This window comes from Rhinopithecus roxellana, chromosome 6 (genome assembly GCF_007565055.1).
Source record: "Rhinopithecus roxellana isolate Shanxi Qingling chromosome 6, ASM756505v1, whole genome shotgun sequence".
Lineage (NCBI taxonomy): Eukaryota > Metazoa > Chordata > Mammalia > Primates > Cercopithecidae > Rhinopithecus > Rhinopithecus roxellana.
The window spans coordinates 1,133,459-1,205,547 of NC_044554.1; the positions used below are offsets into that span (position 1 = coordinate 1,133,459).

A 72,089-nucleotide genomic window follows, 5' to 3' on the forward strand; every position below is an offset into this window, starting at 1 on the left:
CTAGAGATGCCACAAACCTCCTGACAACTGTATTAAGGTTCCATAAGATAGAAACAACTTCTCTTCTGATTAACCACAGGGAATTCAACAGGCTATGATACACATTTTACAAGGAAAACATTATTAGCCAGCTGATGGGGGTGAGGGGAAGAGAAAATGATCAAACAAAGCAAACTTCCTCAGCACGCCATATATGGTCTTTCCGGCTTTTAAAATACCCTAACACCACTTTTTAAACTTTGATGATAGAAAACAGAACTTTTTTTTATCATTTCAAAGGAAAGTGCCAAAAGTTTTTCTAAATTAGGGCTAGAAGACAGAATGGCTAATTTTATATGTCTGGTTAAAAATTAGAAAGTCTCAAAGGTAAAGCCACAAGTATGTGAACAATCCCAGAACGTTTCTATTTCTGTTCAAGTACCAAAGAGGGCAGTAAATGAACGAATGTGTTCATCTTCACTTTATGATCAAAATGGTCAATGAGAGGTAAGAAACCTAAAAATTACTAAAACAGAAATGTTTATTTCCTGTACAACCTGACACCTACTGAAAATTCTATAGAAATTCATCCAATCTTAATATCAGAAGAATTTTCTTCAGCCATTTCTAATTTTGAAAAAAGGAAAGAAAAGCTATAGAGTCCATTAAGAAATCTTAATTTCCATTAAGACAATGAATAATGTGAGAATATAGACTTAATAGTGTTTACCCAGGAAAAAGGTAAATAGTTAGCTCCAAATTCTTTTTTAAAAATTTAACTCTTTTTTTTGTTGTTGTTAAAAAAGGAAAATGTCCACTTAGTATAAATACTAACAAAGGCTCTGTATTTTTTTAACTCCTCCAAATCTCTGGAATAATGGCTGCCAACTAAAACACCTACTATGAATTTAGTAATGGGTTATGCAAACATAAATTATAAGGCCAGGCATTTTAAAAGGAAAAAAAATGGTGATTTATCGAGGCACTGGAGACACGGTAGGAGTGAAGCAGTATTTCAATTCTCCATGTATTCCTCAACACTACAGATGTGTTCATGCAAAAATCATTTTAAAATGAAAATGACCCTCGGCTCTTCTGGTTCTAATCTATCAGTTCATTTACTTGAAAAGGGTTATCAATGAATTCATTTCCCACACTTACAATTGAGAAAATTAATATAAAGTCAAATATCTTATCAAGTTTTAAATATGAATGGAAAGCGTGTCTCAAGATCTGGTTTCAGTAAAAAGAAAAATACGAACCTCACATCCCCTTAGAGCGGCAAAAAGGGTTAAACCACATTTTCTATTATGAAGTTATTAACCCTAAACCTACTCTGATCCTATTTTTTATTTTACTTTATTTCTATTCACAAATCACTTTTCCTTGTCTCAATTCACTGTTAAGTGAACCAGTATTTTTTCTTGATTGTGGCAAAGCAATCATTTAAATACATATAAAAGACACTTCATGGGTTGTTTATATATAAACAAAATAAATTAAAATATACTTGTCTACAGCTTTTAATTCAAGGAAACAGAAGCTATCACCCTTCTCTGAATAGATCATAGGAACTGTACTGGCCTGATGAAATTCCCGGAGCACACATCAACCAGGTGGAAATCTTCATTTTTCTTCACTTTGCCAGTGGCTGACAGCTTCACAAATTGTCATCTTCAAAAGCACATGTAACTGAACGAGCCGATCTCAAGAAAAGGCTTGAAAATGCTGTGCTTGTAAGCGATGCACGTTTTGAAATGCAAAAGTGCAAAAGAACATCTCTGCGCGTATTTCTGGTGCTGTGAATTCCTCCCTGGAGAAGGCTAATTTCAACACACACCCTTGCATGTGATATGGGTTCCTGGCACTTTGATTATGTGAACACACCTGACCCCAGGGAGATAGGCTGAGGCCGGCCCCATATTTCACACAAACCAAACAGCCAATAGATAGTAATGGCTTTAAGCTACTGATGGCCCAGGCCAAAAATGAAGCCACACTTAATCTTCTGAAGGAAACTATCAATGTTAGGAGGTCCAGAGCCAACCTTTCCCTCTATCTTAATCATAGCCCTATGATAACAGAGTGAGGTTTGTTTTTATGCCTGGCTCCAGACACAATGATTAATCTTTCAATTTTGATGATTTTGTATCCCACACAATGAACCAGAGTAAGTGAAGTCCATGTAGGTAGTTTCCATGGATTCCTCGAGTCAAATATATAGAACAAAATTCACCTACGAATGAAATCTAAAACAATCAATCAAAACTCAAAAATGCCTTCTAAGGCCTCTCCAAATCTATAAATTCAATGAGATTCCAATAAAAGCCAATTTAAAATTTCCATCTAAAAAACAAGAATTCCTGGGGGTCATAGTGGCTCACACCTATAGTCCCAGCACTCTGGGTGGGACTGAACCCAGCAGTTTGAGACCAACATGGGTAACATAGTGGGGACCCCTCTCTAATACAAATACAAAAATCAGCCAAACACAGTGGCCCATGCCTGTAGCCCCAGCTACTCGGGAGGCTGAAGTGGGAGGATCACTTGAGCCCTTAAGGTAGAGGTTGCAGTGACCCGAGATCATGCCATTGCACTCCAGCCTGGGCGACAGAGTGAGACTCTGTCTCAAACAAACAAACAAACACCTTCAGGCAGCTTTGCCACTTGTGGGCAGTGAAGCCCTGGGCAAGTTACTCCTCCTCTCTGGGCCTCAGTTTCCCTCTCTTTGAAACAGAAATAAACACTGTACCTGTTTCGTAGGGATCCTGTGAGTGTTAAGTCAGTTAAATGCCTTTTCAGTGTTTAGAATAGTATTGGATATGCAGTAAGTGCTCACTAAATGTCAGCTGCCATTATAAGCTACGATGGCTGTGTCCCTGAAGTTACCGAGCCCTTACAACAGTCTTCCTGGTTCACTCCATTCCACACACAATGGGACTGCTAGGAATATTTGCTGCACACATGAATGAATTCTTGGAAGGAAAGCCCCAAGAGGCAGAGGAAGTGATGCCTTTTAAGAAGAAAGGGATGTGCCTACGTCTTGGGCCCACAGGCAAGACCAACAGAAATAAGGACACCTTTGGAAAAGGGAGGAGCCTCTTGTTGCAAAAACTGTGGCTCTCAGCCACACAGAACTTCACAGTCTTGCTCTGTCATCCAGGCTGAAGTGCAGTGGTATGATCTCGGCTCACTGCAATCTCTGCCTCCCAGATTCAAGTGATTCTCCACCTCAGCCACCTGAGTAGTTGAGATTACAGGTGCGCACCACCACACCCAGCTAATTTTTGTATTTTTAGTAGAGACAGGGTTTCACCATGTTGACCAGGCTGGTCTCGAACTCCCGGCCTCAAGTGATCTACCCGCCTCAGCCTCCCAGAGTGCTGGGATTACAGGCATGAGCCACCGTGCTCAGCACCAACACCTCCTTTCTTAGACTGAACAACAGAGAGGACATGGCTTGCTCAGATCTTGCATTCATTAAGTAGCCAAGTTAGAATCAGAATCTACACTTCCTGATCCAATTATATATTCCTTCAAGGACACTAACTATATAACACAATATTTTCTTATTAAAATAGTGGGCCACAAACAGAATTATGAGACTCTGCATAACAGGCCAGTCATGCTCCTCATAAACTCACTTTTTATGCTGTTCACATTTGCAAGTTAAAATGAAAAGCCGTTGTTAGTCAATAACATGCTCAGTGACTAGTCCCACCCACCCCACACTCACTACTGCCCCCTAGCCAAAGAAAGAAAAAACCAAAGACAGCAAGTATCAGAGTTAGCATGGCTTGGCATCCAGTTGTCATTTTCTTGACTGACATAATCTCGAAGCGGAAGGGGAGATTTTCCTACACTTTGGCTTATAATCAATTCCATAAGTTAACAAGCCTTTCTTAGGTCAATGGCAAATTTTAGGCTATAACAATATGTTCCTTCCTAAGTACACTCCTACAAAACATTCCCCCTGACATATAGAATCCTTTAAATGAGTATGCCACTTCAAAGAAATACTCAAAAGCAATTAAAAAAAAAATCTAATAGAAGAGGAATTGCTAATGGTTCAGTGACTAAAATCTTGGCTTCTGGGCCAGGCATGGCAGCGCATGCCTGTAATCCCACCACTTTGGGAGGCCAAGGCAGGCAAGTCACCTGAGCTCAAGAGTTCAAGACCAGCCTGACAACATGGTGAAACCCCATCTCTACCAAAAATACAAAAATTAGCCAGGCGTGGTGGTGGGTAGTGCCTGCAATCCCAGCTACTTGGGAGGCTGAGGCAGGAGAATCGCTTGAACCTGGGAGGCAGAGGTTGCAGTGAGCCAAGATCAGGCCACTGCATTCCAGCCTGGGTGACAAGAGCGAGACTCTGTCTCAAAAAAAGAAAAAAAAAATGGCTTCTGGAACCTGAAGGAGGCAGGGTGTTCGGGGGTTATATGGCTTCATTCCCAACAGTCTGTCTGCCCAGGAAAATCCCAGTAGATGGGTGGGTGGCTTATACTCCATCAAGTGGCACTGATGATACTTAGCTCTCAGGGTGACTTCCAGTGGGGCAGAGAAATGATTGTCATGCACTGCCTGGCTCCTAGCAAGTACTCAATAACTAGCACTAATAACAGCTCACCATGATTTCAACCATTTAGCCATTACATCTTAAAAATCATGCTCAACAAAGTTGTTCGCTGAGAAGAGGAAGAGAGTGCTTTTCTGTGCTGAAGTTATTATTAAATCCTACACAGAATGATGTTCTCCATTCAGAATGCATTTCAGTTGAGGTTACTGACCAGAAAGGCAAGTTATGTGCTACTCTCAAAGAACAGCTTCCAAAAAGAAAGTCCAGCAGCAAACATTTCCACTCTATGAACAGTGAAACTAAATAATAATGTCTAGACACATATGGAAGAAGGCTAGTTTTTATTTTACTATATCTATTCAGGTCCAGAATAGAAACTAGGGCATACCCTAGGCTTTAATAATTTTTTAAGTGTTCATTTATAGCTTTATTTTATTTTTATTTTTATTTATTTTGAGATGGAGTCTCACTCTGTAGCCTAGTCTGGAGTGCAGTGTGCAATCTAGGCTCACTGCAACCCCCATCTCCCAGATTCAAGCGATTCTCCTGCCTCAAACTCCTGAGCTCAAGTTATCTGCCAACCTCAGCCTTCCAAAGTGCTGGGATTCTAGGCATGAGCCACCAGCACCCCGCCACATTTATAGTTTTAAAATCCATTTGTGAAAACAATCTCTCAAAACAGTAGATTTTGGTGACATGAACACAATATGCCATTTGTTGACCTTCTACTTGGTGCCCGTGTTGTTTTGAATTCCTATAAGAGTTCCTATAAGCCCATAATGACTTCAAGGTCATTGTCATCAGTCCTATTTTTTGGGATAAGAAAACAGAGGCTCAGATGTGATAGAACTCAGCACATTTTCAACTAAAATTCCAGGGCACATGAATCTAATGATGGTGCTTCCCTTTCGACAGTTATTCAACTCTTAGATAATGCATCTGTTATACTTAAAATAGCCCTGTAAAAATGGCTGGACACACGAAGGAAGCGACACATGGCTCTCAGGAGGGAAAGGGGATGCTGGCCTTGTTGATGTTTCAGCACGTGGCGGGCCGACAGACACAGTGGCCATCCTAAGATGCTCCTGGAAGGAAAGTGGGGCTTGCGGGGACTTTAGATGCCACCCGCCATCCCTGGGCCAAGCCTCGCCATGGCTCTGACCACTTCCAGTGACAAGGAACAGAGCAACTGGGAGATTAGCTCCTCATTAATTACTTAAGAATTGCCTAAGAATTAACTACCTAAGAATTACCTAAGAATTTCTGGCCTTTGGCTCAGAAAACAAACAAGCAAAATAAAGTCTCTTTGAAACTCCAGAGTTCATTGACTAATTTTTATTTCTTTGGTTGTTTTGAAGATAGGGTCTTGCTTTGACACCCAGGCTGGTGTGCAGTGGTGCAAGCATAGCTCACTTCAGCCTCAACCAGGCTCAAGGGATCCTCCTACCTCAGCCTCCTGGGTAGCTGGGATTACAGGTGTGTACCACCATGCCCAGCTAATTTCTTCATTTTTTGTAGAGTTGGGGGTCTCGCTATGTTGCCCAGGCTAGTCTCAAACTCCTGGTCTCAAGCAATCATCCCACCTCAGCCTCCAAAGTGCTGGGATTACAGAAATGAGCAATCATGCCTGGTCAACTGAATTTTCTAATGCCCAAATTAAATAGCATTCCTGGTCTCAGAAAGCAGAGAGAATGGGCCAGGGGCGGTGGCTCATGCCTGTAATCCCAGCACTTTGAGAGGCTGAGGCGGGTGGATCACAAGGTCAGGCGTTGAAGACCAGCCTGCCCAAGATGGTGAAACCTCGTCTCTACTAAAAATACAAAAAATTAGCCAGGCATGGTGGCACGTGCCTGTAATCCCAGCTACTCCGGAGGCTGAGGCAGAGAATTGCTTAAACCTGGAGGTGCAGAGGTTGCAGTGAGCTGAGATCATGCCACTGCACTCCAGCCTGGGTGACAGAGCAAGACTCCGTCTCAAAAACAAAAAAAAAAAAAAAAAAAAAAAAAGAAAGAAGAAGAAAGCAGAGAGACTGAATCTGATGTTTCAAAGTAACTGAGTGGTTAGAGCGCAGGTGATCAGGGCTTTACGTGGAAGAAATGTGGGAGACTTCACTGTAAACAACTTGCCAAAGTTCACCGATCGTTATTTCAAAATTTGCACTAAAGACTCCGTGTGTGTGTGTGTGTGTGTGTGTGTGTGTGTGCATGCTGTGTTGACAGGGGATACAAAAAGTCATTTTGCATTCTTAAGATCAAAAAAACATTCTCTGACTCCCCGAAGCACCTTCGCCCGTCCCTTGGAGAAAAATTTTGAAACAACAACACACACACACATAAAAAACAGCACCACCAAATCCTTTTTGAGGGACATTAAGGTGTTCTTGGGCTGTGGGAGGAGATGGTGATTAAACATAAGCCAAATACTGTTTTATTACCTACCATGCCTGCCTATCCTCAAAGTGTCAACTACAATGACGCATTAACAAGGGAATGAAATGCATCTTGAGGAGGTGGAGGTGGGGGTCCCAAATGCAGAGCCCTCGGCCCATGAGTTATGGGCCACGTGTGAGAAGGCGTATGGAGCGTCGTCACATCTGAAAGGCACTAAAAACTCACGAAGAGCAAAAAACCTGGACCCAACCTCCTCCATGCCCCGCAATACCCTGTCGGTCCAGCCCCTCACAGATTTTCCTGCAGTGTAAAAAAACACGGTGTATTGTATAGGACACGATGATCATCAGATACATCCAAGCCAAAAAGCAAACTGCAACACAATGTTTAAAAGAATATCAATCCATATGCTCACATAGGCTGTGATTATCTCCAGAGAGATACAGAAGAATCTTTTGACCGTGCTTGGCTGTCTCCAGAGCGGCTGGTGGGGAGAGGGACTTACTCCACAGTGTGTATCTTTGGACTATCTTGCCATTTGCATGCATTGTCTAGCTGAAAAAACTGCACTACCTATTAATTTTTACAACCTGCTAAATGTGAACGAGTACGTACACAAATGGTGATGGGAATAATACTTTATGTAATGCATAGTGTGGGACACGTGAGCCTCTGCGTTACGGTCTGCATGTCCACCTGCAAGGGCAGAGGCCTGGAATCCACGGCCTCGTGGGTCTGGTGATGCAAGAAGTGAGGCTAGTATTTCCTTTGTCAAAACAACAGCTGTTTCTTGCACAATATGCTGCCCACTGGCCGGTCTCAAGGTGTATGGAGATGGGGGGGGCGCGGAGAAAGAGGAGGAGAGCAGAAGTTGGAGGAGGAGGAGGAGGAGGGGGTGGTGACGGTGGCCACTGCTCATCACAGAAAACACCACCCAGCCAAGCCAGAACTCTCCTGAGGAGGACAGAGGAGAGCATCCACTCAGAACTATCTAGAACTCCTTTCCAGCTAGAAATACCTGCGGGCCCCTGGTCCCAGGTCCCAGGTCATGGGAAGCCGGCAGGCTAGCAGCAAACCGACAGGCTCAGAACCCGGCACTTGCAACGAGGGTGAAAGAGACAGAAACTTTACTGAGCAAATGTCTAGCAAGGTAGGGCACCTGGAAACAGAAAATGTGTTTTTATCTTTCCAAGAGATCACGGGGTCACTGACGTCAGGAGGCAATGAGGACCCACATGGGTCAGGTTTCAGTTCCACCCAGCCAGGCCCTTGGCAGCTGTGTGGCCCGGTCCACCTCACACCCCTAGCACTCACTGGACGGCAACTATCCCTCACCCAAGTCAATGGGACAAGCTAACCAAGAGCTTCCCAGGCGTAAACTCAGCAAGTGGGTAAGAAGAGCTTCAGAGGTCAAGGCCTTGCACAGAAGAGCTTCAGAGGTCAAGGCCAAGACTCAGGTCATCCATTGGAGGGCCAAGGCTCAGGTCATCCACTGGAGAGCCAAAGCAAAGGCCAAGGCTCAGATCATCCACCACAGGACCAAGGCCAAGGCCCAGGCCCAGGTAGTTCACCACAGGGGCAGGCTGGGCCTATCACCAAGTCAGCCTGGCTGCTACTGTTTCAGGTCAGAAACCAAGGGCTACGTGCACATAGGCATCCCTCATCCAGTGATGCTGGTGTACAGCTAGGGCGCTGTGGATAGCTGGAATCCTGTTTTCCTCACTGATTACAATTTCTGGGATGCTTTTTCTCCAATTCTGACAGCTCCTCAAAGGGCAAAGCTCCTAACATTTTAAATTTCTCTCTGCCCCGAACTCCAGCCTTTCTGCCAGGCATTTCAGATGTTATCAAAAAGAAAATTTAAAAAACTACCATGTAACCGGCTGTCTGCTTAATATAAATTGTGGGAAAATTTTTTTCCCAAATAAGTATTCTAATATCACCAGAGACTCATTTGGATTTGCTCACCATTTTTTTTTTTTTTTCTGAGCTGGTGTCTCACTCCATCGCCCAGGCTGGAGTGCAGTGGCACGATCTTGGCTCACTGCAAGCTCTGCCTCTTGGGTTCATGCCATTTTCCTGCCTCAGCCTCATGAGTAGCTGGGACTACAGGTGCCTGCCACCACGCCCGGCTAATTTTTTGTATTTTTAGTAGTGACAGGGTTTCACCATGTTAGTCAGGATGGTCTCAATCTCCTGACCTCATGATCCGCCCACCTTGGCCTCCCAAAGTGCTGGGATTACAGGTGTTAGCCACCGCACCCGGGCTTTTATTTATTTATTTATTTATTTATTTATTTATTTAGAGACAGTCTGGCTCTGTCGCCCAGGCTGGAGTGCAGTGGCACAATCTCGGCTCACTGGTTAACCTTCACCTCCAGGGTTCAAGCGATTCTCGTGCCTCAGCTTCCTGAGAAGCTGGAATTACAGGTGTGAGCCACTATGCCCAGTTAATTTTTATATTTTTAGTAGAGATGGGGTTTCGCCATGTTGGCCAGGCTGGTCTCAAAATCCTGGCCTCAAGTGATCTGTCCACCTTAGCCTCCCACAGTGCTGGGATTATAGGTGTGAGCTACCACGCCCGGCCTTAATTCACAAACATTTATTTGGAACATTCACTATAGACCAGTGTGGTGCCAGATGTGAGGATGACTGAGACACAGTTCCAGGCCCCAAGGAGAACACCCCCTGGGTCAGGAGGGCTGACAGCTTCTTTGAGTTCCCTCTCAGCGCCACCCAGAGTTCCCCTGCTGAGGATCTGAGCATGACCTGGATGAGGCACTGCCGGACTCTCATTCCACACAGGACTTCTATGAGAATTATGAGCCCAACGAGATCCTGGGCAGGTAAGGCCCAAGCTTTCCCCATGAAGTGCTGTCCTAGGCTCCAGCAGGCCCTGTAGGCTACAGCCAGCTCCGCTCCACCCCGAGTGCTGACCCCACTTTCATTCCCAAAATGCTGTCCACTTGAACAAACCCTTGGTTTGGGGTCCTGCCCTCCTGAAGCCAGGATAGATAAGAGAAACCTCTCCCAGCAAAAAGTTCCCAGGGCAGGTACAATGGCTCATGCCTGTACTCCCAGCACTTTGGGAGGCTGAGGCGGGAGGATTGCTTGAGGCCGAGTTCAAGATCAGCCTGGGCAACAGAGCAAGACCCTATATCATTTTTTATTTTTTAGACAGTTTCACCCTGTCATCGAGGTTGGCGTGCAGTGGTATGATCTTGACTCACTACAGTCTCTGCCTCCTGGGCTCAAGTGATCCTCCCACCTCAGCCTCCCTAGAAGGAGGGACAGCAGGTGTGTGCCACCACATGTGGCTAACCATCTCTATTAAAAAAAAAAAAAATGGGAGGCTGAGGCAGGAGAATGGCGTAAACCCGGGAGGCGGAGCTTGCAGTGAGCTGAGATCCGGCCACTGCACTCCAGCCCGGGCGACAGAGCGAGACTCCGTCTCAAAAAAAAAAAAAAAAAAAAAAAAAAAACAAAACAAAATAAAAAACAAAAAAACAGCCAGGCACTGTGGCTCACACCTGCAATCCTAGCACTTTGGGAGGTCGAGGCGGGAGGATCACCTGAGGTCACGAGTTTGAGATCAGCCTGGCCAACATGGTGAAACCCCATCTCCAATAAAAATACAAAAATTAGATGTGTGTAATAGCAGGCACCTGTAGTCCCAGCTACTCGGGAGGCTGAGGCAGCAGAATCGCTTGAACCCGGGAGGTGGAGGTTGCAGTGAGCCAAGATCGTGCCACTGCACTCCAGACCTGGGCGACAGAGTGAGACTTTCTCTCCAAAAAAAAAAAAAACGCGCTAAACTAGGAGTCACACGGCCTGAAAGCAGGCTTGTCACTCATCAGCTCTGGGCAAATCACCTGTCTGTGCGTGTATTTCTTCATCCACCATCCTCAACAGCTCAGAGGAAGACGGGTGAAACTGTAAATGTTGCGGCTGCTCGCCTGCGCATGCGCACTCCAGGAAGCCCAGCAGCCCGGCCTGGAGTTCCGATTGGCTGCACGTGAGGGTCAGTCCTCTGTGACGCCATAGGGGTGCGCCCTCAGTGACATCTTAGGGCGCGCCTTCAGTGACGTCAGAGGCGCGCACTTTCGGCGAAGTCACAGGCGCGGGCCTTCCGCAACGTCACAGACGGTATAGTGTCTGAAGTTGGTCAGTCTTCTCCTCGCAGTGGAGCCTGGTAACCCGGACCTCCTCTTCGGGTCCTGTGTGTTGCTGGCTGGAGAAGGGTAGTAAACTCCCACCCAGCACAGTGTTTATGTGAGTCAAAAATAGAAAACTGTGTCCGGTCTCTTCCCAGGTGGGAGGATCCTTTCAGGCCAAGAGCAGCCTGTTAACATGGCGCGACCCCATCTCTTTGGTCCCACCTCAGCTTCCCAGCTACTTGAACTCCAAGGTTCAAGGCTCCAATGAGCTGTGACCCCACCACAGCACTGTAGCCTGCAAGACTGAGGTAACCCCTGTCTAAAAAAACAAAAAAGAAAACCATCGAGTTGTGCAACAGGGAGAGACTGCTTAAAGAAAACATGAGGCTATTTGGGCCCTGTTATCCCAGCACTTTGAGAGGCCGAGGCGGGAGGATGGCTTGGGCTCGGGAGTTCCAGAACGGTCTGGGAACGTGATGAAACCCCGACTCTACAAAAGGTATAAAAATTATCTGGGCGCGGTGCATGTGTGGCCTAAGTTTTATATTTTTTGTAGAGATGGGGATCTCCCTATGTTGCCCAGGCCGGTCTCAAACTCCTGGGTTCACTGATACTCTTACCTTGGCCCTTCAGTCTTGTCAGGATTACAGGCATGAGCCACTGTGCCCCGCCTGGGTTAGGCTATTTAATAACATGAGAAAGTGTTCGGCCTGGCCTGGTGGCTCAGGCCTGTAATCCCAGTACTTTGGGAGGCCGAGGCGTGTGGATCACCTGAGGTCAGGAGTTCGAGACCAGCCTGGCCAATGTGGAGAATCTCGGTCTCTACAAAAAAAATGTAAAAATTAGCGGGGTGTGGTGACACATGCCTTTAGTCCCAGCTGCTCGGGAAGCTGATACTGGAGAATCGCTTGAACCAGTAAGTGGAGGTTGCAGTGAGCTGAGATCACACCACTGCACCCCAGCCTGGGCGACACATCAAGACGCTGAAAGTTTGAGACCAGCCCAGGCAATGTAGTGAACCCTTTCTTTACAAAACAAAAAAAAGCAAAAAAGCCAGGTGTAACTGTGTCTACCTATGGTCGCAGCTACTTAGGGGTCTGAGGCAGGAGGATCACTTGAAGCCAGGAGCTCAAGGCTGCAGTGAGCGATGATCATCCTGCTGCTCTCCATCCGAAGCAATAGAATGAAACCGTTTCTCTAGATAGCTGGGTAGATAGATAATTGATACGTAGTTTTCTTTCTTTCTCGTAGTTTTCTTTCTTTCTTTCTTTCTTTTCTTTCTTTCTTTCTTTTCTTTCTTTTCTTTCTTTTCTTTCTTTTCTTTCTTTTCTTTCTTTTCTTTCTTTCTTTCTTTCTTTCTTTCTTTCTTTCTTTCTTTCTTTTCTTTCTTTTCTTTCTTTCTTTTTTGAGACAGAGTCTTGTTCTGTCTAGGCTGGGGTGCAGTGGTACAATCTTGGCCCACCTGCTCACTGCAACCTCCACCTCCTGGGTTCAAGTGATTCTCCTGCCTCAGCCTCCTGAGTAGCTGGGAATTATAGGCAGGAGCCACCACGCCCAGCTAACTTTTTATATTTTTAGTAGAGGTGGGGTTTCCCATGTTGGTCAGGCTGGTCTTGAAATCCTGACCTCGTGATCCGCCTGCCTCAGGCTCCCAAAGGGCTGGGATTACAGGCGTGAGCCACTGCGCCAAGCCAACACGTAGTTTTCTATCAGAAATTGTTTTCCTAGATTTGAACATGTTTTTCTGAAGTAGCATTCAACACATCATCGTTTTACAGTGTTATTAGTTGTTAATATGATTTTGTTTTTCTGAAATTCAGTATCTTTCACAAAAGCAGTTTTGTCTTTCAAAGCACATAGAGAGGTCCTCAAGTGAATCTGTCTCATGTTGATGACCTTGGTACCATTTTGTCCACTTGATTGGAACAGTTAGTCGGTAATTTCAGGTCACTCTTGGTCTTAGAGGAAGAGCCCAAAGGCAACAAGCAAGGGCGCTGGTGTCCAGTTTCCTTCTAGAAGCATTTTCACCTTCCCTTAAAGTTTCCCTTGATGAGCATAGAAGTACTGTATGTACAATTGACCCAGTGCTGCCCTGGCAACTTTGTATATTAGGCCAGATTTACATTTCTTACCTTTATGAGAAGCACCCTGGTAGGCTAGTGCAGTTATGAAGTCTGATATCAGCTGCACTGTCCAGAAATGCAACATGGTCCAATCAAATAATATTCTCTGAGCTGGTTTCTTTAGGTGTAAAGTAAGAATAACAAGTGTACTCATCTAAAAAGACATCTTATTGTATCTGAGTGGTCTTTTATTTTCTATGAAACTGTCTTTAACACAATATTTTCATTTCCATACCACTTTTTTTTTTGAAATGGAATTTGTTTTTGTTTTATTTTTTATTTGCGATAGAGTCTTGCTGTTGTCACCCAGGCTGGAGTGCAGTGGCGTGATCTCGGCTCACTGCAACCTCTGCCTGCCAGATTCAAGTGATTCTCCTGCCTCAGCCTCCTGAGAAACTGGGATATAGGTGGTCATCACCACACCTGGCTAATTTATATATATATATACACACGTGTGTGTGTGTGTTTGTGTGTGTGTGTGTGTATATATATATATATTTTAGTAGAGATGAGGTTACATCATATTGCCCAGGCTGGTCTCAAACTCCTGACCTCAAGTGATCCACCCACCTCGGCTTCCCAAAGTGCTGGGATTATAGGCATGAGCCACTGAGCCCAGCTCCGTTTTAGACAAGGATTTCTTGGCCAGTCCTGGTGGCTCACTCCTGTAATCTGAGCACTTTTGGGAGGCAGAGGTGGGCGGATCAGCTGAGGTCAGGAGTTGGAGACCAGCCTGACCAACATGGAGAAATGGTGTCTCTACTGAAAATTCAAAATTAGCCAGGCATGGTGGTGCATGCCTGTAATCCCAGCTACTTGGACCTGGTAATTGAACCCTTCAGACCTGAGGATGAGAAACCTTGCCTCAGTTCTTAACCAGGTGATCAGCCCAGGGGTAAGGAAGGAGATGCTGGAAAAGAGGACCCATGAGAAGGGCCCCCTCCTGGAGTTTGAGTCCCACTCCCTCCTGCCCCGGCTTCTCCTCTCGAGGACTCCTCCCTGCTCTGCCCCACTCCTGGAACCATGGCCATGGGGGGCTGCATTTGAGTACAGGCCACAGTGGCAACCCTAAGCCCAAAGTGGGCACGCTCACCTGCACGGGATCCGAGTAACATGGCAGGAAGGGAGGGTGGAAGCCTCCTTGGAACCATGCCTCTCAGCCCCCTCTTGCCACTTGGGTGCATTGCTCCCTCACCCCACTCAGGCAGCGGCATGAGTTCAATGGGAGTGATGTCCAGCTCCCTCTGCTGCCTCTTTTTAGTCTTAGGGACACCATAACACTTTTCCTTCCCCAGCCCTGCCAACCTGGTGGGACATTGGACTTCCCTCTCCCAGGGTCCTGGGGACAGGCATATCCTGTATCATACCTGCAGAGAGACACTTCTTTTCTCCAGGGCTTGAGGATCAGCCAGGTTCCATGAGTTAAATGCAGATCTGAATCATATCAAGCTGAGATTGGGGCACAACTATCCTCTACTGAAAAGTAGTGAGGGATTCCAACGTGGTGAGAGGGAGAGTGGGGCAGAGCCAGACCAGACAAGGTGTGGCCACCTGGAAAAAGCCTGCCATCAAAGGCCTTGGTGAGTGCTGGGTGTGGTGGCTCACTCCTCAGCACTTTGGGAGGCTGAGATAGGTGGATCACTTGAGGTGAGGAGTTTGAGTACAGCCTGGGCAACATGGCAAAACCCCATCTCTGCTAAAAATACAAAAATTAGTTAGGCATGCTATGCTCCTGTAATCCCTGCTACTCGGGAGGCTGAGCCAGAAGAATCGCTTGAACTGGGGAGGCAGAGGTCGAAGTGAGACGAGATTGCACCACTGCACTCCAGCCTAGGAGACAGAGTGAAACTGTGTCTCAAATTAAAAAAGAAAGAAAGAAAATGGCCTTGGCAGAAGGAAAGGCCTGGCAGTGCCTTCCCTTGAGTTTCTGCTGGGTAGGTCTCTGCCATGAGGAGGCGCTTCCTTTTTCCTGTCCATGGCCCACAGCAAAGGAGTGTGTGCTTCTAAGGGGTTGGGTGGGGGACTGTTGACAGAACTGGAAACCTTCTTCAGGTGGGTTTCTTTTTTTTTTTTGTCCTTGTTGTTGAGATGGAGCCTCGCTCTGTCACCCAGGGTGGAGTGCAGTGGCACAATCTTGGCTCACTGCAACCTCTGCCCCACCCCAGGTTCAAGCAGTTCCCATGTCTCAGCCTCCTGAGTAGCTGAGATTATAGGCATGTGCCACCACGCCCGGCTAATTTTTGTGGTTTTTTTTTTTCAGAGACAGAGTTTCACCATGTTGGCAAGGCTGGTCTGGAATTCCTGACCTCAATTGATCCACCTACCTCGGCCTCCCAAATTGCTGGGATTACAGGCATGAGCCACTGTGCCCAGCCCCTTCCGGTGGGTTTTGAGGCTTCGTTACAATACTAGTTTCCCGTGGCTGCTGCAAAGAATTACCACACGCTAAATGTCAGTGCTTTTTATAAGGTGAAACAGATTATGTTGTGGGGCTTTTGTTGTGATGGTGATTTATTAGATTATTTAGTTTAAAGACAGTAATGCTCAGGTGTTGTAAAATTATAAAAACAATCTTCACATTTCATATATTTTTTTTGAGACAAAGTTTCACACTTGTTGTTCAGTCTGGAGTTGCAATCTCGGCTCACCGCAACCTCCACCTTCCGGATTCAAGAGATTCTCCTGCCTCAGCCTCCTGAGTAGCTGGGACTACAGGTGTGTGTCACTATGCCCAGGTAATTTTTGTACTTTAGTAGAGATGGGGTTTCACCATGTTGGCCAGGATGGTCTTGATCTCTTGACCTTGTGATCTGCCCACCTCGGACTCCCAAAGTGCTGGGATTACAGGTGTGAGCCACCCCTCAGCCCACATTTTATAACTTTAAAGGAGTATTAATGGTAATCGCCTTAGGGAAAGACTCTTTTGTTGTAAAACATAAGTATGATGTTCAAGTATATTGTACAGCAAAGGACGTTAAACCTAAGTCAGCACTAATGTCTTATATGGTACACTTTAGTACCAATATTAATGTTCAGCAAATTGACCTTAACACATAGTGATAGCAAAAAAATGGAGCTGTTCTGATGATAGACCATTGTTTTTTTCTGATTTTAATACTTATCATGCTCTTGACTTTTTCTTTTTTGTCTTTGAAACAGAGTCTTGCTCTGTCACCTAGGCTGGAGTGCAGTGGTGTGATCATAGCTCACTGCAACCTCCACTATTCAGCTTCAAGCGATCCTCCCACCGCAGCCTCCCTAGTAGCTGGAACTACAGGCGATTGCCACCACACCTGCCTGATTTTTGTATTTTTTGTAGAGATGGGGTTTCACCATGTTGGCCAGGCTGGTCTCAAACTCCTGACCTCAGGTGATGCACCTGCCTCAGCCTCCCGAAGTGTTTGGGTTACAGGCATGAGCCACTACATTTGGCTACCTCTTGACTTTTTATAGCTGTTATGTTATTTTAATCTTAAGTAAATAAATGCTAGCTGAAATTATACAGTTCAGGAGAATCTTCTGCTTCTGTTACTAAAAAAAATTATTTTGATAAGTCCAATAAGGTTACACTAATGTTTATGTTTGGAAAATATTACCTTTTCCAGCCAGGCATGGTGGCTCATGCCTGTAATCCCAACATTTTGGGAGGCCGAGGTGGATGGATCTCTTCAGGTCAGGAGTTCAAGACGAGTCTGACCAATATGGTGAAACCCTGTCTCTACAAAAATACAAAAATTAGTCCGGTGAGGTGGTGGTGAGCACTTGTAATCCCAGCTACTCAGGAGGCTGAGACAGGAGAATTGCTTGGACCCAGGAGGTGGAGGTTGCAGTGAGCCGAGATACTGCCACTGCACTCCATCCTGGGTGACAGAGCGAAACTCCATCTCAAAAAAAAAAAGAAAATATTACCTCTTCCATTTAGTACTGTATGTATTAAATAATATTAGCTGGTATGTTTTTATGGCTTTATGGGTTCAGATTTCTGTAGATATTCTGGCTGTATCTACATTGCCTTAAAGTAATGGGATATTTCTTTTGTTTTTGTTTTGTTTTTTTTTTTCAGCTGGAGTTTCGCTCTTGTTGCCCATGCTGGAGTGCAATGGTGTGATCCTGGCTCACTGCAATCTCTGCCTCCCAGGTTCAAGTGATTCTCCTAGCTCAGCCTCCTGAGTAGCTGGGATGACAGGCACCTGCCACAGCACCTGGCTAATTTTTGTATGTTTAGTAGAGATGGGGGTTTCACCATGTTGGCCAGACTGGTCTTGAACTCCTGACTTCGTGATCTGTCTGCTTTGGCCTTCCAAAGTGTTGGGATTACAGGTGTGAGCCACCATAGCCAGCCTGTCTTTTCTTTTCAAAGCCACCCTTGGTGAAGAAATGTAAAATATGCACTAGTGAATATTACTTTGCTGTATATTGCCTAGTGAATATTAATGTTTATTCTCACCTTTCAGACATGGACTTATGAATTCAACATGTGAAGATTTACAAATTGATAAACAAGCTTTTCGGGAGGTAGGTATTCAGTCTTAAGTCAGATTAGAAGATTATGTGGAATAATTATTATGTCCATGATACCCAGGATATAAGAAGGTTCCTTTTAGAATATGGAGCTATGAATATCATCTCTTAATTGTTACATGTGTTTTGAAAGAAATAGAAATATAATTGATTTTCTTTCTTGTTTTGGCTGTGGAGTGGAGTGTGGACAGAAAAGAATGGAATCACACTGTTTAGATTTACTAAAATGGGAGGATTGCCAGCAAGATCATATCCCTAGTCTCCCCATAACAAATGGCACCAGCTAGCTGTTCTTCTTTTTTTTTTTTTTGAGATGGAGTTTTCCTCTGTTGCCCACACTAGAGTGCAGTGGTGTGATCTCAGCTCACTGCAAGCTCCATCTCCTGTGTTCAAGCAATTCTCCCTGCCTCAGCCTCCCAAGTAGCTCACACCTGCCTAATTTTTTATTTGCAGTGGAGTTTGGTTTTCGCCATGTTGGGCCAGGCTGGTCTGGAACTCCTGACCTCAGGTGATCTGCCAGCCTTGGCCTCCCAGAGTGCTGGGATTACAGGTGTGAGACACCATGTCCTGCCTGCTAGTGGTTCTTGAGCATACTGTGTTCTGCTTTTTCCTAGCTTTAATGAATGTCTGGTTCTTCCTTTTTTTGTGCAGTGAGTGTCAGCATTGTTTCAGTAATACATTCTGGATCTTAGAAATTTTATTAGTCACAGGTGCTGAGCACGGTGGCTCACGCCTGTAATCCCAGCACATTGGGAGGCCAAGCCGGGTGGATCACGAAGTCATGAGATCGAGATCATACTGGCTAACATGGTGAAACCCCTTCTTTACTAAAAATGTAAAAAATTAGCCGGGCATGGTGGCAGGCACCTGTAGTCCCAGCTACTTGAGAGGCTGAGGCAGGAGAATGGCGTGAACCCGGGAGGCGGAGCTTGCAGTAAGCTGAGATCGCACCACTGCACTCCAGCCTGGACAACAGAGTGAGACTGCATCTCAAAAAAAAAATACTAGACACAGGAAAAGAAAAATACTGCCTATTTTACCTATTTTATAATAATATTTAATAACCCAAGTTATTAAATCCGTTAGATTGAGAAAACTTGTATTCCTGTGATTTCAATAGTGAAGGTAGTATGGTATGCCAGAATCACTAAATTAAGAAAGATGGTGGATCAGCTTTTTTGCAAAAAAATTTGGTAAGTCTGTTTTTTTCGCCTTCAACTAAATTATATTATTGAGTAGTGTTTTTTATAATGTTTTATTTTAGGAAAGTAAATACAATGAGTAGGACTCAGCTCCAGTTTTCTCTTACTGTTTTGTTTTTGAGACAGAGTTTCGCTCGTGTTACCCAGGCTGGAGTGCAGTGGCTCAGTCTCAGATCATTGCAACCTCCACCTTCCAGGTTCAAGCAATTCTCCTGCCTCGGCCTCCCAAGTAGGTAGGATTGCTGGCACCTGCCAACATGCCCGGCTAATTTTTGTATTTTTAGTAGAGATGGGGTTTCACCATATTGGTCAGGCTAGTCTTGAACTCCTGACCTCAGGTGATCCACTCACTTCAGCCTCCCAACGTGCTGGGATTATAGCCATGAACCACCATGCCCAGCCTCTCATACTGTGTTTTTTTTGTTGTTGTTGTTGTTTTGTTTGTTTGTTTTTTTGAGATAGAGTCCAGGCTGGAATGCAGTGGTGTGATCTCAGCTCACTGCAACTTCTGCCTCCTGGGTTCAAGTGATTCTCTTGCCTCAGCCTCCTGAGTAGCTGAGATCACAGGCATGTACCACGACATCCAACTAATTTTTTTTTTTTTTTTTTTTGTATTTTTTGTAGAGACGGGGTTTCACCGTGTTGGCCAGGCTGATCTTAAACTCCTGACCTCGGGTGATCCACCTGCCTTGGTCTCCCAAAGTGCTGAGATTATAGGTGAGAACCACTCCACCCAGCCAGGAGTGGATTACTTTTATGGTTCACATTTTTAGACCATATAGAACAACTTCCTGACATTGCCATGGCATTTGTAAACTGCCATGCTGTTGGTGGGAGTGTAGCAATGAGGATAACTAGAGGTCACTCTCATTGATATCTTGGTTTTGGTGGGTTTTGGCTGGCTTTTTTTTTTTTTACTACAACCCATTTTATCAGCAAGGTCTTTGTGACCTGTATATTGTGCCGACCTCCTCCCTCATCCTGTGACTTAGAATGCCTTAACCATCTGGGATTGCAGCTCAGTAGGTCTCAGCCTCATTTTACCCAGCTCCTATTTAAAATCGAATTGCTCTCATTCAAACGCCTCTGACAGTATTGCTGCTTTCTTTACGGTTCCTGAAAGGGAGAGAGGAAATCTTAGGTTTTTTCATGGCTGTGAACCACTGCCAGTATTGAGGAAATATTTACTACTTCCAGCCTCATAATCCTGCAGTCATTTGGCACCTGTGAGTCAGGTGCAGTGGGGAACTGTCCCATACATTCTGGAGCATTCAGTTTGGTGGGGAAACATGAGTAGTAAGTAGGAGATATTTACCATGTAAGGTGTTAAGGTCTGGGATAGAATTAAGTAGAATAAGGGGATGGGGAGGCAGGGGGTGTGATTGGGGCAGCCTTGAGAATATGTGAGGAGCACATTCTGCAGTTGGCCTCACCTCTTTCTAAAACTTCCACTTTTTACTCTCAACTTCAACAATTGGTTCTTGTTTATTTTATAGAAAGTTTGTGAGAATTAGGTTTATATATTTTCTTGTTGAATTAACGAATAATTTAACATCACTCTCTAGTGGGACTGAAAGCTTCTAATCCTTTACTGTTATTTGTTTATGGACATATTTGTTTTTACAGCTATGATAATTATTTCATTTTGTGTGGTTTCTCAAAAACACATGTGTTTCTTACATCAAAGAGTTCCTATAGTAGAGTCCTTCAGATTTGGTGCTAATAACATGAAGAATTTAAGACAAGTCTTGAGATGTTAGAGGAAAGCCAATCTAAGAACAAAGAAATTAATTACTAATTTATTTTGAGTTGACATTTAAGTTGAGGTGTGGAGGTGGAGGAGACAGATAAATAAGTTTGGAAATAAGGAGAAAGATCGGGGAATAGGTATAATTTTGGATTTTATAGTGGTGGTTTGATAGCAGTTGTTGATACCGCCAAAATAATTCATCAGTGAGCTCCCTGACAGCTCCCTGACCTTTCCTTTTAAAGAAACAGGGTTGGCCAGGCGTGGTGACTCACACCTGTAATCTCAGCATTTTAGAAGGCCGAGGCAGGTGAATCACCTGAGGTCGGGAGTTTGAGACCAGCCTGACCAACATGGAGAAATCTTATCTCTACTGAAAATACAGAATTAGCTGGGTGTGGTGGTGTGTGCCTGTAATCCCAGCTATTCGGGAGGCTGAGGCAGGAGAATCACTGGAACCTGGGAAGCAGAGGTTGCAGTGGGCTGAGATCACACCATTGCACTCCAGCCTGGGCAACAAGAGTAAAACTCCATCTCAAAAAAAAAAAAAAAAAAAAAAAAAGAAAGAAAAGAAACAGGGTCTTGTTATGTTGTCTGGGCTTGACTAGAAGTCCTGGGCTCAAGTTATCCTCCTGCTTCAGTCTCCTAAGTAGCTGGGGCTACAGGCACATGCCAGCATGCCCAGCTTTGAGTCACTGCCACCTATCATGTTGCAAAATATTTAAATGTTACATATAGAGGTGCAAGGGAGATCTATATATAAACAGCACCATGTAAATTGCTTGAATCCTTTTTTTAGAGTTCTGTTTGGATGTGGCTTCAGAGCAGGGATTAGTCAATTCATTTTTACTTTTTTTTCTTTTTTCTTTTTTGAGGTGGATTCTCACTCTGTTGCCCAGGCTGGAGTGCAGTGGCAAAATCTCAGGAATGTTGGTTGAAGTAGATAGAGTCTTGCTTACTGATTGAGGTTGTGCATCTGTGTATGTTTGTTGGGACTGAGTTATAAGGGAGAGGAAAAGTTTAAGATGATACAGCAATCTGCTTCTGGCTGTGCTGTGGGACAGTTCATCTAAGATTCAGAAATATAATTGAGCTGGTTTGGGGGAAAAGTGACATTTGCATATTTATCTTACAAAAAAGATGACTTTGGAGACATCCAGGTGGTCTCACCTGAATGCCTGAAAATTGCTATTTTCAAAATCCAAGTCACCAAAATGATTTTTTTCACTGTAAAATGGCAGAATGGATTATGTTTAAAAATTGGCCGGGTGCAAAACAGTATGGCAATTCCTCAAGGATCTAGAACTAGATGTACCATATGACCCAGCCATCCCACTACTGGGTATATACCCAAAGGATTATAAATCATGCTGCTATAAAGACACATGCACACGTATGTTTATTGCAGCACTATTCACAATAGCAAAGACTTGGAATCAACTCATGTGCATCTGTGACAGACTGGATTAAGAAAATGTGGCACATACACACCATGGAATACTATGCAGCCATAAAAAGGATGAGTTTGCATCCTTTGTAGGGACGTGGATGCAGCTGGAAACCATCATTCTTAGCAAACTATCACAAGAACAGAAAACCAAACACCGCATGTTCTCACTCATAGGTGGGAACTGAACAATGAGATCACTTGGACTCGCGAAGGGGAACATCACACATCGGGGCCTATCATGGGGAGGGGGGAGGGGGGAGGGATTGCATTGGGAGTTATACCTGATATAAATGACGAATTGATGGGTGCTGACGAGTTGATGGGTGCAGCACACCAACATGGCACAAGTATACATATGTAACAAACCTGCACGTTATGCACATGTACCCTAGAACTTAAAGTATAATAATAAAAAAAAAAAAAAAAAGAATTTCTCCCAACAACAACAACAACAACAACAACAAAATTGGCTGGGTGCAGTGGCTCATGCTTGTAATCCCAGCCCTTTGGGAGGTTGAGGCGGGTGGATTACCTGAGGTCAGGAGTTCAATACCAGCCTGGCCAACAAGGCAAAACCCCATGTCTATTAAAAATACAAAAATTAGCCAGGTGTTGTGGTGCAAACTTGTGGTCCCAGCTACTCAGGAGGCTGAGGCAGGAGAATATCTTGAACCTGGGAGGCGGAGGTTGCAGTGAGTCGAGATTGTACCACTGCACTAAAGCCTGGACGACAGAATGAGACTCCATTTCAAATAATAATATTAAGCAGTGAAAAGTTGTGTGAGAAAGACCTGTAAATATCTTCTAAATGTTTTATTATAGTACTAATATCAACTGTTTTTACAGACCAGAATTTCTTACTCACAATACAACTGAAGTTACTCAGCCAAGAACAAATACAACAAATAGTTGTGAAATTCTTTTTAAAAGCACATATTAATCTTGAAGCTTTTAAAAATTAATCTTTTAAAATGATGGAACTGCTCCTTTGTTCACCTCCCCAAAAAATCTTTTGCAGAAGCTCAGTATAGGCACTCTGATTTATCAATATGAGCAGATGCAGTGTAGGGATAACCCAAGCTTTTTTTTTTTTCTGCCGTTTTTTGATGCAGCGTCTCACTCTGTCACCCAGGCTGGACTGCAATGGTGTGATCTCGGCTCGCTGCAACCAGGCTCAAGCAATTCTCCTGCCTCAGCCTTCCAAGTAGCTGGGATTACAGTCTAAGTTAGCCATGCTTAGCTAAGTTTTTTTAGTTTGTGTAGAGACGAGGTTTCACCATATTGGCCAGGCTGGATTCAGGTGATCCTTCTGCCTGAGCCTCCCAAAGTGCTGGGATTACAGATGTGAGTCACCGCACCTGGCATTAAGCTTTGAACTTTAACCAGTGGTATCCAAGAGAAATACAATGTGTGCTGCAAATGCAAGCAACATACCTAATTTTATATTTTCGAGTTCAACCTGAAATCATTATAAATAAATACGCAATGAAGTATTTCACATTCTTCATTTGCATATATTCTTTTCGTTGACAATTGGTGTGTCTTTCATACTCACAGCATATTTCAGTTTGAAGTAGCCACATTTCAACTGTTCAGTGATAGCAGTTATTATTTGCCTTTAAACCTTAGTGTTTGTTCATGTGTGCCCTGTTCCTAAAGTGGCAAATACTGTAATTCTGGCCTGCACACGAATGTCACAGCCTAATAGAAAATATCTAATACGCCTCTGTTGAACAAATAATGTTATTTTCTTTTTTGGGGTAATGAAGTTTTGATCTTGTTCCCCAGGCTGGAGTACAGTGGCGCGATCGTGGCTGACTGCTACCTCTGCCTCCTAGGTCAAGTGATCCTTCTGCCTCAGCCTTCTGAGTAGCTGGGATTCCAGGTGCATGCCACCATGCACGACTAACTTTTGTATTTTTATTAGAGATGGGGTTTTGCCATGTTGGCCAGGCTGGTCTTGGAGCCCTGTCCTCAAGTGATCTGCCCACTTCGGCCTCCCAAAGTGTTAGGATTACAGGCATAAGCCACCGTGCCCGGCCTAGTTTCTTTATTAGAGCTCTAAGTGTACCTTTCTTTCTTTCTCAACAGATCTGGAACAGATGCCAGCAAAGGAGGTGAGGATGGGCAGAAGAGGAGGCTGAGCAGCAAGTGAATAGAAGCGCTCAACCTCAGAGGAGGAGAGTTCCATGTCTTTATTGGTAGTATTCAAATGTGGTTCATACTGGAGTTATTTTCTGTGGCTGCATGGTACAACTACTCTGAAATCCATGGGTGAGGGGAAACAACTCCTACTAAACCTTTGAGATGCTGAGTTTTATTTTAAAGTAAAGGAAATATTACAAGATTTTCTGAAATTACCAACCTTTAGCAATATTTTCAGACCTTCTCCAACATTTTCCTTTGTCAGCAGTCAGAGATGACCTCCACACTGAGGTGAATCTTCCACTCCCCTTACCCTTTTCCTTCTCTCTCTTTCCCTTCTTTCTTCATTCAGTAACTCCAGTTAGCCTTCATTATCTCCAAGTAGACTTCTGTCCTCATCCACAACTCCTCCACACAAGCCCTGAACACCTGTCCATGTAAGTGACATCCTATATGCCTTTATTTTTATTTTTGAGACAGAGTCTCGCTCTGTTGCCCAGTCTGGAGTGCAGTGGCATGATCTCAGTTCTCTGCAACCTCTGCCTCCCAGGTTCAAGGGATTCTCATGCCTCAGCCTCCCAAGTAGCTAGGACTACAGGCATGCACCACCATGGGCAGCTAATTTTTATAGTTTTTGGTAGAGATGGGGTTTCACCATGTTGGCCAGGCTGGTCTTGAACTCCTGATCTCAAGTGGCCCACCCACCTCAGCCTCCCAAAGTGCTGGGATTACAGGTGTGAGCCACGGTGTCTGATGGGTGATTTACTATTTATAAGAACATGAGCTTACTACGTGTGTAACATTTATCCCTGTGTTTTAGTTGAAAGTTTACTGAGGTGGTATGAAGTTTGGTGATTACATCTGGCCTCTCAGGGAAATGGCCAAGTTTTTCAGATTTTCAGCTGTATTATGTGAGGATGTTTGTCAGCTTCATTGCTTGCTACTGGGAAATAAGTTATAAAGGGAAATTTTTTAATAAAACGAAATAGATTCAGATTGAGCGTGGTAGCTCATGCCTGTAATCCTAGCACTTTGGGAGGCCAAAGTAGGTGGATGCCTGAGCTCAGGAGTTTGAGACAATCCTCAGCAACATGGTGAAACCCCATCTCTTCTAAAATACAAAAAAAAAAAAAAAAAAAAAAAAAAAAAGCTGGGAGTGGTGGTGGATGCCAGCTACTGGGGAGGCTGAGGCATGAGAGTTGCTTAATCCTGGGAGGTGGAGGTCGCAGTGAGCTAACATTGCACCACTGCCAGCCTGGGTGACAGAGCAAGACCCTGTCTCAAAAAAAAAAAATAGATTTACTCAGGGAAGGGGATCCACTGTTAGTAAAATATGTCTAGTACCACATGCTTTTTGGTCTCCTAATGACCTATCAAACTGCAGGATTTTTGGCTTTGTAATATATTCAGTTCCACATTTATTCATTCAAGAACAGAAGGCTTTTTATATCCCCATTGTGTGCCAAGTACTGGGTGGGACAATAGGTGACAGAGGTCAACAAATCCCTGATCCCAGGATTTCACAGTGGATGTTGGAATTTAGTGCCATTTAGCTTCATTCAATTCTGCCATAGTCCCAAGATTTTCCAAGATCATCCTGTACTCCAGTGTCTGGTTGATTCAACTTCAGAATATATCCCAGAGTCTGTCCTTCTTCACTCCTCACTGCTGCCACACTGGACCCATCTGCCATCATCTCTCACTTGGATTATCTCTGTAGTCTCCTAACTGGTTTCCTTCTTTCCATGCTTGCCTCTTTCAGTCTACTGTCTCTCTCTTTCTTTTTTTTTTTTTTGTTATTTGAGACAGAGTCTTGCTTTGCTGTCAAGGCTGGAGTGTAATGTTGTGATCTTGGCTCACTGCAACCTCCGCCTCCCGGGTTCAAGTGATTCTCCTGCCTCAGCATCCCTACTAGCTGGGATTATAGGCATGAGCCACCAGGCCTGGCTGATTTTTTGTATTTTCAGTAGACAGAGAGTTTTGCCATGTTGGCTAGGCTGGTCTTGAACTCCTGGCCTCGAGTGATTCACCTTCCTCGGCCTCTCAGGCGTTGGTATTACAGGCATGAGCCACCCTGCCCTCTCAGTCTACTCTCAGTATGGCAGCTAGAACAATCCTTTTACAGTGGAATTCAGATCATGTTTACCCCTCTGTTCAAACTCTCAAATGACTTTGTTTTCTACATGATCGGGTCCCCTACTACCTGGCTCACTGTGCTTCCTGCTACTCTCCTGCTCTTACTCCTCTTTATAAACACTGAGCTCATGGCGTTTCCTTTAACATGCCAGGCATGCTTGACCTTGTCCTGTCTCTGGGCCTTGCTGTTCCCTCTGCCTGGAACATTCTTCCCCTAATGTCTGCATGGCTCACTCTCACTGCTTTGGATTTTGGCTTAAAAGTCAGCTATCAAGGGTCTCCAGGCTGCTCTGCATAAAATATATCCTCAACTCATATTTCCTATTTGATATTTGACTCCTCTTCCTCTTTCACTAAAATGTAAGCTCCATGAGGGAAGGGGTTTTGTCTGGTTTGCTCTGTTGTATACCTAAATACCTGCAAGGTGCTCAGTAAATATTTTTTGGTTCAATGACTAAATCAGTCTATTATTGAATCAGTCGATGTTCTCTATAGCAGGGACTTCTCATACCGGTAGTGCATATCTGTATGATAGCTGGTGTAGGGAGGGACATGGTCAGAATGGCTCTGTGTGGAGTAGTTTTGCTTAGTATAATCCCAGCAGGCTTCTATTGGGGTTAAGCCACAGTTTTAGCCTTATTAGTATCACTCTTTTTTTTTTTCCTTTGAGGCAGAGTTTTGTTCTTGTTGCTTAGGCTGGAGTGCAATGGTGCGATCTCGGCTAACTACAACATCTTCCTCTCGGGTCCAAGCAATTCTCCTGCCTCAGCCTCCCAAGTAGCTGGGATTACAGACATGTACCACCACACCTGGCTAATTCTGTATTTTTAGTAGAGACAGGGTTTCTTCATGTTAGGCTGGTCTCAAACTCCCCACCTCAGGTGATCTGCCTACCTCAGCCTCCCGAAATGCTAGGATTACAGGCGTTAGCCACTGCACCCAGCAAGTATCACTCTTTAATCATAAAATCAGAGGATGTTAAGATTGGAAGGGATCTGGGAGACTATTTGCTCCACTTTTCTCATTGATGAGAGAATAACAGAGCCTTGAAAAGTAAGTTAATTACTCACAATCGTAAAGCTATACAGGTCAATTTGAAATTAGGCTTCTGACATCAGATTCTGTAGTCTTTCCTACATGTGTTCTCCCCAGACTGAGACAGTTCATGGGCCTTCAGGATTGACAGTTTTCTCTCCAGTATCTAAACAGTAGCTTTTATCTGGAAATTCTAGGTTAGCATAGATGGACGATGACCCTCCAATGTGTGGAAAATCCCAAAGGTTGACCATTGTCAGTGGGAACTCCCTCAGATGTGTCAGGAGCACCACAGGCACGCTCACTCCTCCATTCACTGGAGCTATGTAGGGTGGAAAGGAAACCCAAATCAAGACGCTATGCTGCTTTAGTTCTTTTATTGCATGTCACAGTCCAGTGTGTCTCCATTTAAATTCAGATTTTTTGATAAATTGTCAGACCTTTGAGCCAGACGTCTTGATCTTACCAACTGTTCCTTTTCTCTCTTTTCTTTTCTTTTCCTTTCCTTTCCTTTCCTTTCCTTTTTCCTTTCCTCTTTCCTTTCCTTTTTCTTTTCCTTTTTCCTTTCCCCTTTCCTTTCGGGGTTTTACCATGTTGGTCGGGCTAGTCTCGATCTCCTGACCTTGGGTGATCCACCTGCCTCGGCCTCCCAAAGTGCTGGGATTATCGGGGTGAGCCACTGGACCCAGCCTGGGCCTGCTTCTTTCTTTCTCTTTTTCTTTTTTCCAGTAGCAGCTTAAAAGTGGTGCCTTATTTAGACACAAGCAAAAAGATATTAGCCCAGCTTTGGAAATAGGTATGAGGTCACATATGATTTTCCTAGTTTCTCTTCTCCCTTCACTTTTTCTCTCTTGATAGTATGTTAATTGTATTCTCTCTCTGAATCTTTTTTCCCCATTTATTTGGCAGACATTTTTACTTGTCTTGAAAGAGTAGGGGAAGAGCTGTTTTTAGGACTCTTAAGGGTACAGTATGGACGACAGTCTTGGCTAATGGTAACCAGATCCATGGAGCTGGGGTCAGCGTGAGCTGGAATGAGTTCAAATTAGAAAAGCACTGGCGCTCAGTGGCAGGAATGCAGGTGACCGCAAATTGTTAAACACATCTGCAAAGGGATACTGACATCATCCTCAGAATCTGTGGGGAATACACAGAGCGTGTAGACCCATTCCTCTTTGACCCTATAAAAATTATTTAAAGAGTAATACCCTGAGTGGTTTTCTAGCCAACTTTCCTGCTCATTTATCTTTGAGGACAACATGCCTCGAGCTCCACAGGCCCCAGAGATGAATGGGTTCTGCATTTGGAAGTGCTGACGCTGAGAGACTAGGTCTTGGTAGACCCCAAGAGGTCTGCTTTTCCTCTGCTCATTGTCCCTACTTTTCCTGGCATCTGGCATTGCTGTTTCAATGGGTTGTTCTTTGCTGTTTAAGTTGTTTGGTAGTGGTGTGTCAGGATTTGGGTTTTCTGAATACTTTCCCAGCTGATTACTTGAGTAGTGGTAAGGGAGGAGCTGTCATGGGGCTGTTCTGGAGCTGTTGAGGTTGGGTGTCTGTCTGGATTCTCACAGCTCATCTTCTGAGGAGAATGCTGTTCTCATTCTGCTGCCTTTGGTGGTGCTGTGTGTCGCTCTTTAGATGTGGGTGCAGGTGAGTTGGGGGAATTAATGAGATATTTTTTAGGTGTTTTATACAAAGTAGTCTGCACTACAGGATTCATTGTGACTTTTTACCTTACTTCTCTTACTTACAGCACATACTTCTCTGATAGCCTTTGCTGTCTTTCTCATGCGTTTGATTTTCCCAGCTCCTCTTGGTTGAATTTATGTAAGGGCTCTGCTATGGTTTAAATGTGCCTCTGAAAGTTTATGTGCTGGAAAGTCAGTTCTCAATGCAACAGTTGGTATGTGGGGCCTAATAAGAGCCCTGATGAATGAATTAATGTTATTATTGTGGTAATAGTTTAGTAATCACAAGAGTGGACTTATTATAACAGAGAATTCAGTCCCTCTTACCCTTTTGCTTTTGAAATCCCACTCTCTTGTCCTTCTGCCATGCGACGATGCGGCAAGAAGACCCTCACCAGATGCAGGCCCTTCAACCTTGGACTTCCTAGCCTCCAGAACTGTACAAAATACATTTTTTCTTTTCCTTTTCCTTTTTCCTTTCCTTTCCTTTCTTCCTCCCTTCTTTTCCTTCCTTTCCTTTCCTTCCCCTCCCTCCCCTCCCTCCCCTCCCTCCCCTCCCTCCCCTCCCTTCCCCTCCCTTCCCTTCCCTTCCCTCTCCTCCCCTTCCCTGCCTTCCCCTTCCCTCGCTTTCCTCCTTCCCTCCTTTTCTCCTTTCCTTCCTTCCTTTTCCTTCCCTTCCCCTTCTCCTCCTTCTTTCCTTTTTTTCTTCCTTCCTTCCTCCTTCCTTCCTTCCTTTTTATAAATTATGCAGTCTGTGGTATTCTTTTAGAGCAGCATGAAATGGACAAAGGCTCCATTTTCAAGAGCAAGCCCTTTTGTAGTTTCTGAGCCAATTATAACTGCAAAGGAAGTTCTATAGGTAGCCTCAGATCCACCACCTGGGAAACATGCTACCAGGCAGACCTAGGATCTAGGATTCAATCAAGTGCTGGGCAACATGATACCTCTGCAATTTAGCACCTCTCTGTATACCTACAGTTGGCTCAGCTCATCAGGGCTACAACTACCCGTCATATCCTAGTGTTTCTTGCAGGCAGAAGCCTTGCCTAAACCCTAAGCTGCTTGTTTACTAGAGTATTAGGCATGGGTTGGGACAATGATTCTAATCAGAGAAATTGGCTCCAGTGAGGGCAGGTTTGCAATCCAAGGCATGGCATGCATAGGGCTGGTGAAATTCAGGGTGATTAAAGCAAAAGCTTCAGAACAAGAAAGACTTGTGCTTTTCCTTGAACATGGAACATTCTGTCTTGTGCTTTTTTTGGAGGGGGTTCAAATATAACAAAAGAAATGTGATGAACCTCCATGTATCCAAACCCAGATTAAGCAGTTATCTCCATTTTGCCAGATTTGTTTCATCTTATTCAATCTCCCTAAAAATTTGTTTGTACAGGAAAAACTAGATATATACTGAATTACCACCCTACCTCCCATTTTAAGTCACTTTTCAGAATGATGACTTAGTGACCTATTAACCCCTACTCTAGTGACCAATCTTTTTTTATGAATATCATTATGAAGTCATAGATTATTGTTTGCATTTTGTATTTTAGACCATTGCAGTTATTATTTATTAATTGTTTTGGATGCATACATTGTCTCATCTAGGTTAATAATTATGTCGTCAAGTTGATTCTGATGTCTTTTTGACGTGATTTTGTTGGACTTTGATGGCTTCGTTGCTTTCTGGCATAAAAGATGTTCCATGATCTATATACTGCACCATACAAGAAGTTAGCCATTTCTGTAGGGAGTCTTGACTCCTTTTAGTAGAGAACACAGTCTAGGCTCTTGGTCTGAATTACTTTCGTGAACCTCCTTTCCTGAGACTACAGCATGCATCCCTGCTTATAGCCAGTATGAAGCTCTTGCTGGGCACCATCTGATCTCCTAAAACTGCTATGTAACCCTGCCTCACTCTTAAAAAGATTCATCTCTTGAGAGTTTTGTGCTCAACCCCCAGGTTGGTCTTTCTTGTTCTGAAGCTTTTGCTTTAATCACCCTGAATTTCACCAGCCCTATGCATGCCATGCCTTGGATTGCAAACCTGCCCTCACTGGAGCCAATTTCTCTGATTAGAATCATTGTCCCAACCCATGCCTAATACTCTAGTAAACAAGGTCCTATCTGGGCTTAGGTTAACGGTCATACAGGACCATGCTTATATATAAAATATATATAATAGAACCATGCTTCATTATATATATATATATATAAAGGACCATGCTTCATTATATAAAATGAGAGATCCAGTAATTTATAGCCTATTATTTCTGGAGTCTGGGGATGGCTTCGCGTAATCTTTGCTGAAGCAGATTTTATTACATTAGAAGAGAACGTAGCTGGCTGCATCCAACACTGGAAACGTTTAGATGCTAATAAAGAGGTCATGTAAACGTCACGGAATGACTCTGGAATCCATTCCCCTCCCCACCAAGCAAAAATAATGACATTCTAGGTTGGCCTCTTTTTATTTCCCTTTGATTTTGAGTAATAAATTACCTCCTCACTTTCCAGCTGAACAGTTTGGGAGTCTGTATTCCCTAGAAAGACTCTGGTCACATACCCATCAGATTAAATTTGGTGAAAACTCTTTGGCTTTTATGAATGTTGAAGGATTTCAAAGGGCTAATTGAAATTCTTCTAGAAGGAACAATTTCCATTCTATTGGTGAGATCGTCCTGAAACTCTTAGATTATTTTATACAACAAACCAGCCAGCATTGGGTTTTCTTTGCTAATAGATGACAAGGAGAATGTAGACACTTGGAATCTATGGCGAATCCCTAAGTTGCATTTTAGCCTGCGTGTTAGGTCTCTTTTCCTAACCCTTATACCAGAGCCGATCACAGGAAATAGATTTGTATGACTTATCTTCCTGCCTCCTCCCTTCATACTTACAGAAAGTGGTAAGTGCTGCCTGCCAGGTAAAATCTTGGTGGCAAAATCCAAAGTAGATTCAGAGTTATAAGCATAGCCCCCACCCAAGTTGCTTCCAAAGAAAAGAAAGAGGCCAAGTACGGTGGCTTACACCTGTAATCCCAGCACTTTGGGAGGCTGAGGCAGGCAGATCACCAGGTCAGGAGTTCAAGACCAGCCTGGCCAACATGGTGAAACCTTGTCTGTACTAAAAATACAAAAATTAGCCAGATGTGGTGATGCATGCCTGTAATCCCAGCTACTTGGGAGATTGAGGCAGCAGAATTGCTTGAACCTGGGAGGTGGAAGTTTCAGTGAGCTGAGATCATGCCACTGCACTCCAGCCTGGGTGACAGAGTAAGACTGTGTCTCAGAAAAAAAAAGAGAAAAGAAAAACAAGACTGTTGTGTGCAATCTTGCTTTGTTGCCTTTAAATTGGGTACTTACTGAGTTATTGCATTAGATTTGTGCTTTGTGGTAGTTGTTGTACTACTGTTGATCGATTTCATTCTCTATTCATGGAACATCAACAGTTTTCCTGGTACTGTGCTGACCACCTGAGATAAAAAGATAAACAGAAGTTAGTCCTTTCCACTCAAAGTTTACTACTGGGAGAGTGTGGGAAGTTGTGATAAGAGCTGTAGTGATCTTGCCACATAATTTGTATTTGTATCTTAAAGCCAGTGAGGACCATGGAAATATTTTAAGCAGGAGAGTGACAAGATTCAATGATTCATTTGTATTTTACTTTTTTTTGTTTTGAGATGGAGTCTCACTCTGTCACCCAGGCTCCCAGGCTGGAGTGCAGTGACAATCTTGGCTCCCTGCAATCTCCGCCTCCTGAGTTCAAGCGATTCTCCTGCCTCAGACTCTGAAGTACCTGGGACTACAGGCGTGTACCACCATATTTAGCTAATTTTTGTATTTTTGTTAAAGACAGGGTTTCACTATGTTGGCCAGGCTGGTCTCAAACTCCTGATGTTAGGTGATCCACCCACCTCGGCCTCCTAAAGTGTTGGGATTATAGGCATGAGCCACCACTTCTGGCCCATTTTTTTCTTTTTTTTTGAGACAGAGTCTTGTTCTATTGCCCAGGCATGAATGCGGTGGCACAATCATAGCTCACTGTGACCTCAGACTCCTGGGCTCGATGATTCTCTTGTCTCAGCCACTCAAGTATCAGGGACTACAGGTATGTACCACCACACACTGCTAATTTTTTTTTTTTTTCCTTTTTTTGAGACAGGGTCTTACTCTGTTTCCCAGGCTGGACTGCAGTGGCGTGATCATGGCCTCACCCTCCTGGGTTCAGGTGATCCTCCCACCTCAGGCTCCCAAGGTGCTGCAATTACAGGTGTGAGCCACCATATTTGGCTCCATTTGTATTTTTGAAAGATGACTAGTGGTAGTAAAGATGCCAGTGAACTGAAGGGAGTGAGACTAGAGGCAATAACAGTTTAGATAACAGATATTTTTTGAGCCCCTGCTAAGTGCCAGGCACATTTCTAGGTCCTGGGAACTAGGGGAGAATGAATAAGTCAGTCTCTGTTCTTGGGAAGCTTCTGTTCTAGTGGTGGTGTGGTGTTGGGGAAGCAGGCTATGTACATGCTACAAATGATATTTTTTCAAATGGTGATAAGTAATTTGAAGAAAATAAATAGAGTTATGGGAGTTAGAATGTTTGGGCATTGGATTGGGTAGTGACCTATTGGGGTAGGCAGTGAAGACCTCTCTGAGAAGGTGACATTTAAGCTGAGGCAGCTCTAAGAAGATCTGGTCAAGATCTGGTCTGGTCCTGCTCGATAGAATGTCAAGGGCAGGGACCTGAGATGTTAACAGACTTGGCATAGTGTTTAAGCACCATAAAGATGGTCAAGGTGGTTGGAGCATAGTGGAGACTGGAGGAGCAAGTAATACTCAGATGAGGATGGAGCACCTTCTAGGCCATGGAAAGGAATCTGGATGAATCCCAATGGAGTAAGAAGCATTGCGATTAAATCAGGGGTCAGCAAGCTATGCCCCATGGGTCAAATCTGGACTGCTGCCTAATTTAATGAATAAACCATATTGGAACACAGTCTCACCCATGGGTTTACATATTGTCCATGGCTGTTTTTAATGTTGAAAGAGCAGAGTTGAGTAGTTTCAACGGAGAACATATGGCCCAGAAGCCTAAAATACTTACCGTCTGGTTTTTATAGAAAAAGTTTACTGACCCCTGAATTAAATGATCTAACTTAAGTTTTGAGGATGGGACACTCTGGGTATTGTTTAGGGAATGAATGGTAAGAGTCAAGAGTATAACTGAATAGTTCAGATAAGAAATAACTAGATGTTGGCCAAGTGTGGTGGCTTATGCATGTAATCCTAGCACTTTGGGAGGCTGAGGTTGGTGGATCAGAAGGTCAGAAGTTTGAGACCGGCCTGGCCAACATGGTAAAATCCCGTCCCTACTAAAAATAGAAAAATTAGCTGGACGTGGTGGTGTGCACCTGTAATTGCAGCTACGTGGGAGGCTGAGGCAGGAGAATTGCTTGAATCTGGAAGGCAAAAGTTACAGTGAACTGAGATCACGCCACTGTACTCTAGCCTGGGGGCAACACAGCAAGACTCCAGTCTCAGGAAAAAAACAAAAAGAAAAAAAGAAAAAAAAATACCTAGATATTGAGCCATCAGAAAACAGAGATCACGCTGTTTTTATTCTGTTTTAAAACACCTAGCTATGCTTCATACTCATTAAATATTGTTGAATGAGTGATGAGATGCTGAGTAGGGGGTACCAGTGAATATGAAGGGGAAGTAGGGTTTTGAGAGATGTTTAGGAAGTAAAATATCAGGACAGCTTATTGTTGACACAGTGACTAGAAATAGGAGGCGTGCATAAGGAGGACTGTAGGATGCCCTTCAGGTTTGTGATTCAGGTATCTTGGTGCATGGCAGTGCCATTAACTGAGACAGGGAAAGTGGAGAAACAGAATATATGTTGTCAGGGAGAAGGAATTAATCTTTAGACATAGGATGCTCAGGGCATCCAGATAGAGATGTCTAAAAGGTAGTTGGAAAGACAGAGCTCAGTGGCATGATATCTAGATTCATGGTAACCAGAATTCCAGAGTCATCAGCTAGTGTGGACTCTCCTAGAAAGGGTGTGTGATAAGGAGGGTGGGGATAGATCTCATATGGCATTCATTTCCAGTACATTTTGGATCTAGAGAGGAGGCAAAGGTAAACTAGCTGTGTGAACAGTTTGCAGCAGTCAGTCAGGTCATCCCATGATCATGGAATATTTTTTCTGCAGAAGCTGATGGGTTCAAATGAAGGCTTTCCTTACCTATTCCTCTTTCCGCCAACCTCTTTCTCTTAGTTGGGTTGACTGGGGCAGCTGTGGAGGCTTCTTCCCTCCTAGGCTCCCTGCTAACATTGGAACATTTGTGGTCTTTTAACTGTGTAGGTGATTCACGTTTGCATTTATCTTTTAATTTTTTAATGAGACAAAGTCTCATCCTGTTGTCTGGGCTGGAGTCTAATGGCACAACCATAGCTCACTGCAGCCTCCACCTTCTAGGCTCAAGTGATCCTCCCACCTCAGCCTCCCAAGTAAGTGGGATCATAGGTACATGCCACCAAGCCCAGCTAATACTTTAATTTTTGTAGAGACAGTGTTTCCCTATGTTGCCCAGACTAGTCTTGAATTCCTGGGCTCAACTGATTTTACCTTGGCTTTACAAAGTACTGGAATTGCTGGGTGTGTTGAGCCTGTAGTACCAGCACTTTGGGAGGCTGAGGCAGGCAGATTGCCTGAGCTCAGGAGTTCAACACCAGCCTGGGCAACAAGGTGAAACCGCATCTCTACTAAAAATACAAAAATTTAGCCAGGCATGGCGGCATACTCGTGTAGTCCCAGCTACTCAGGAGATTAAGGGAAATGAATCACTTGAACCCAGGAGGTGGAGGTTGCAGTGGGTTGGAATCACACCACTGCACTCCAGCCTGGGCGACAGAGCGAGACTCCAGCTCAAGAAAACAAACGAAGTGTTGAGATTACAGGCATGAGCCAACATGTTTGCATTTATCTAGTTGAGGCTACAGAGAGGTAGGGGGGCCTAGTTGTCCTTGGTGTTTTGTTAGAGCAATAATTCTTGGATTCAAGGGCTGGACAATGGATTAATGTTATTAAGTATTGTTAAATGTTAATAAATTTTTTAAATCCATTAAGTATTGTTAAATATCAATAAATTTATATTTATTAAATTCTGTTAAATATTAATAAATGTATTAAATATATTAAATGTTGTTATAGGTTATTAAATTTAGTATTATGGGTTCTTTTATGCCACAAAGTTAGATAAACCCCTTACTGGCCCTGAAGAATAGCTTCCACTTTCCTTTTTTTTTTTTTTCTTTTTGTCTGGGGAAGGGGAACCAGAGAAGTATTTAAAGAAAAACACTTGTGGCTAGGCACAGTGGCTCATGCCTGTAATCCCAGCACTTTGGGAGGCTGAGGCGAGTGGATCACCTGAGGTCAGGAGTTCGAGACCAGCCTGCCCAACGTGGTGAAACCCAGTCTCTACTAAAAATATAAAAAATTAGCCGGGTGTCATGGCGGGTGCCCGTAGTTCCAACTGCTCAGGAGGCTGAGGCAGGAGAATCACTGGAACCTGGGAGGCAGAGGTCACATTGGATGGAGATTGTACCATTGCATGCCAACCTGGGCAACAGAGTGACTCTATCTGAAAAATAAAATAAAAAAGCACTTGTGCTGAAAGTGGTCTTAAAATAGTTGTAACCCAGGCTGGGTGCAGTGGCTCATGCTTGTAATCCCAGCACTTTGGGAGACCGAGGCAAGCGGACCACTTGAGGTCAGGGGTTCAAGACTAGCCTGGTCAACATGGTGAAAACCCATCTCTACAAAAAATACAGAAATTAGCTGGGCTTGGTGGCGGGCACCTGTAATCTCAGCTACTTTGGAAGCTGAGGCAGGAGAATCGCTTGAGCCCAGGAGGCAGAGGTTACAGTGAGCCAAGATTGCACCACTGCATTCTAGCCTGGGTGATAGAGTGAGACTGTATGTCAACAAACAAACAAACCTAGAGTTGTAATCCTAGACCTGGATGCAAGTCTCACCTCTTTACAAAAATCCATTATGAAAAGCCAAGGATGAAATCAAACTGTAAAGGGAGCAGGGAAGGAGGACCACTGTCTTGATCTTAACACGCCCCTGATAAAATTTTTTTAGCATATTGTCACACCTATGTTGTTCATGCATTTTTAGAGGATGTGTTTTAAACATATTTTAACCCAGTCTTGTATATAATATTCAAATTTTAGGGGCCCACATGTTTTATCAATTTTTCCTTTTTTTTTTTTTGAGACAGTCTCTCGCTCTGTTGCCCAGGCTCTAGTGCAGCGGCATGATCTCGGATCACTGCAACCTCTGCCTCACGGGTTCCAGCCATTCTGCTTCAGCCGCCCGGGTAGCTGGGATTACAGGTGCCCACCATCATTCCCGGCTGATTTTGTATTTCTAGTAGAGATGAGGTTTCACCATGTTAGCCAGGCTGGTCTTAATCTCCTGACTTTGTGATCCGCCCATCTCAGCCTAGCAAAGTGTTGGGATTTCAGGCATGGGCCATCTGTCCCAGCCAATCACGATTTTAAAAAACCACCATGGCCTAGTTAATGTTTATTAGCTCATCGCCACTAATCATTGTGCACACTGACTTGCTATATCAGAGACTCAAAACTGCCCAGTTTCTTTTTTGAGATGGAGCCTTGCTCTGTCACCCAGGCTGTAATACAGTGGCACAGTCTCTGCCCACTGCAACTTCTGCCTCCTAGGCTCAAGGGATTCTCATGCCTCAGCCTCCTGAGCAGCTGGGATTACAGGTGTCCACCACCACGTCCAGTTAATTATTGTATTTTTTAGTAGAGATGGGGTTTTACCATGTCAGCTAGGCTGGTCTCAAACTCCTGATCTCAAGTGATCTACCCGCCTCGGCCTCCCAAAGTGCTGGGATCACGGGTGAGCCACCATGCCCAGCCTAAACTGCCCAATTTTAAAGGGATAATTGGGAAAACACTTGTTTAAAAAGGAAATGAAGGACTTGCCATGACTGCACTTAGCAGTGTGAAGACCCTAGAAAACCTGTGTGAACTCCTAGGGGTTCACAGTCTACTGCCTGGTCAAGAGCTTTAGAAAACGTATGTGTACATGTTAGGAGACCAGGTCTGAAAGCTTCCCAGGATTGTCTAAACTTCTACATTAAGTTTCATGATGCCCAATGAGTAGTCCCACATTTTCACAGCAGACATGCTATTGCTGCCTCCTTCCTTATCATAAAAAGAGCAGAAGAGCAGAAGATAGCAGAAGAAGCAGGAAGACAAAAGGGAAACATTGAAATTGTCACCTACCTTTGGATGCCCCTCGTGCCTCATGTTTCCCATTGAGCCTCACTTATCAGTGACACAGGGAATGGTTTCTTTGCTCTCCCCTTTCCCTGTGGCTGCCTGGAAGTAGGGGAGGCACTTGCTGACATTATGTTGCTGTGGATTAGTTATAGGGACAGGAACAGGAAATTTTCCTGGTGGTGTATGTGTCACTGGGGTTCACAGGGTTACTTTTTGATCTCACTGGCCTCTGTGATTCTGTGACCCTGGTTATTACATGTTCAGAAAGTGTCAGCTTATTTGAAAGGGATACACTTACTTTTTATTTAAACATTGCCAAAGACCATCACACTTTTTTTTGATTGAAAATGTTTATATTTTTTATTTTTTGGAGACAGAAGTCTCACTTCTTCATATGAACATGAAGGGACTCATAGTCCCTTCCCCTACAGTATGTCTTGAATAACATATCAATGAAAGGTCATGTCTGAATGAATTATAGAAGTTCAGGACCTGAAAAAGGAAGGTCCCAGAAGTGGGCTTTGGTTTATTTCTACTACTCCACTTGCTCTTGAAACCAAGCAGACGACTTCATTTCTCTTGGATTCGGCTTTCTCATGTGTCAGAATGAGACAGGAAGGGAGGCGTTGGGGTAAGTGTCATTCCACTGTCTGTATTTCTAATCTGGCTGACACACGTGTGGCAAATACTTAGATTTGTTGACAGCAGTTTCCTGGATTGCTGTCTTGAATAATTCTGAGGAGCCTCAGCAAGAAAGTGTGTTTCAGTTGATTGGGTGTGACTGTCATGGAGAAGGAAGCAAGGAGTAGGGAGTGCTCACAGCATTCCCAGGGCATTCCTGTCCATTATCTCAATACCTGGTGTTGACGTTTCCTGTCCCTTATCAGAAATCCTGACTACTCTGCATCCAATGACTCGAACTTACTGAGCACTGCTTAGGTGTATCATAGAGACCACCTGTCTTTGAACAGCTACCCTGCCTCTTGATGAGAATGGAAAGGCTACCAGGGACCACTGCTGTATGGAATGGCCTTCGGTTGTTTCTGCTTAGAACACAGAGGTCATTTTGACTAATAACATAACTCTCCTTTTGACTGAAAGTGTTAAAATGGACCGGGTGCAGTGGCTCACACCTGTAATCCCAGCACTTTGGGAGGCCACGGTGGGTAGATCACAAGGACAGGAGGTCGAGACCATCCTGGCTAACATGGTGAAATCCCCTCTCTACTAAAAACAGAAGAAATTAACCGGGCATGGTGGTGTGTGCCTGTAGTCCCAGCTACTTGGGAGGCTGAGGCCAGAGAATCACTTGAATCTGGGAGGTGGAGATTGCATTGAGCTGAGATCATGCCACTGCACTCCAGTCTGGGTGACAAAGCCAGACTCCGTCTCAAAAAAAAAAAAAAAAAAGAGTTAAATGTTTCTTTTAAAAGTACTTATCTTTTAGGCTTGTTCTTCAGATTTGCCCAATAATCTAAGCAAAATGCCTTCAATATGAAATAGATATTGCTCGATTGTAGGGAACTTGTCCATAATGTACTTGGGAATGCAGATACAAATAAAAGAATGTCTGTGTCAAATTTTTCTTCCACAAATTATGTTCTCTTTCTCTTTCAACTGAAGCTGTTGGACTCACTGAGGCAGTAAAAGTACCATATTCTGTATTCGAATCAAACCCCGAGTTCCTGTATGCAGAAGGCTTGCCAGAGGAGATTCCCTTTTGAAGCCCTACCTGGTTTGGAATTCCATGACTTGAAAGAATCATCCGTGGGAGTTATAAAATGAAGTTTGTTGTTAACAAGTAAGTTCTAAGCCGGGCGTGGTGTCTCATGCCTGTCATCCCAGCACAGTGGGAGGCTGAGATCGGTGAATCACCTGAGGTAAGGAGTTTGAGACCAGCCTGGCCAACATGATAAAACCCTGTCTCTACTAAATAAATACAAAAAATTAGGCATAGTGGCTGGCACCTGTAATCCCAGCTACTTGGGAGGCTGAAGCAGGGGAATCGCTTGAACCCAGGAGGCAGAGGCTACTGTGAACTGAGATCACAGCACTGCACTCCAGCCTGGGCAACAGAGTGAGAATCTGCCTCAACAGCAACAATAAAAAAGTAAGTTTTATTTGCCACTGTAGTCATTTCTGGAATTAATAAAATGACATTTCTACTGTTTTTCTAGCTAGAGGTGACAGGCGTAGCTGTAAGTCCTTCATGGAAAAGCATGGCTCTGAGCTGCAGCCCCGGCACACTCCATTGCCCCTCTCCCCCATCCTGTACTCAGCCATCTTCATCAGTGCAAGAATAGTGACTACTGCCTCCACGGTGTTCAGAGGCACCGTGTTAGCTCGAAGCAGTTAAAACCCAGCAAATTAGACTTCATTCAAGTACTTTCTTAGGCGTACTTGAATGAAGTCTAATTTGCTGGGTTTTAACTGCTTTGTTATTCCTGGGTCAATCTTGTGAGCAACTAAATATTGATAATTGAGTTTTCTTTTGTTTTGAGACAGAGTTTCACTCTTGTTGCCCAGGCTAGAGTCCAATGGTGCTATCTCAACTCACGGCAACCTCTGCCTCCTGGGTTCAAGCGATTCTTCTACCTCAGCCTCCCGAGTAGCTGGGATTACAGGCATGTGCCACCATGCCTGGCTAATTTTGTATTTTAAGTAGAGATGGGGTTTCACCAAGTTGGTCAGGCTGGTCTTGAACTCCTGAACTTAGGTCACCCACCAGCCTCGGCATTTCATTGTGCTGGGATTACAGGCATGAGCCACCATACCCGGCCTGATATGATGATTGAGTTTCTTACTATATCTATGTTTCTGCAGAATTTTAGTGGATGAAGAAAGTATACTAGTATTAATTTTCTTTTTCATGAAAGAAGTAATTTATTCTTCATATAATTACTTGCCAGTCATGGGAAGGAAAAGTCAGGGTTTTTGGCCACAATGATAGGAATTATTGTTACATTGCAAAGTGACTGCGAACTCCTTTTGGAAAAACTCTCATATCACGACTGTTTTACCATTCCGTTAGACCACCATTGTACTGGCTACTGTAGCATTTCTTGGTTTTCTTTCTTAACTTGAACTAATTATTTCCTACTTGCCACACTAAAGGTAAGGGATCACATGTACTTCCTGTTATATTTCACTGCATTAAGACTCTCTTTATCAGCATTTTTTAAATCATACAGAATCCTTGGCCAGTATCTTTGTGGGGCTTGCAGTTAGTTTATTAGCTTTTTAACGTATTTTATTTAATGGACCTCTTTTTAAAAAAAAAAAAAAATTCACTGAAAATGTCACATTTGCAATCCTACTTTATTCATGTTTCCATGGCTTTTTTGAGCCACCTGTGGAAGATTACACTACAAGTTTAATTCTGCACGGTTTCTTTGAAAAGAGTCAAACTATATGAATTTTAATACTCTGCTCTTATAAAATATCTCCTTCTGTATTTTTTCCTACAATATACTAAAGTAATGCTCATTTTACAACTTTCAGTCCCCAAAAAGACCATGAAGCCCTGAGAGTAATGAAAACGTTTCTGAAATTGAGGTCACTGTGGAAGGTAAGGGCCAGTCATTGGCATGTTTCTGTTGATTCTCCAGTTTAATAGTTATGTCAGTCCACTAGCTATGTGTTTATACAGATGAAGTTAACCTAACTAGTTTTACATGTGAACAGCTGCCTTTGATAAAGCTAAATTTCTGAATGTTTTTAATTAAAAATTTGAAAATCATTAACAGAAAATAAATAACTTGGATCACATCATAAACTACTCGAGAAGATCCCTGAAATGCTTTTCCTTTATTACAAGAAATAAGAGTGGAGAGGGTCACGTGGAATGCTTCTTGATCTTTTGTCGTCTTTGTTTTTTCTGTTCTTTGAAGGAAAGAAAGTTTAGAGGTAGTTTAAACAGCAGTGCCTGGAAGGAAAGTATTTCCTACAACATCCTCTAATATACTTTCTTTTCTCCATGTCCACGAGATCTCCAGGATTCTCATCTTTTCATGTTTACAATATTAAAATACTTCATACAATACCAAAGACAGTTCCCAACCAACCATCAAATATGGGTATTTCTTCCATCTCCTCATGAATGCAAGAGGAAATAACTGCATTAGGATCATTCTTTTTTTTTCTTTCCTTTTTTTTTTTTTTTTCCAGACAGATTAGGGCTGTAGGAATAATGTTACCAGGAATAACTTGAGGATTGTTTGCTATTGCAACCCAGCTGTGGTTTTCCAAATAGGGAGATGCCTGTTTGTCTCACATAAAAGTAATTGTGCAGGAAGGCTGAGGCTGACAGTGGTTCAGTTGCTCAAATGTGGTAAGACTGGCTTCCCTGTGCTTCTCTTCACTTTCGTTTCTGGTGCATGGTGACAGAGGGAGCTCCTGTCATCATGTCTCCATCCAAGCAGGATATAAACAAAGAAGAGGCAGCATGAGCCCTGCCTGCATCCATGATCAGGAAAAGCAAGAGGCTTTTGTGAATCCTAGCACAATTTTGCATAAGTCTCTTGGTTTTAAAAAAGATGAATTTTAAAATAATAAAATAATATAAAGCACAAACTCTGAGGCCAAAGTGGTAAGATTTAAATCTACACTCTGCCACTTAGGAAAATTACTTAAATTTTCTGTTCTTTAAGTTGCACATCTGTAAAATGGGAGGAGGAAAATAATATTTGACTCGTGACTTTTAAAAATTGAGATTTTTTTTCTTTCTGAGATGGAGTTTTGCTCTTGTTGCCCAGGCTGGAGTGCAGTGGTGTGATCTCGGCTCACTGCAGCCTCCGCCTCCCAGGTTCAAGTGATTCTCCTGCCTCAGCCTCTCGAGTAGCTGGGATTAAGGCGCCTGCCACTATACCCAGCTAATTTTTTGTATTTTGAGTAGAGGCAAGGGTTTCACCATGTTGGCCAGGCTGTTCTGAAACTCCTGACCTCAGGTGATCTGCCCGTCTTGGCCTCCAAATTGCTGGGATTACAGGCATGAGCCACTGCAACTGGCTGAGATGTTATTTCTTTAATAAAAAACTGCTGTTGTTTCAGACCACTTGGTATGTAGGCACTTCGGAATTTTTCACTAGAAGGCACATAAAGAAAGACAGTGGGCATTTGTAATGGATTTAACATTCGTCATTTGACTGTCTGACTGACCCCCAGAGCTATGATTTTACTAACGAATTTTTTAGAAGCCACTTAGCTAGGAACTGAGCCTATCCAACCACCCACCCTCACCATTCAGTGCTCTTTTGTTCTTCTCTGTTTCTCCTCAAACTTTGTTACTCTCACAAAGTGATAAAAACTTGCATTTCTTTTATTTCCTTTTTAGAGACAGGGTCTTACTCTGTCACTCAGGCTGCAGTGCAGTGGTGTGATCATGGCTCGCTGTAGCGTCAAACTCCAGGGATCAAGCAGTATTTCCACCTGAGCCTCCCTAGGAGCTGGGACTACAGACGTACAACAGCTTGCAAAGCTAATTTTTTTTATTTTTTTATTTTATTTATTTGTATTATTATTTATTTTTGAGATGGAGCTTTTTTTTTTTTTTTGAGACAGGGTGTCACTGTGCTTCCCAGGCTGGTCTCAAACTCCTGACCTCAAGCAATCCTCCTGCCTTGGCTACCCAAATTGCTGGAATTTTAAGCAGGAGCTATCATACCTGGCCTCCACTAGTCCTGTGTTCTCTAGTGTTCTCTTTGCTTTCTAGTAGCCAGTCTCTCATTATGCTGTTGCTCTGTTATAATTAATAATTTTTTATTTTAAATTTTACTTTAAATTTTTGAGTGGTTTGTGTCTCCTGATTGGACTCCTACAGATACAAAATTGATGCTAGGAAGGGTCCCAGGAGATAGACCCACACAGATAGGATTTGGGCATAGGTTTCGTTATCCAAGTGCTGAGCTCCTTGCCATGGGAAATGGGATGCTGGTGATTTTCAGGAAATGACCTCACAATGACTGAAGCTACCACTTACTGTTGATTGTGATGAAATGCCAGCTGAGGCACATGCCTTGGGAGCTAAGTGGTTGCTGCACTTGACCACTATGAAGACTGGTCTGGGAAGGGTCCTTTTGGATGCATTTGAGCAGGGGCCCCTAATCCCTGGGTCACAGGCCTGTTTTGGGCCACACAGCAGGAGGTGAGCAGTGCGTGGGTGAGTGAAGCTTCATCTGTATTTACAGCCACTCCCCACATTACTGCCTGATCTCTGTCTCCTGTCAGATCAGTGGCAGCTTTAGATTCTCATAGGAGCACGAATCCTATTGTGAACTGTCTATGTGAGGGATCTGCCTTGCTCTGTCCTTATGAGAATCTAATGCCTGGATAATCTGTCACTGTCTCCCATCACCCCGGATGCAGAGTCTAATGCCGGATAATCTGTCACTGTCTCCCATCACCGTCTAATTGCAGAAAAACAAGCTCAGGACTCCCACTGATTCTACATTATGGTGAGTTATATAATTATTTCATTGTATACTACAATGTAATAATAATAGAAATAAAGTACACAATAAATGTAGTTTGCTGGAAATATTCCAAAACTGACCTGCTGCCCCCAGTCTGTGGAAAAATTGTCTTCCACAAAACCAGTCCCTGGTGCCAAAAATAATGGGGACTGCTGCACTTGAGCACTTACAGAGAGAAAAACAAAAAGCCCAAGTCTTTACCTCTCAGCATAAGTCATGGTCTAAGATCCAGAGAGCTTCCGTGATAGACCAAAGACAATTCCTTATTTCTTGTATCCCCAGGGCTGATATTATTGAAAATCAAACACAAACTTAAATGTGCAGGTTGCTGAATTGCAGTGACAGTTTAATTCACTGTGTCACCAAGGTTATCATGAGAACATTAGGGCACATAGGTGAAGAATGGGATTTTTGTTGTTGTTGTTGAGACAGTTTCCCTCTGTTTCCCAGGCTGGAGCTCAGTTGTGTGATCTCAGCTCACTGCAGTTTAAACCTCCTGGGGTCAAGCTGTCCTCCTGCCCCAGCCTCCGGGTAGCTGGGGCCGCAGGTATGAGCCACCATGCCCGGCTAATTTTTGTGTTATTTGTAGTGATGTGGTTTCAGCACATTGCTCAGGCTGGTCTCAAACTCTTGGGCTGAAGCGCTCCACCCATCTGGGACTTCTAAAGTTTTGAGATTACAGGTAGGAGCCACCATGCCCGGCCCTATTTTCTTTTACACTGGTTTATTGTGAGGGCCTCCAGTTGTTTTCCTGACTTCTAGGCTTTCTCACTTCAGCCTGTTGACTGCAGCCAGAGGAATTCTCCTAAAAGGCAAATTTGGGTCAAAATCGTCCTTGATTAAAACCTGCTGGTGACTGGTCATTGCCTTTAAGACAAAGTCCAAACTAATTTGGCCACAGGGCCTGGAAAGAGCTGGCTTCTGCTCACCTTCCCAGTTTTATCCCGCACCACCCTCCCCATATCCCTACCCTCCAGTCACATGGAATGTCATTTTCCTTGGGGGACTTTACTGGTCCTTCAGTAAACCCTCTCCCTACCCCCATCGTCATTCTTTCACTGTCATGTTTGCTCATCTTTAGCCTCAGCCGAGATGTCTCACCCCACTCTCTGTGATGCAACAAGAAGCCCCTTGGGAGCGTTTCAGTCCCACTCTGTACTTCTGTCATTGTGCTCATCATAGTCTGGTGTTTGCGTGTGATTCCTGTATTAGTCCATTTTCCATTGCTCTAAGAAAACACCTGAGGCTAGGTAGTTTATAAAAAAAAAAAAAAAGGTTTATTTGGCTCACAGTTCTGTAGACTATACAAGTAGCATGGTTCCAGGCCGGGCACAGTGGCCCACACCTGTGATCCCAGCACTTTGAGACGCTGAGGCAAAAGGATTGCTTGAGCCCAGAAGTTTGAAGCAAGCCTGGGAAACATGGTGAGACCTTGTCTCTACTAAAAATAAAAAATTAGCAAGGTATGATGCTACACTAATGCATGCCTGTGGTCCCAGCTACTTTGGAGGCCAAGGTAAAAAGACCTGGGAAAGTGCTGGGATTACAGGCATGAGCCACCACATGCCTGTTTATTTTCTATTATTGGCTCAATTGTAAAGTCTGCATCTCAGGAACAGCCAATGAAAGAGACGCACAGGGTGAGGTAAGTGTGAGGGGCACTTCCATGCCCTCTGTTGGGGATGCTATCCTCCCAGTACCTCCTTGTGTTCAGCAACCCAGAAGCTCTCCAAACCCTATTGTTTAGGGTTTTTATGGAGGCATGATTGATAAAATCATTGGCCATTATTGGTTAAGTCAATCTCCAGCCCCTTTTGCTTCCTGGAGTTCAGCGGGTGAGGCTGAAAGTTCCAAGCATCAAAAAATGTGGTTGGGGCCGGACATAGTGTCTCAGCCTGTAATCCCAGAATTTTGGGAGGCCAAGGCTGTTGGATCACTTGAGGTCAGGGGTTCAAGACCAGCCTGACCGACATGGTGTAACGCTGTCTCTACTAAAAAGCAAAAATTAAGTGGGCATGGTGGTGGGAGCTACTCAGCTACCCAGCTACTTAGGAGGCTGAGTCAGGAGAATCATTTGAACCCAGGAGGTGGAAGTTTCAGTGAGCCAAGATCGTGACAACATACTCCAGCCTGGGTGACAGCGAGACTCTGTCTCAAAAAAAAAAAAAAAAAAAAAGTTGAAAAAAAGTTAGCCAGGTGTCTCAGCTCTGAGAGAGGCTGAGGCAGGAGGACTGTTTAAGCCTGAGAGGTTGAGGTTGCTGTGAGCTGTGATTGCACCACTGTACTTTATCCTGGGCAATAGAGCAAGACCCTGTTTCAAAAAGAAAGAAAAAAATGAGCATGATGGGAATGGGGACAGATGGCAATGTTAAGTAGAGTGGTCAGAGTTGGCCTCATAATTGAAAACTGAGCAAAAGTTTGAAGCAGGTGATGCAGCTGGCCAAGGTTCTGAGGGAAGAGCATTGTAGGCTGAATCAACAGGATAAAGGCATTGGGAGGAAACTCCCTGGTGTGTCTGAGGCTCTGGAAGGAGGCCGGTGGAGCAAAGAGATAGAGGGAGAGAAGTAGGGGAGGAGCCAGGTAGTTGCTGGGCTGGGATCAGGACAGATCATGTAAGCCCTGGGAGGCTATTGCTGGGGATTTTACTCTGACTAAAATGGGAACTGCAGGGTGGTTCAGAGCAGAGGCAACATGATCTGTCTCCTGACTTAAAAGCACCCCCTGGCTGCTGAGTTGAGAAAGACTGTGGGAAGATTTCGGTAGAAGCATGGGGGCCAAGCTGTGGCAACATCCAGGTGGGAGATGGTAGTGGTCCTGACCAGGGTCATGGTGGTGGTGAGAGATGGTCAGAGCCTGGATACATGTTGAAGTCAGTCAACAGGATTTCCTGACAGACTGGATGTGAACTGCAAGAGAAGGCAGGAATCAAGGTTGAGTTCGATCCTAATTGAATTATTAAGTAATTAAAAAAAAAAAAAAAACATTACTGCCTTTCCCAGTCCTACCAACTACAGGTTGCAAGATTAAAGAAATCTCAAGTCAGGCCACATGCAGTGGCTCACACCTATAGTTCCAACAGCTTGAGAGGCAGAGATGAGAGTACGTTTTAAGGCCATGAGTTTGAGAGCAGCCTGGGCAACATAGTAAGACCAACTTCCTCTCTACAAAAATAAAAGAAATTTGATAAAATAAATATAGCTGGGCATGGTGGTGTGTACCTGTGGCCTCAGTTACTCAGGAGGCCAAGGTAGACAGATATCTTGAAGCTAGGAGATTGAGGCCAGCTTGGGCAACATAGCAAGACTTCTCTCTTTACAAAAATTAAAATAAAAAAATAGCATGACATGGTGTTACTTGCTTGTATTCCCAGGTACTGGAGTGACTGAGGCAGGAGCATCTCTTGAGCCCAAGTTGGTCAAGGCTGTGGTGAGTTATGATTATACCACTGCACTCCAGCCTGGGTGACAGAGTGAGACCCTGTTTCAAAATACAAATGAAATGAAATCTCAAGTCAGACCAGTCCCTTCTATGCTATGCAGGCCTTGCAACCACTTAGCCGCATGATCAGGTTTGTGTGGCTGTGGATGAGGAGACCTCTGTCCAGTTGTTGGCTATATAATCAGTTTATTTTTAAATATAGCAATCAAATATGTTTTCTCATACTTGATCATCTCAGATATGTGTGGGTCTTGAAATTCTCCTTGGAAGGAGTTGTAACATCTTATTGGCTCCATGATTCCATAATTTTTTTATCTGATCAGTTTTTAATAAGATCAGAATTGATATTAGACTACCTAATCCTAATCCGTTTTGATTAATGAGAAAATGAAGTTGCATTGTTTGCACTTTATCCAAGATTGGTGTCATATTGGCTAAATCAAATCAATACAGATGCAAAATTGGAGTTTCTTTATCATGAAACACTACGTCATTCTTGGAGAAGTTGCCTTTTTTTTTTTTTAAGACAGTCTTGCTTTTGTCGCCCAAGCTGGAGTGCAATGGTGTGATTTTGGCTCACTGCAACCTCCACCTGCTGGGCTCAAGCAGTTCTCCTGCCTCAGCCTCCCAAGTAACTGGGATTACAGCTGTGTGCCACCACACCCAGCTAATTTTTGTATTTGTAGTAGAGACAGGGTTTCACCACGTTGGCCAGACTGGTCTTGAACTCTTGACCTCAGGTGAACTGCCTGCCTTGGCCTCCCAAAGTGTAGGGATTACAGGCGTGAGCCACCATGCCCAGCCTCCATTTCTTTTTTGTAGTCTTTAATAAACAGCTGCTATCATTGCGGACTTGCTGTTCGGGCACTTAGGAATTTTTCGCTAGAAGGTATATAAAGAAAGACCATGAGCATTTGTAATGAATTTACCTCATTCTTTGACTGCATGGCTATCCCCAGAATGAATTTTTAGAAGCTGATTAGCTAGTAACTGAGCCTAACCAGTCATTCACCCTCATTATTCAGTGCCCTTTTATTCTTTTCTGTTTCTCCACTAACTTGGCTACACTCACAAAGTGATAAAAACTTGCATTTCGTTTCTTTCCTTTTTAGAGATAGTGTCTTGCTTTGTCACCAGGCTGCAGTACAGTGACATGATCACGGGTCACTGTAGTGTCAAACTCCTGGGCTCAAGCAATCCTCCCATGTCATTCTCCCAAGTAGCTGGCACTACAGACGTGTGCCACCATGCCCAGCTAATTTTTTTTTTACTCTTTATCATAGAGACAGGATCTTGCTAGCTTGCTCAAATTGGGCTCAAACTTCTGACCTCAAGTGATCCTCCTGTCTCAGCCTCCCAAAGTGCTGGGATTACAGGCAGGCATGACCACCTGTGCCCAGCCCCTTATTATTATTATTTAAAATAATAGCCTTTATTAAAATAGGATTCACATACCATTCACTTTATTTATTGATATCTGCAATTCAGTGGCTTTTAGAGTATTCCCAGAGTTGTGCATCAATCACCACAGTCACTTTTAGAATCTTTCATTACTCTATAGAGAAATCCGCACCCCTTAGCCACTATCTCCTACTCCCCCCAACCTGCCTTGGCCCCCAGCCTTAGGCAACCGTTGATTCATTTTTTGTCACTATAGATTTGCCTAACCTGGACAAACAGAACTGTACAATGTGTGATCTTTTGTGGATTTTCTTTCCCTCTTAGCACAATGTTTTCAAAGTTCCTTTATGTCATAGTGTGTATCAATATTTCATTCCTTCTATGGCTGAATAATATTCCGTGGTAGAGACACACTGCATTTTGTTTATCTGTTCATCAGTTGGTGGACATTTGGGTTGTTTCCATGTATTGGCCATTATAAGTAATGGTGCTATGAAGATTACAAGTTTTTGTGTAGACATATATTTTTATTTCTCTGGGATATATGCCTAGGAGTGAAATTGTTACATTATATGATGACTGTACATTTAGCCTTTTGAGAAACTGCCAGACTGTTTTCTAAAGTGGCTACACCAGTTGGGTGCAATGGCTCACACCTGTAATCCCAGCTACTCAGGAGGCTCAGTTAGGAGGATGGCTTGAGCCCATGAGTTCAAGACCAGCCTGGGCAAGATAGTGAGGCCCTGTCTTGATTTAAAAGAAAAAATCCAATTAAAATGACAAGAAAAGAAATACCCAGACAAAGTGGTTACACGATTTTGTGTTCCCACCAGTAGTGTATGTGGGTTCCAATTCCTCCACATCTTCACTGACATTATTTTTTTTTCTAGACGGGGCTTGCTGTTTCTCTCAGGCTACGGCACAGTGACACCATCATGTTCACTATAGCCTTGACATCCCAGGCACAAGTGATTCTCTCATATCAGCCTCCTGAGTAGCTGGGAATTTCAGGTGCATGCCACCATGCCTGGCTAATTTTCGTATTTTTTTGTAGTGATGGGGTTTTACCATGTTGGCCGGGCTGGTGTCGTACTCCTGGCCTCAAGCGATCTGCCCCCCTCAGCCTCCCAAAGTTCTGGAATTACAGGCTAAGCCACTGTGCCTGGCCTTCACCAACATTTGTTAGATTATCTTTTTTTCACCAACATTTGTTAGATTATCTTTTTTTTCCTTTATACCTTAAAGCAGTATAAGAACAAGTGTCTTCAATTATTCTAAACAAAAATTATAATCCCAAGGTATTGGGAGGTTGAGAGAGGAAGATCTCTTGATGCCTGTGAGTTTTCTGTTATTTTTTTTTTTTTTTTTTTTTTTTTTGAGACAGAGTCTCACTCTGTTGCCCAGGGTGGAGTGCAGTGGTATGATCTCGGCTCATGCAGCCTCCGCCTCCCAGGTTCAAGTGATTCTTCTGCCTCAGCCTCCCAAGTAGCTGAGATTACAGGCACAAGCCACTAATGCCCAGCTAATTTTTGTACTTTTAGTGCAGATGGGGTTTCACCATGTTGGTCAGGCTGGTCTCAAACTCCTGACCTCAGGTGATCTGCCTGCCTTGGCCTTCCAAAGTGCTGGGATTATAGGCATGAGCCCTCATGCCTAGCCTGATGCAAGGAGTTTTAGACTAGCTGTGGCAACCTAGCAAGACCTCATCTCTGCAGAATATTTAAAAATTAGCCAGATGTGGCTGGTGCCTGCCTATAGTCTCTCTTTTTTGTTGTTGTTGTTACTTTTTGAGATATGGTCTGCTTCTGTCACACAGGCTGGTGTGCAGTGGTGTGATCATGGCTCACTGCAGCCTGAAACTCCTGGAATCCAGTGATCAATCCTCCCACCTCATCCTACCAAGTAGGGGCGACCACAGTTGCATGCCACCCGGGTCTTGCTATGTTGCCCAGGCTGATCTTGAGCTCCTGGCCTCAAGCGATCTTCTCACCTTGGCCTCCCAAAGTGCAAGAATTACAAGTATGAGCCCCCATGCCTGGCCCCTACCCTGCCTATTGAGAACCAAAAGAAGGATCCAAATTCTCCTTAGCTCAACTCGAGCCATTTCCTGATTGCTTCATCAGCATGGAGGTGGTTATTGGCTGTCAGGCATCCCCTGCAACACAGAAATGAAGTGAGGGAGTTTTCCTGCTGCACCACTCTGTGAGGAGTTGGGGGATGACGATTACTCATTTGCAGAGAGAGATGCCTTGTAGGTACCTTAGGATGGAGGGGACCCTGATTTCAATGTCTTTTTTTTTTTATTTATTCAGAAACAGGACCTTACTGTGTCACTCAGGATGGAGTTCAGTGGTCCTATCATGGCTTATTGTAGCCTCAAACTCCCAGGCTCAAGGAATCCTACCATTTCAACCTTCCCAGTAGCTGGGACTATAGGTAAGCACCATGACACTCGGTGATTTTTTTCTTTTTCTTTTTTTTTTTAAGACATGGAGCCTCACTATGTTGCCAGGGCTGGCCTTGAACTCCTGTACTCAAGGGAATTTCCTGCCTTGGCCTCCCAAAGTATTGATATTATAGTATTATAGGCATGAGCCAATGTGACCACCATCTCTGGTTCTTAACCTTCTGCCTCCCTCTTCCACATTTAAAGAACGCTTGTAATTACATGAGCTCTTCTAGATATTCCAGGATAATCTTAAGGTCAGCTGTTTAGCAACATTAACTTCATCTGCACTTTTAATTCCCCCTTCCTGTGTATTTGTGCAGTGTAACATAGGATATGAGCAATTGGTGGTGGTGGTGGGGTTATTACTTTGGCCACCACAGTAACTGTTTTGTGCCAGGTACTGAGCTAAGCACTGGTGAATTCAGCATGAATAACACATACTCGCTAATCTCCATCCATTCATGGGAGGAGCACCTCACCTCCCATGCTCCTGAGAATCGGGAGAGTCAAGGAAGGCTTCCAGGAGGAGGTGATGCCAAAGCAGACAAGTGACAGGAGCCGAAGCTAGCCAGGAAGAGAGTCGAGGTTTAAGGGGAAGTGTATTCTAAGCAGAGGGCATCACCTACTTCAGAGACTCCCAGAGGGGAAAGAGTGTGGAGTCAGGATTCAGCTCCTTATGAGAATTTAATGCCTAATTCGGGACAGGTGAAGCTCAGTTGGACTCCACAGCAGGTAAAATGGAGAGGGGCAAGCAGTGAGGCTGCCTTGCAAGGTAGGGCAGAGCAGGGGCTGTTAAGGAGTTTGGACTTAATCCCCGAGACAAGGAGAAGTGATGTAAATGGGGGAGTAACATGATGAGATTAATGGGTTAGAGATGTGGCACAGACTCCTGTGCGGAGAAGGCACCAGGGGGAGCAGATGGCTCAGTGGGTGTGCTGGAGACCTAAAGCAGGAGACACATTGAGTTTAGGGAGAGGTTTTTAAAATAGAAGAAGTTTGAGTAATTTAAATGATGGTGGGAAGGAGCTAAAAGTGGGAGATAGGTTAAAGATACAGGGAAGTAGGAAGAAGAACTGACAAGTGAGGTTCCAGAGAGGGCAGGAGAAGAGAAGATTCCCATAGGGGATTAGCATTTTCTTTTCTTTTCATTTTCTTTCTAAGACAGGCTCTCGGTCGCCCAGGCTGGAGTGCAGTGGCAGGATCTTGGCTCACTGTAGCCTAGACTTCCCAGGTTCAAGGTATCCTCCCACCCTAGATCCCCAAGTAGCTGGAACTACAGGCGTGCACCACCACCATACGTGGCTAATTTTTTTCTTTTCTTGGTAGACACAGGGTCTCACTATGATGCTCAAACTGGTCTCCAACTACTGGCCTCAAGCAATCCTCCTTCCTAGGCTTCCCAAATTGCTGGAATTACAGGCATGAGCCACCATGCCTGGCCTCTGCTAGTTCTGTATTCTCTAGAGTTGTCTTTACTTTGTGCTAGTGTGTCCCTCATTATGCTTATCCTCTGTTAAAATTAATACTTTGTCTTTTTTAAAAATAGAGTTTCACTGTTGTTGCCCAGGCTGAAGTGCAGTGACGCAATCTTGGCTCACCTTAACCACTGCCTGCTGGGTTCAAGCGATTTTCCGGCTTCAGCCTCCCGAGTAGCTGGTATTACAGGTATGTGCCATCATGCCTGGCTAATTTTGTATTTTTAGTAGAGACGGGGTTTCTGCATGTTGGTCAGGCTGGTTTTGAACTCCTGACCTCAGGTGATCCGCCTGCCTCTCCCTCCCAAAGTGCTGGGATTACAGACATGAGCCACTGTACCTGGCCAAAATTAATACTTTTTATATTAAGTTTACATATATATATTTTTTTCTTCTTTTTCTTTATTGATACCGGGTCTCACGTTGTCACCCAGGCTGGAGTGCAGTGGCAGAATCTCTGCTTACTGCAACCTCCACCTGACAGGCTCAAGCAGTTCTCCTGCCTCAGCCTCCCATGTAGGTGGGATTACACATATATGCCACCACACATGGATAGTTTTTGTGTTTTTTGTAGAGATGGGGTTTCACCATGTTTCCCAGGCTGGTCTCAAACTCCTGAGCTCAAAGCAATCCACTGGCCTTGGCCTCCCAACGTGCTGGGATTATAGGTGTGAGCCACTTTGCTCATTCTAGTTTAAAATTTTGAGTGGTTTATGTCTCTTGATTGGACTTCTACAAATACAGAATTGATGCTAGGAAGGGTCCAGAGAGATAGACCCACACACATGGGATTTGGGCATAGCTTTGGTTATCCAAGGAGCAGTGCTGAGCTCCCTGCTAATGTGACATGGGATGGTGGTAATTTCCAGGAAATGACCCCACAATGATCCAAACTACCACTTATTGTTGATTGTAATGAAATGCCTGCTGAGGCATAGGCCCTGCGAGCTTAGGGGTGCTACACTTGACCACTGTGACAGTAAAGATAACTCTGAAGAATAGCATGGGATGGATCCTTTCGGATGTACTTGAGCAGGGGTCTCCAACCACAAGGCCACAGAGCCGGAAGTGAGCAGCAGGCAGGTGAAGAGAAATTTCGTCTTTTGTCTAGATTCTGCCATCGCTACCATGACCACCTAAGCACCATGTCCTGTCAGATCATCATCAGCATTAGATTCTCCTAGGAGCATGAACCCTGTTATGTGCATGTGAGGGATCTAGGTTTCACGCTCCTTAGGAGAATCTAATGCCCGATGATCTGTCACTGTCTCCCAACACCCTAGATGGACAGTCTAGTTGCAGGAAAACAAACTCAGTGGTCCCACTGATTCTACATTATAGTGAGTTGTGGAATTATTTCATTATATATTACAATGTAATCATAATAGAAATAAAGTGCACAATATGTGCAATGCACATGAATCCTCCTGAAATCATGTCCTTCACCCCCCAGTCTGTGGGAAATTTGTCTTCCACACACACACTCTGTAATTTTGTGGTAGAGACAGGGCCCTGACAGGCTCAGCTCCTCCCTCACAGTGGCCTGTTCCTGCCCAACTCATGCCTCTTGCAACCTGCCCAGAGGCCTGAGCTCCTGCCTCACACTGGCCTCTCTAGGCCAAGAACCTCCCTGACGCTGGCCTGCTGAGGCTCAGCTCATGCCTCTCATGGCCTCTCCAGGCCCAGCCCCTGCCTGTGGGTGGCTTCCCCAGGCCCAGCCTCTACCGCACAGTGGGCCCTCCAGGCCCACCTCTTGCTGCGCTGTGGCCTTCTCGGACCACGCTCCTGCTCTAGGCGACCTCAGACAGCGCAGCTCCTGCCTCCCAGTGGCCTCTTTAGGCCCAGCCCAGCTCATGCCTCTCCACGGCCTTTCCAGGCCCCGCTTTTGACTTTTGGCGGCCTCTTCAGGCCCAGAACTTGACCTGCAGTCGGCCTCTCCAGGCCCAGCCTCCTGTCTCCCGAAGGCCGGTATACAGGCCCAGCCTCTGCCTCACAGTGGACTCTCCACGCCTAGTCTGCAGCCTCACCGTGGCCTCCCCAGTCCGAAGCTCCTGCCTTCCAGCAGCTTCGACAGGCCCCGCTCCTGTCTCCCGATGGCCTCTTTAGGCCCAGCTCAGTCCTCGCGATGGCCTTTGCAGGCCCAGTTTGTCCCTTTTGGTGGCCTCTCCAGGCCCAGAACCTCCTCAGGTCGGTCTCTCCAGACCCAGCTGCAGCCTCCCGGTGTCTTCTCCAGGCCCAGCTCTTCCTCCCGGCTGCGTCTACAGGCCCAACTCCTGCCTCACAGCAACCTCTGGACTCGGCTCCTGCCCGGCTCCCGGCGGCCTTTGTAGGCTCCAGACTTCCTCAAGCCAAGCTCTCCAGGTCCAGCTCAGGCCTCACGGTGGCCTCTCCAGGCTCAGCTCCTGCCCTCCGACGGTATCTCCAGGCCCCCAAACTTCCTCCAGTCGGCTCCGCTAGGCCCAGCTTGGGCCTACCGGCGGCCTCTGCAGGTCCAGCTCATCCTGAAGTCAGCCTCTTCAGGCCCAGCTCCAGCTCCGGCCTCCCGGCGGCCTCTCCAGGCGCAACATGTCCTCAAGTGGGCCCCTCCAGGGCCAGCTTCTGCCCCCCATAGGCCTCTAGAGGCCCAGACTCTGCCTCCCTCGTGGCAGCCTCTCCAGGCCCAACTCTTCCTCTTCCTCCTGGCTGCGTTGACAGGCCCAACTCCTGCCTCGCAACAACCTCTTTGGGCTCCGCTCCTGCCCAGCTCCTGCCAGCCTTTGTAGGCCCAAACCTTTCTCCAGCCAAAGGTTTCTATGGGCCCACCTTCTGCCTCCTGGTGGCCTGCACAGACCCAGTTCTCCGGCTGGAGAACAGCCTCTGCAGGCCCCGCTCTTGCCTCCCAGGGGCCTCTCTAGGCCCAGCTCGCGCCTCATGGCGGCTTCCCAGGGCCAGGTTCCTGCGTGCCTCCCGGCAGCCTCGACGGGTCCAGCTCCTCCCACATGGTGACCTGTTGCGGCCCAACTCATGCCTTGCGCAACCTGCCCAGAGGCGTGAGCTCCTGCCTCACACTGGCCTCTCTAGGCCAAGGTCCTCCCTCACGTTGGCCTGCTGAGGCCCAGCTCATGCCTCTCGTGGCCTCTCCTGGCCCAGCCTGTCTGTGGTTCCCCTCTTCAGGCCCAGCCTTGACCTTACAGTAAGCTGTCGATTTTCACCTTTTGCCTCTGTATGCCCAAATCGTCCTGAAGTCTCCAGGCTCCATTCCTGCCTTTTGTCAATCTCTCCAGTCACAAGACGTCCTCATGTCTGACTCTTCTGTGTTTGGCTTTTGGCTCCTGGTTTCCTTTTTTGGACCAGATTGTCCTCCAGCCGGCCTCTCCAAGCCCATCTCCTGCCTGCCGTCTGCCTCTGCAGTGGAAAACTTTCTCTATCAGCCTCTCCAGGCCCAGCTCCTGCCTTTGAGTGTCCTTTTAAACCCATTCCACCTCATGCCTCTCTGGGACCTTCCCAGTGTCTGCTTTTGATTTTCATCATCCTGTTGAGACCAAGAAGTTATCCTGAAGTTGGTCTCTGTAGTCCCAGCTTTCACTTTTGGAATGCCTGTACAGGCCCAGCCTCTGCCTCACAGCGCCCTATCCACGCCCAGCTCTTGCCTCGCTGTGGCCTCCCAGTCCATAACTCCTGCCTGTCAGCAACTTCGACAGGCCCCCCTCCTGCCTTCAAATGATCTCTTCAGGCCCACCTCATTCCTCTCAACAGCCTTTCCAGGCTGAGTTTTTTCCTTTTGGAGGCCTCTGTAAACCCAGAACTTTCTCAAATCTGCCCCTCCAGGCCCAGTTTCTGTCTCCCAGTGTCCTCTTCTGGCCCACCTCTTCCTCCCAGCGCGTCTACAGGTTCAGCTTTTGCCTCATAGCAACCTCTTTGGACTCAGCTCCTGTCCAGCTCCTTGTGGACTTTGTAGACCCAAAACGTTCTCAAGTCCAGCCCTGCAGTTTCACTGCCTTCCTGGTGGCAGCCTGAATAGGTCCAGCTTTTGCCTGACAGTGGCTTCTTAAGGTTGCCTCAACAGACCCAGCTCCTGCCTCACACTGGTGTCTCTAGGCCCAGATGCTGCTTCTCACTGTCCTCACCTGGCCCATCTCTTTCCTCAGGTCTGCCTCCCAAGTCCCAGCACCTGTCTCACTGTGTTCTCAGTTATACAAGCTCCTGTCTCACAATGGTCTCTTCTCGCCCATCTTTGGCCTCATAGTGGCCACTCGAATCCATCTTCTGCCTCATCGTGGCCTATTCTCTCTTTGCTCTTGCCTCACAATCACCTCTTCTGGATCCAGCTTCATCAAGGAGCCTAAAGTTTCCCTGGACTCTTTTTTTTTTTTTTAAAGGGGGGGCCAAATTATTATTTTAAAATTTGATTACAACCAATTTTGTTGGCATTAAAATTAGAGGCATTAAGCTGGAATGTATATATACCAAAACCAGAAATTGAGTTTGGCAAAAATGGGAATAGGAGTTGTTCAGTAATTTCAAATTAGAAATCAATTTAGAGAAACAAACCCCATGCTTACATTGATTGTGCTGCAGATTTAAACTTCAGTAGTGCATTAGTAAACTGTTCACATTTAGATCTTCACCTTGAGATTTGACAGCTGTTTCTTGAAAAAAATCTCAGTACCTTGTGCAAATAAAATCGGTCTTCCATGTGCCTTAGCACACACTTAAAATTTCTCCATTGTATATATACAAAACACCTGCAATGTGGGCAGGGCAAAATACTTTCATAACAAAACTATAATATACCTCTCAAGTATGAACAATATACACATAATACATGGTATACAGTATTTACAAAACATAAAATATAATACAAGCTGTTTGTATGTAATTTTTAAAACTCATCTTTTACAATTGTATGTTGCAACAAGGCAAATTTCCATTTCTGTACCAATTTTCTCAAGAGTCCAGGGATATGGGAAAAATTATGTTTTACACACATACTGAAATCTAAGTTTGAACTTTCAGGAGCATTTTTAAGTGTACTGCCATCAGCTCCCTGTTTTGGTTGGAATTTTCAACAGTGCTTCCCATCCAGTGACTAGGAGGCTTTGGAAGAACACTAGGAGAAGGTGGATCACTAAACTTTGCCCCAGCATAATTTTCCTTTTGGCTCACTTCAGTTAGAAATGCTGATTTCTTCACATGCAAATTTTTAATGTTCTTGGTATTTTTAAAAGGCTTTTTTTCCTGCTTCTGAATTCTGTCAGATGAAACAGAATCCTGCCAAAAGCTGTTTTCATTTCTTTTTGCAGAGGTGATCTTGGTTAGTGGCAAGTTATATTTGCTTTTCTGTCTGTTTATCTTTGGTTGCTCATACAAGTGTATACCATGAACAAGCTGGCCTTGGGGAAGGGCAGTTTTCTCCGATTTTCCCATCTTTGATTTTAAAACTTCTTTCCTGAGCGGGGTTTGGCCAGGAGCCACGGGCCGCAAAGGGGCAAGGTCGGGACTGGCTCCCTCCCTGCGGGTTGCGGCTGCAGGACTCGGGGCCAAGGAGGCGGCCGGGCCTGGGACCTCCTGCGCTGCTCCGCTCCGGCCGGTCGCCGGGCTCCGGCCGCCCTCCAGACTGGGCCGGTGCTGCTGGTACTGGTGGAAGCGGCTGGGCAGCTGCCCTGCGGGGCTGGCCCGCACCTTCTTCTTTCGCCGCTTCTTTGGCGCTGCCTGTGGGTGCCTCCCGCCAGGGCGAGGTTGCGGTTGGGCAGAGCTGCTGGAGCGCGAGGCTGCGGGGTCAGACATGGGCCATCTCACCCTAAGAAGTGAGGGAGGAAGAGGGTCGGGGGGCAGTACCCAGGGGTCCGGGATCGGGGTAAAGGAGGCGGAGCTGTGGTCACCATCGGGAGGGCCCCGAAGTAACCGCGGGAGGAAAAGCCAAGCGGCGCAAGGCGGCCACCCAGGACGAGCGGCTCCCGCTGCGGGACGGAGACGACGGTCATAGCGCTAGGAAGCTTGTCTCTCAGCAAGGAGGAGAGAAGGAGGTGAAGCCAGTGAAAATAGGGTAACAGCGATGGATGCTGCTAGGAGAGCCAGAGAAGATCACGGAACATGACTCGGGCGGTGGCGGCGCAGCAACCCCCTGGACCGTTATTTGTTGGTAACTTCACAGCAGAGTGCCCTAGCAAAACACCTGTCTCTTCTTTTAACCTTGATAGTGGATTTCTGACAAATTTATAAATTCTGGCTGCGTGGTTTCATAGTGATTTTTTTATTTAGTGTGTCATCATTTTTCTTGTCTTCTTTGAGTGGCAATGGGAATGAGCCTCTGCTTGGGTCCCTTTTCTTTGCTCTGGACATGGTAGCTTCTCACTTCATGTCTTCTATATTTATATTTTTTTACAGTTATCTTTTTTGTTTTGTTATGTTCTTGCTGCGTCACCCAGGCTAGAGTGTAGTCGTGTGATCATGGCTTACTGCAGACTTGGCCTTTTGGCCTGAAGTGATTCTCCCAACTCAGCATCTTGAGTAGCTGATACTACAGGCACATGCCCCCATGCCTGGCTAATTTCTGATTTTTTTCTGAGAGGTTGGTTCTCACTATGTTCCCCAGGCTGTTTCCAGACTTTTGGACACAAGCAATCATTTTGCCTGAGCCTCCTGAAGTGCTGCGATTGCAAGCGTGAGCCACCATGCCTGGCCTGCTATTTGCTTGTCATGAAATATTAAGAAATTACTTTTTGATTAATATACAATTTCCATATAGATTTGTTTATATATACATATTATAAATGTTTCATGGATACCGATTTTTTCCCTTTTTTGAGGCAAGGTACCACTTTCTTAGGATGGAGTGTGATGTTATGATCCTGGCTCACAGCCTCTTCTTTCTTGGCTTAAGTGATCCTCCCACCTCAGCCTGCTGGGTAGCTGGGACCCCAGGTACAAGCCGCCATGCCCAGATAATTTTTATATTTCTTGTAGAGAGGGGGTCTCACCATGTTTCCCAGGCTGGTTTCAAACTCCTGGGCTTAAGCCATCCTCCCCCCTCATCCTCTTGCAGTGCTGTGATTACATATGGAAGCCATCACATCTGGCCTAGCCTTTTCTTTTCATGGATTTTTAAGAATTTCCTTTATGCCAGCATCGTGGCTCATGTCTGTAATCCCAGCACTTTAGGAGGACGAGGTGGGTGGATTACAAGGTCAGGAGTGCAAGACCAGCCTGGTCAAGATGGTGAAACCCTGTCTTTACTACAAATACAAAAATTAGCCAGGTATTTTGGCAGGCATCTATAATCCCATCTACTCTGGAGGGTGAGGCAGGAGAATTGCTTGAACCTGGGAGACAGAGGTGGCAGTGAGCTGAGATCACGCCACTGCACTCCAGCCTGGGTGACAGTGACACTCCATCTCAAAAAAAAAAAATTTTTTTTTAACTTTTTTATTTGTATAATGTGAATATATAAATATGTGTGTATATATTCATATATGAATGTGTGTATATGTTCATATATGAATGTATATGTTCATATATGAATGTGTATATTCATATATGAATATATGTGTGTGTGTGTATTCATATATGAATATATGTGTGTATATTTTCATAACATACACACACACAAACACATACATTGTGAAAGAGATATCTGAATAACTAGAAATTGATAAGTTGCTTCCAGGTTTTGAAACCACCCTTAGCACAAACATGAAAGAAGTACAAACTATCATTATTAATGACCATGGACCAAGATGACCATGAGTCAATAGTACTTTGCACCTCAACCACCTTCCAGCAGAACATCTCAAAGGGCTGGATATATCTGAACATCATACCCTTTCACATAGACTTGGATGGTTTGTAATTATTACTTCTTTTAAGACCTTAGTGTGATCCTTGTCAGGGTGAAATCAAACTATTTTTCAAATCGCAGAGATACTGAATAACAGCTTTGGTCAGGAAATAGATACTGCATTTGTTTTGTCATGACAAGCTCCCGGCCTTGGCAGATAAAATATAGCAGAAATGTATGTGTGTGCATATTCTTGCGCACAGATGTGGGGGTGGAAATGGGGTGGTGTTGAATTTGATAAAACCAGCAAGGGTCAGGCTGCTCAGAAGAGGGAACTTGTTTTGGCAGCAGCTGTGTGAGTCTAGAATTAAGAAATGCTTGTAATCCACAGTTTTGTCTCCTGGAAAATAAAGATTATAATTCCTGCCTTGATTTGTGGACTAGGTGATCTGCTATATGCAAAATATCTAGTATATAGTAGATGCTGAATTAATACTACTTTCTCTACCTCATTCTTAATCACTGCTTAATTTTAAAAAGTTTAGAATGACTACTGCTTTTCTAAAAGTTATTTGTAATTATTATATAAAATCTAAGTCCTATAGAAAAGTACAAAGCAGGCTGGGTGCTACAGCTCACACCTGTAATCCCAGCACTTTGGGAAGGCAGGTTAGAAAGATTGCTCAAGGCCAGGAGTATGAGACCAGCATGAGGGACATAGCAAGATTTCATCTCTATAAAAAATTAAAAACCAGTTATGGTAATGTGCACCTGTAGTCCCAGCTATGCGGGAGGCTGAGGCAGGTGGATCAATAGAACCCAGGAGTTTGAGACTGCAGCCTGGGTAACAGAGTGAGACCTTATCAGAGAGATGGAGTGGAAAAGGGAGAAGAGAGAGAAAAACAAGAAAAGTACAAAGAAGCAAGTAATCATGAAATTTTCAACCACCAAGAAATAACTTTTAACATTATGTGATATGGCCAGGCCTGATAGCTCATGCCTGGCTGAGGCACAAGAATCGCTTGAGCCTCGGAGGCAGAGGTTGCAGTGAGCCAAGATTACACCATTCCACTCCAGCCTGGGCTACGGAGAGAGACTTTGTCTCGAAAAATAAAAAATAAAAAGGTGATAATTCGTACCTCTTTTTCTGCAAATAGGGAGTTAAGTAGATACATTAATGGATTAAAAATAGCTTTGCCTGGTGCCGTGGCTCACGCCTATAATCCCAGCACTTTCGGAGGCCGAAGCAGGCACATCACGAGGTCAGGAGATTGAGACAATCCTGGCCAACATGGTGAAACCTTGTCTCTACTAAAAATACAAAAATTAGCTGGGCGTGGTGGCAGGTGCCTGTCATCCTGGCTACTTGGGAGGGTGAGGCAGAAGAATCGCTTGAACCTGGGAGGCATAGGTTGCAGTTAGCTGAGATTGTGCCACTGCACTGCAGCCTGGCAACAGAGAGACACTGGCTTAAAAAAGTAAAGAACTTTACATGTTGTATATGTGTTTTAGTTTAAATATATATAATTTTCATTTTGCTTGATACAACAGAAGCTGAAGAAACTAAAGGTGGCAGAATTTCTGAACTTCAGGTAAACACGTGTGAAAGTGATATCTTTTTATTCAACATTCACTAAAATTATGAAAAAGATAATAAAAGTATCATGATTCTTTTTAACCTGCAGTTTCTATTTTGACCCACATCTGCCATATTTTTGGAATTGATGCATGTTTGAGAGTTTCTGTTTAATATGTTTATACTTGGATAACTATTCTATTTATTTATTTTTGAGACAGAGTCTTGCTCTGTCTCCCAGGCTGGAGTGCAGTGGTGCAATCTCGGCTCACTGCAACTTCCACCTCCTAGGTTCAAGCAATTCTCCTGCCTCAGCCTTCTGAGTACCTGGGATTATAGGTGCACACTACCACGCCCAGATAACTTTTGTATTTTTAGTAGAGACGGGGTTTCACCATTTTGGCCAGTCTGGTCTCGAACTCCTGACTTCAGGTGATCCGCCCGCCTCAGCCTCCCAAAGTGCTGGGATTACAGTTGTGAACCACCGTGCCTGGCCTGGGAGAAGTCTTGATTCATTTTCCTTTTCTTCAATTCTTCCTTTAAGTTCTTATTTTATTGTCATCTAGCTCTGGCTCTGGATATGGGAAGCTCTGAGGCTGGCTGGAGGTTCTTCTCACACACACTTTATGTTTTTCTGCCCCAAGGCCAGTGGAGTACTTTCTTTATCATTGAAGTTCGGTAGCTTAGCCTGGGTTGGCTCGAGGCCAGTCATTCCATATTAGTTTTTCCAGGAATATGGTGTGCCCTTTGACTACTGACTATGCACTTCTCTATCACTCCATGCAATCAATCAATCTCTTTCTTTCTTTCTTTCTTTCTCTTTCTTTCTTTTTCTTTTCTTTCTTTCTCTTTCTTTTTCTTCTTTTCTTTTTCTTTCTCTTTCCCTTTCTTTTCTTTCTCTTTCCCTTTCTTTCTTTCCTTCTTTCTTTCTTTCTTTCTTTCTTTCTTTCTTTCTCTTTCTTTCTTTTTCTTTCTTTCTTTTCTTTCTTTCTTTCTTTCTTTCTTTCTTTCTTTCTTTCTTTCTTTCTTTCTTTCTTTCTTTCTTTCTTTCTTTCTTTCTTTCTTTCTTTCTTTTCTTTCTTTCTTTCTCTTTCTTTCCTTTCTCTCTCTCTCTTTCCCTCCCTCCCTCCCTTCCTTCCTTCCTTCTTTCCTTCCTTCCTTCCCTTTTTTCTTTCATTTTTTCTCTCAATAGGAAGAAAAAGTCTACTAATATGATTTTAACATGGGCAAAAGATCAGAATAGACATTTCTCAAAAGAAGACATACAAATGACAAATGGGTATATGAAAATGTGCTCAATATCATTGATCATCTGAGAAACAGAAATCAAAACTACAATGAGCTATCATCCAACCCCAGTTAAAATGGCTTATATCCAAAAGACAGGCAATAACAAATGCTATTGAGGATGTGGAGAAAAGGGAACCCTGGTACCCTGTTGGTGGGAATGTAAATTAGTACAACCACTATGGAGAACAGCTTGGAGGGTCCTCAAAAAGCTAGAAATAGAGCTACTTTATTATCCAGTAATCCTACTGCTAGGTATATACCCCAAAGAAAGAAAATCAGTATATCAAAGAAATATCTGCATTTCTATATTTATTGCAACACTACTCACAATAGCCAAGATCTGGAAGCAAACTAAGTGTCCATCAACATGTGAATAAATAGAGAAAATGTGGTACATATACACAATGGAATATTATTCAGCCATGAGAAAGAATAGAATCCTGTTATTTGCAACAACATGGGTAGAACTGGAGATCATTATGTTAACTAAAATAAGCCAGATACAGAAAGGCAAATTTTGCATGTTCCCAGTCATTTGTGGGTGCTAAAAATTAAAAACAACTGAATTCATGAAGATAGCAGAATGATGGTTACCAGAGGCTGGGAAGGGTAGTGGGCTGGAGGGGGTGCACAGGAATGATTAATGGGTACAAAAATACAGATAGAATAAATAAGATGTAGTGTTTGGTAGTACAACAGGGTGACTGTAGTAAACAATAATTTATATTTAAAAATAGCTAAAAGAGGCCAGATGTGGTGGCTTATATTTGTAATCCCATCACTTTGGGAGACTGAGGCAGGTGGATCACCTGAGGTCAGGAGTTCGAGACCAGCCTGACCAACATGGCAAAACTCTGCCTCTACTAAAAATACAAAAATTGGCCAAGTGTGATGGCATGCACCTGTAGTCCCAGCTACTCAGGAGGCTGAGGCAGGAGAATTGCTTGAACCTGGGGGATGGGGGTGGCGGTTGCAGTGAGCTGAGATCACACCACTGCACTCTGACTCAGGCAACAGAGCTAGACTCCATCTAAAAAAAAAAAAAAAAAAAAAAAAGTGATAAGAGCATAATTGGACTGATTGTAAAACAAAGAAAGGACAAATGCTTAAGCTGATGGGTATCCCATTATCCCTCCTGTGATTATTACACATTATATGCCTGTATCAAAACATCTCATGTACCCCATGAATATATACACCTACTATGTACCCACAAAAATAAAAATAAAGCATTTTCTAAACTCCCTATCTTGGTCAGATGTGGTGGCATCCACCTGTAATTCCAGTGTCTTTTGAGGCCAGGATGGGAGGATCACTTGAGTCTGGGAGTTTGAGACCCACCCAGCCAACATAGCAAGACTCCCATCTCTAATAATGAAAAACAGCCGGCATGGTGGGGCTCATGCCTATAGTCCCAGCTACTTGGGAGGTGGAGATGACAGGATCCCTTGAACCCAGGAGGTTGATTGCCACCCTGCACTCCAGCCTGGGTGACAGCGAGACCATGTCTCTTAAAAAAACAAACCAATCCTAGCATGATCTGACCCTGCCTGGCACCCTCTATTCTTTTCCTCTTGCTCATTGTGCAGCAGGCATCTGGGCTTCTTTCCTGCTCCTGTAAATGCCAGGTGGTTTCCCTCTTCAGGACCTTTGCACATGCTCTCCCCTGCCCGAAATGGACTTCCCATACCTCCTGCCATAGCTGGATTTTTCTCATGTTTCAGACCTCAGCTCACAAATCACCTCTGCAGAGAAAATCCTCCCTCATCCTGTGGAGGGGGAATCATCCTCCTCTTCATTGCCTTTTCCTGCTTGGTTCTCTCAAAGCAGATATCACACTCAAAAATCAGCTTGTTATGTATTGAATTACTTGTCTGTATGTCCTCCTCCCAAACTCACACCAAATCAGAACAGAGGCTCCCTATGGGCAGGAGTCCCATCTTATTCATTCTCAGAACCTAATATAGTACTTGGCACATAGTAGGCACACAATGAATGTCACTAGAATGAATAAGTATCAAGGGGCCGGGTGCAGTGGCTCATGCCTGTAATCCCAGCACTTTGGGAGGCCAAAGCAGGTGGATCACCTCGGGTTAGGAGTTTGAGACCAGCCTGGCCAACAAGGTGAAACCTCGTCTCTGCTAAAAATACAAAATTTAGCTGGGGATGGTGGTGCACACTTGTAATCCTAACTACACGGAAGGCTGAGGCAGGAGAACCACTTGAATCTGGGAGGCAGAGGTTGCAGTGAGCCAAGATTGTGCCATTACACTCCAGCTTGGGTGACAGAGTGAGACTCCATCTCAAAAAATAAATAAAAAGAACAAAAAAAGAATGAATAAGATCAAGGAAAGGAGATTTTGTGATTTGCCACCTTTACATGGAAATCCTGCTTAACACTGACATTTTTTATTTGATGGTATTTCTATAAGAAGAAATTGAAACTGTGCTAATTGAAAGAGAATGAGGCTAGGCACGGTGATCCCTACCTCTAATCCCAGGAATTTAGGAGGCTGAAGGGGAAGGATCATCTTAGGGTAGCCATTTGAGACCAGCCTGGGCAACATACAGAGACTCTTGTCTCTGCAAAAATAACATTTAAAAAATGAACCAGGTGTGCCAGGTGCAGTGGCTCATGCCTATAATCCCAGCACTTTGGGAGGTTGAGGCGGGCAGATCACCTGAGGTCAGCAGTTCAAGACCAGTCTGGCCAATATGGTGAAACCCTGTCCCTACTAAAAATACAAAAAGTATCCAGTGTGTTGGCAAATGCCTGTAGTCCCAGCTACTTGGGAGGCTGAGACAGGAGAATTGCTTGAACCTGGGAGGCAGAGTTTGTAGTGAGCTAAGATCAGGTCATTACACTCCAGCCTGGACAGCAAGAGTAAACCTCCATTAGATGTGGTGGCATGTGCCTGTAGTCCCAGCTCCTTGGGAGTCTGAGGGGGCAGAATCACTTGAGCCCAAGAGATAGAGACTGCAATGAGCCATGATTGCACCACTGCACTCCAGTCTGAGGGACAGGGCTAGACCTTATAGCTAAAAACAAAAAACAAAACAAAAAACCAGGGGCGGTGGCTCATTCCTGTAATTCCAATACTTTGGGAGGCCGAGGCGGGTGGATCACTGAGGTCAGGAGTTCAAGTCCAGCCTGGCCAACATGGTGAAACGTTGTCTCTTCTAAAAAATACAAAAATTAGCCGGGCATGATGGCAGGTGCCTGTAATCCTAGCTAATCAGGAGGCTGAGGCACGAGAATTGCTTGAACCCAGGAGACAGAGGTTGCAGTAAGCAGAGATAATGCCACTGCACTCCAGCCCGGGTGACAGAGCAAGACTCCGTCTCAAAGGAAAAACAAAACAAAACAAAAACACTAAAAAGAACATCCAGCTGCTTGTCAAGAGACTGGACATGGAGGGGCAATAGTGGGAGCAGGACATCTGGTGAGGAGCTGCCACATCAACATCTTTTGATTACTCCAGGCCACGTTTTGAGCGGGGCCTCTGCTAGAATGTGGCCCAGCCTCCCATGCCTTAATTCTGACACTCAGTGTCAGGAGAGGTCCTGTGAGGTCACACTGTGGAGGCTTCTTGGGAAAGTGTTGGCTCTTCAAAATCAGTATCTTGGTTCATTCTTTTGATGCTGGAGACAATGACCCGTCTCTCCTCATATGTCTGATCAAGACAGTTAAAAGCAGAGTGGAGTGTCTCTTTGTCCAGGAGGTTGGGCTGCTCTGGAGTTTGCACAAACACAAATAATCATCGCAGGCTCTCAGGCCACGTGTCTTGGTTATGACCCAAAACAGCCCTTTGGCAGTGGACATCTACATAGTGGAATTTCCCAAACACCTCTTAGAGAGAGAGTCTCACTATGTTGCCCAGGCTGGTCTTGAACTCTTGGACTCAAGAGATCCTCCTGCCTCAGTCTCCCTGAGTGCTGGAATTACAGGTGTGAGCCACTGAGCCTGGCCCTTTGTTGTTGTTTTTAGACAGGGTCTTGCTCTGTCATTCAGGCTGGAGTGCAGTGGCATGATTATAGCTCACTGCAGCTTCAAACTCCTGGGCTCAAGTGATCCTCCTGCCTCATCCTCCTAAGAGGCTGGGACCACAGGCATGCACCACCACACCCAGCTAAATAAAAACTTTTTTTTTTTTTCTAAAGACAAGTTCTCACTATATTGACCAGGCTGGTGTTGAACTCCTGATCTAAAGCCATCCTCCTGACTCCGTCTCCCTCCCGCATTGAACACCTCTTTTCCCAGGTTTAAAAATACAGTCCACTATTTGAGAAGCAGGAAGAAATGAGTAAGTCAGAAAGCCAAGAAGTCAACCAGGCTTGCCTGGATAAGCACTACATCCCTTAAATTGGTTTTACTTCAGAGATACAGGTAATTAAGGGTTTTCTTTTTTTTAAGTTCCTACTTGGCATGTGAATAGTTTCTTCCTCAGTAAATTTGAATCACAAGTGTCTATTCTGCGATTGAATGACGCAAATTTTATACACATGGGAAGCCATTATTAAATGATTGTGCTATAGAAAGGAGTGAACGGGGGTGGGTGTGGTGGCTCACACCTGTAATCCCAGAACTTTTGGAGACTGAGGCGGGTGTATCACCAGAGGTCAGGGGTTCGAAACCAGCCTGGCCAACATGGCAAAACCCTGTCTCTACTAAAAATACAAAATTAGCCGGGTGTGTGGTACATGCCTGTGATCCTAGCTACTTGGGAAGCTGTGACAGGAGAATCACTTGAACCTGGGAGACAGAGGTTGCAGTGAGCAGAGATTGTGCCACTGCACTCCAGCCTGGGCAACAAGAGTGAAACTCCATCTCAAAAAAAAAAAAAAAAAATGCAGTGGATGGGACGGGGCAAGGCAGGGGCAGATGTCACCATGCCTGTGTCCCTGTGCTCCCCACCCACCTTCTCTGTCCCTGCTCCCCATGATGTTTGTCAAGGGGCACAGTGTGCTGAGGGAGGGCTTACCGGGTGACATATCCAGAAGACATCATTCTTGTCTTCATGGAATCTACTTACTTTGATCTAACTTGTTTACTCATAAAGTTTATTAAATGTTCACATCAGCAGCTTCTGAATAAGCCAATTGTTAAAACATATTGATGTTACTGGATTCTTAAAACAAGCTGGAGACCAGGTGTGGTGGCTCACACTTATAATCCTAACACTTTGGGAGGCTGAAGCGGGTGGATCACCTGAGGTCAGGAGTTCGAGACTAGCCTGGCCAATATGGTGAAACTCCCGTCTTTACTAAGGAAAATACAAAAAAAATTAGCTGGGCATGGTTGTGGGCACCTATTATCCCAGCTACTTGGGAAGCTGAGGCAGGAGAACTGCTGGAACCCTGGTGTCAGAGGTTGCAGTGAGCCAAGATTGCACCACTGCACTCCAGCCTGGCAATATTGCAAGACTCCATCTCACAAACAACAAAACATAACCAAAACAAGCTGGAGAAGGGTTTATTTTAGGTTCATTTTGGAAATGTGAAGACAGGCAATGAGAGGGAATGAGTTGTCCAAATTCAGGCAGCGAGCTAAAGACCATGTGGTCCCTGGCCCTTTGCAGCCAGAGTGTGTGGGCCGACTGTGTGGGTGATATGCACTCCCCTTCCGTCTGCCAATACTACCATATTCCATATCTGGCCTCATCACCTGGAGACCTGGAAGTTTTCTTTGGTTTTGACCTTTGCCACAAGGTCTTCTTACTTGCAAGTCCTGTTGGTTGTACCCCTTCCAGCCACTCCCATGTCTTCCTCCTTTTTATCTTGTTTCATTTTTTTGTTTTCATTGTTTCAACCCAGCTAGAATCATACCTGGCCCAGATTACTCCAATAGTTCCTAGTTAGAGTCCTCTAAACTCTCTTTTTTAAACAAAGATGACTGATCAGGTGGCTCATGTCTGTAATCCAAGCACTTTGGGAGGCTGAGGCAGGAAGATCACTTGAGGTCGAGTGCAAGACCATCAAGGGCATCAGAATGAGACCCTCTCTCTATGAAAAAATTTAAAAATTAGCTGGACGAAGGAAACAATGTATACAGTGATCCATTTCCAAGACAAAGTGCTTTAAGTTAGCTTAGGTCAGCAAACTACAAAAGAAACAGTATATACTAGGTTTCTGCTTGGACACTCAATGCCTGCTTGTCACTGCCCCCATCCTTTTAGTTGCCCACACCTGAATCAAACAAGTTTAGTCTGAGATGAAAGTTTACTAGCCTGCAAAATAGCTGTTTTTTTTTTTTTTTTTTCTATTCTTATCAGTCTGCCCAGCTACTTGGGTCATAAGTCAAATACTTGAAGAGACTCTCAGCTAACTAGGATTGCAATGCATTGTGGGCTGCAACAAAATGCAGGAGGACAACTGTAGAAAGTAGAAAAGTTCCTCTTCAAAGCTCGTTTTGGTTTAAACATAAAATAATAGACACTAGGAATAATAGCTCCTTACTCTAAAGCCTCCTATCAACTATTAGTCCTTACACTTTAGCCCATGGAGTTGCTTGGCTTACTCAGGCATGTCTGGACAGGCCAAGGCAAGTCTTAGCTCATAGTTTATGCCCCTTCCTTATTTGGAAATGTTATTGCTTCCTTAAAAACTTTCATAAGCAACTTCCTCTCCTTTGTTCTTCCCTGCACTTACCTATTTAGGGAAGTTTTAGGTCATTAGCAAATCGGGTATCAGTTTAAGATTGTCAGGTTCAGCTCCAGCCAGTGAATGCAGGACATAGCAGTAAGGACGACCGAAATGCATAAGGGATAAATACATCTGCTTTTCCTTTGCTCAGGTGTGCTCTTGCCATTGTTCCATCTGTGATTGAGCACCCTTTCTGCAGAAAGTAAAGATTGCCTTGCTGAGAGATCTTTTGTCTTTGTGCTAACTTTTCTTCATGGCACCAATGATCTATTTCTAACAATTTTGGTATTTCAACAACAACCCTAAGGAAAACACCAAAAGCCCCTACCCAACAACCAATAGGCGACATCCAAGAAGATTGTGACCCCATAGTACTCAACCTATGAGGAACCAGGGGAGGGACCTGCACACGAAGGGATAAATTGCTTGTTGAAACTGTGCTGGGTGTGCCTGGTGCCAGACACCCGATCCTGCAAGACCATCATTGAAAGTCTGACTTTTGCTGTTCTCTGGGTCTCTGAGTCCATTCTTTGGGTTTGGACAGGTGAGTTTGTTTCTCACACTGGGTGTTGTGGTACATGCCTATAATCTCAGCTACTCAGGAGGCTGAGGCAGGAGGATCACTGGAGCTCAGGAATCTGAGGCAGCAGTGAGCTATGATCATACTGTGGCATGATCTCTGCTCACTGCAACCTCTGCCACTCAGGCTCAAGCAATTCTCCTGCCTCAGCCTCCCAAGTAGCTGGGATTACAGGCATCCACTGCCATACCTGGCTAATTTTTGTATTTTTAGTAGAGACCAAATTTAACCATGTTGGTCAGGCTGGTTTCAAACTCCTGACCTGAAATAATCTGGCTGCCTCAGCATCCCCAGCTACTGGGATTACAGGCATGAGCCACTGTGCCTGGCCTCAAAAAAACATTTTTTAATTACAAAAAAATATAGTCTCAGCCAGGTGTGGTGGCTCACACCTTTAATCCCAGCACTTGGGGAGGCCGGATCACCTGAGGTCAGGAGTTCGAGACAAGCCTGGGCAACATGGTGAAACCCTGTCTCTACTAAAAATACAAAAATTAGCCAGGACATGGTGGCGGGCACCTGTAATCCCAGCTACCCAGGA

At 44.6% G+C, this 72,089-nt stretch overlaps 2 pseudogenes across 1 annotated transcript; one reads left to right on the forward strand and one right to left on the reverse strand.

Annotated features, from left to right (window-relative positions):
• The first annotated feature begins 7,049 nt into the window (after positions 1–7,049).
• On the forward strand, positions 7,050–56,466 carry LOC104673653 (annotated as a pseudogene).
• Positions 56,467–58,044: 1,578 nt separating this feature from the next.
• Positions 58,045–59,679, reverse strand: LOC104673646 (annotated as a pseudogene). Its single transcript, XR_004058027.1, has one exon. The product of XR_004058027.1 is annotated as a proline-rich nuclear receptor coactivator 1 pseudogene (transcript).
• Positions 59,680–72,089: the final 12,410 nt, after the last annotated feature.